The sequence below is a fragment of the Phyllobates terribilis genome, unplaced genomic scaffold, assembly GCF_046119375.1.
Source record: "Phyllobates terribilis strain yellow unplaced genomic scaffold, ASM4611937v1 Scaffold_4__5_contigs__length_816908805, whole genome shotgun sequence".
NCBI lineage: Eukaryota > Metazoa > Chordata > Amphibia > Anura > Dendrobatidae > Phyllobates > Phyllobates terribilis.
In genome coordinates, this window is record NW_027362764.1 from 596,219,555 (window position 1) to 596,291,643 (window position 72,089).

The 72,089-nt window shown below is 44.5% G+C and overlaps 1 protein-coding gene across 1 annotated transcript; it reads right to left on the bottom strand.

Moving 5' to 3' along the window:
* Nucleotides 1-28,950: 28,950 nt before the first annotated feature.
* On the bottom strand, nucleotides 28,951-36,557 carry LOC141264695 (uncharacterized). Its single transcript, XM_073676959.1, has 3 exons — nucleotides 36,362-36,557; nucleotides 35,452-35,960; nucleotides 28,951-28,971 (listed from the first exon to the last, which is right to left on the bottom strand). The coding sequence occupies exons 1-3, from the start codon at nucleotides 36,555-36,557 to the stop codon at nucleotides 28,951-28,953; spliced, it is 726 nt and encodes a 241-aa protein (XP_073533060.1).
* Between the last annotated feature and the right edge of the window lie 35,532 nt (nucleotides 36,558-72,089).

Consider the following 72,089-nt stretch of genomic DNA (forward strand, 5'->3'; position numbering starts at 1 on the left):
GAAACAAGCAGAAGAGACTTGTTTGGGCTAAAGAACACAAAGAATGGACATTAGAGATCTTTGGTTCCAACCACCGTGTCTTTGTGCGACACAGAAAAGGTGAATGGATGGACTCTACATGCCTGGTTCCCACCGTGAAGCATGGAGGAGGAGGTGTGATGGTGTGGGGGTGCTTTGCTGGTGACACTGTTGGGGATTTATTCAAAATTGAAGGCATACTGAACCAGCATGGCTACCACAGCATCTTGCAGCGGCATGCTATTCCATCCGGTTTGCTTTTAGTTGGACCATCATTTATTTTTCAACAGTACAATAACCCCAAAAACACCTCCAGGCTGTGTAAGGGCTATTTGACCAAGTAGGAGAGTGATGGGGTGCTACGCCAGATGACCTGGCCTCCAAAGTCACCAGACCTGAACCCAATCGAGATGGTTTGGTGTGAGCTGGACCGCAGAGTGAAGGCAAAAGGGCCAACAAGTGCTAAGCATCTCTGGGAACTCCTTCAAGATTGTTGGAAGATCATTTCCTGTGACTACCTCTTGAAGCTCATCAAGAGAATGCCAAGAGTGTGCAAAGCAGTCATCAAAGCAAAAAGTGGCTACTTTGAAGAACCTAGAATATAAGACATATTATCAGTTGTTTCACACTTTTTTGTTAAGTATATATTTCCACATGTGTTAATTCATAGTTTTGATGCCTTCAGTGTGAATGTACAATTTTCATAGTCATGAAAATAAAGAAAAATCTTTAAATGAGTAGGTGTGTCCAAACTTTTGGTCTGTACTGTATATATGTACAAACTACAATGTAGTTGACAATAAACGAGAAGATCCAATTCAACACATATTGCTTAACCGGTTCAGGACCGCCCACTGTACATAAACGTCGGCGCTGCCTGGGCTCTGTGCAGCGCCGACGTTTAAAAACGGTGGGTGGTCCCGCAGCGCTCAGGACCCCCAGGGTCCTGCTAGCGCTGCGGTACCGGTTCAGAGCGATAGCTCTGACATGTGGCATCATGGGGACCTGATTGGATCAGGTCCCCATGATGTTAACCTGTTCCTATCTTCTAGATGCTGCGATCCATAGCGATCGCGGCATTTAAAAGATAGGGACAGCCGGTGGTCGGCGATCGGGACCCCCCACATACCTGTCAGCGGCGGGGATCCCGGTGCTGTGACCTCTGACATCATCGAGACCTGATTGGCTCAGGTCTCGATGATGTCAGCGTCACAACAGCCAATCAGAGAGATCACCAGGGAAGTTTGTTTTAGCAACAAACTTTCCCGGGCGATCTGCCTGATAAATGCAGTTTCTCCTCCGATCTCAGTGAGAGAGCAGAGGAGAAACAGTGTGACAAGAGCTGTCAGCCTTGCCACTGTGAAATTAAAAAAAAAAATAAATAAAAAAGAAAGTAAGAGTCTGTCAGATCAGTCAGTCCTGTCAGATCAGTCCAGTCAGATCTGTCAGTCCTGTCAGATCTGTCAGTCAGATCTGTCAGTCCTGTCAGATCTGTCAGTCAGTCAGTCCTGTCAGTCAGTCCTGTCAGATCTGTCAGTCAGTCCTGTCAGATCTGTCAGTCAGTCAGTCCTGTCAGATCTGTCAGTCAGTCCTGTCAGATCTGTCAGTCAGTCAGTCCTGTCAGATCTGTCAGTCAGTCAGTCCTGTCAGATCTGTCAGTCAGTCAGTCCTGTCAGATCTGTCAGTCAGTCAGTCCTGTCAGATCTGTCAGTCAGTCAGTCCTGTCAGATCTGTCAGTCAGTCAGATCTGTCAGTCAGTCAGTCCTGTCAGATCTGTCAGTCCTGTCAGATCTGTCAGTCAGTTAGTCCTGTCAGATCTGTCAGTCAGTCAGATCTGTCAGTCAGTCCTGTCAGATCAGTCAGTAAGTCAGTCCTGTCAGATCAGTCAGTCAGTCCTGTCACATCAGTCAGTCAGTCCTGTCAGATCAGTCCGGTCAGTCCAGTCCGGTCCCGTCCTTTCAGTCCGGTCCGTTCAGTCCAGTCAAAAAATATAAAAATAAAATGGCCCGTCAGACTTATACCGCAGAGGAGGTGTATGCCCTGCTGTGTTCTGACACTGATGACAGCGCAATCTCAGATGGAGATATGGATTTTGAGGGCTTTAGTAGCGGCGACACTGAGAGCCCAGAAATGAGCAGTGATTCTGTTCCATCCTCAAGCCCAAGGACCAGTACAGCAATAGGGGCAAATAGCGCTACTGGAGAAACGTCTCCAAATCAGGGAACACTGCCCAGTAGAGATGAGCGTTGTTCTACTCGAACTGTTCGCCAATCTCAAATTCGAGCTGTTTTGGGCGGTGTTCGAGCCGGTCGGCGAACACGAACAATTTGAGAAAAATTCGGCTGTTCGAGGTTATGTTCGATAACTGTTCGTGCACCAAAATCATAACTGGATTTTTTCTCAGTAATGATGAAAATTAATGTTAATACGCAGTTTGAGTGTACAGCGGGGCGGGGGGAGGGGCAGGGGATGGATCTCTGCAGGAACAATGAAGATCTCCATTTTTTTTTCTCTTTCCCGCATTTGCAGTGGGGAGGTGCAATCTGTCAGCCTATCAGCAGCGCACACACGGAGCGAAGTGCTTTTTTTCACACAAGCAAGGGCATGTGTGATTGGCAGTGTATGTCACATGTCCTTGCCCTATAAGACCAAGCCATTTTCCCCGTCGCCACCATTTTCTCACTGCTGCAGCTGCGTGTTAGACGGCACCGCTGTTGCTGTGTGCGCTATACCTTGTTAATTTCAAGCCAATTTTCGCACAAATATACAGATAGCTTGGGAGTAGGGAATAGTTGTGATTGCAGTCCTTTTAAGGACTAGGTTACAGCATTTCCTACGACTTTTATCAGGCAGGTCTGTGCTCTTAAATAGATAGATTGTGGGAGTAAAGACTAATTGTAATTGGAGTCCTTTTCAGGACTAGGTTACATCAGTTCCTATCAGTTTTTGCCAGGCAGGTCTGTGCCAGTGCTGTGCAAGTTTTTTTCACAGCATTTGGCTGAATCTAGCAAAGCTAATCCTTTTTGGCCTATTGCAGAGTGTGTTAGTCAGTGGAGTAGCCTATCTGTGTTGCAAGATATACCACCTGTGTATAGAATACCAATTTTTTTACTGCACCTAGTGAAGTAAAATCTTTTGGGCATAGCATCATTCTATTAGTCCATCTATACTGACCTCCATCAGGTTGCAAACTGAATATAATTTTTTTCTGCATCTAGCTCTGAAAAAATATTTGGGCTTCTAGCAGTGTGTGGGACTTGGTCTATTAGTCCATCTATACTGACCTCCATCAGGTTGCAAATTAAAAATAATTTTTTTCTGCATCTAGCTCTGAAAAAATATTTGGGCTTCTAGCAGTGTGTGGGACTTGGTCTATTAGTCCATCTATACTGACCTCCATCAGGTTGCAAATTGAATAAAAAAATTTTCTGCATCTAGCTCTGAAAAAATATTTGGGCTTCTAGCGGTGTGTGGGACTTGGTCTATTAGTCCATCTATACTGACCTCCATCAGGTTGCAAATTAAAAATAATTTTTTTCTGCATCTAACCCAGCCAATAGTTTTGGCCTAATACCACAGTTTGGCCACTCAGCTCTGCTCGGTTACCATCCATTGTTTTTTTGTGCAAACAACTCCAGAGTTGTGAATTAGTTAACCACCAAAATGAGTGGAAAAAGGCCTGCTGCTGGTGGAAAGGGGAATAGGCGTGTTGGGAAGGGGAAAAAAGGTTGTGTCCGTGGGGTAGGTGCAGAAGAAAGACCATCTTCCAGCCAAACTAAAATGTCTACTTCTTTTAGCGGACAATGTGATAAGATCCCTTTCTTACGGCCACGCCAATCGCTACAAATTCCAGATGAGGCACAAAAACAGCAGGTGCTTCAACGGATATCAAGTGCTCCTTTAAGTGGGCTCTCCTCCACATCAACTTCAACATCACAAATACTCCAGTCCTCAAAGGTGTCACCCAAATCGCACTTGCTTCCTCACAGCTCCCAAATCTCCAGCTGCCCGTCTGAGTATGAGGTAGAACAGATGGTTGAGTCTGCAGAGCTGTTTACTCATACTATAGCCTGGGAATCAGAGGTCGACTCCAGCGCTTCTGTGAATCCAGACGAGGAAATGATCTGCACTGATGCCCAGAATCTTTATGAGTCGGATCCAGGACCAGACGCAGAAGGTTCTGACCATAATGTAGACCCGCATTCCCAAACTGTAACTCCTGTTGGTGGAGACAATGAGGAAGACGATGATAAGACTCAAATACCTGATTGGAGCGACAACTTTAGTTTTTTGTCAGGGCAGGAACAGGTTGGCTCTGAGGACGACGGGTGTGATAACGCACAGGGTGATGATGATGAGGTCGGAGATCCCACTTACTGTCAACCCACAGTCAGCCAAGAGATGAGGTCAGCAGAGGAGGTGGAGGAAGATGCTAGTGACGACGAGGTCAGGTTGCGCCTTCCTGGACAGAGACGTAGTACTGGAAGCACGTCAACAACTGCATCCTCAAACACAACTCTGCCTCTCACCACAAGTCGTGGTGGCTCTTCAGGTCGCATGGGTGCTAAGCCTTGCATAGCCTGGGCATTTTTTCAGATCGATAAAGATGACCCAACTCGTGTTATCTGTAACATTTGTCAGCAAAAGCTAAGTAGAGGCCAAAAAATACATAGTTTGAGTACTTCATGCATGAACCGGCACATGGACATGAAGCATAAGTTGCAGTGGGAAGCTCAGTGTGCTACAATGCGGTCTAGCCGGCCGGGCCAACCACCGTCTGCCATATCTTGTGCATCCGCGGCCTCTTCATCCTCTGTGACTGGGGGGACAGCAGTCACACCTGTTTTGGGGCGCAGACCTGCCACCTCTTTACCCGCAACAGCCAGCGTGATTGGCAGGTCATCATTTTCTTTGGAGGTGGTAACACCAGCTGGTCTTGAGCGCTGTCCGACATCGATAGCACCACCTTTGGATCAAGGCAACCTAACATGTCCGCCTGCATCTTCCTCACAGACCTGCAGTTTGCCGGGGACACCCTTATCAACCCCGTCTAAGCACAATAGCCAGCCCTCGGTCCCTCAGATGTGGACAAGTAAAAGACCATTTCCTCCTAGCCATGAGAAAGCTAAGAGGTTGAATTTCACCATCTGCAAGCTCTTGGCTACAGAAATGCTGCCTTTCCGCCTGGTGGACACAGAGGATTTTCGAGACCTTATGTCCGTCGCAGTGCCCCAGTACCAGATGCCCAGTCGGCACTACTTCTCAAAGAAAGGTGTGCCTGCGCTCCACCAGCATGTCGCACACAACATCACCGCTTCTTTGAGAAACTCTGTGTGTGACAGGGTGCATTTCACCACAGACACTTGGACGAGTAGGCATGGACAGGGGCGTTACATGTCGCTGACTGGGCACTGGGTAACTATGGTGACAGCAGGACAAGGGGCTGCTGTCCAAGTCTTGCCGTCCCCACGAGTTGTGCGTCAATCCTCTTTATGTCATTTTTCCTCCACTGCTTCTGCCTCCTCAACCTCCTCTCGGTCTTCCACCTGCACCCAAAGCCTGTCTGGTCATGCCACAAGCTTTCTAACTGCGCAGAAGGGATCCTGCACACCTCCTTACTATGCTGGCAGTAGGGCTCAACGTCATCAGGCGGTTTTTACATTGAAATGTCTGGGAAATGTGAGTCACACAGCTGAGGAGTTGTGGTCAGCTCTGGAGAACCAATTTCATGAATGGTTGTCTCCACTGGACCTGAAACCAGGGAAGGCCGTGTGCGACAATGCTGCAAACCTGGGTGCGGCCCTTTGCCGGGGCAATGTCACACACGTGCCTTGTATGGCTCACGTGTTGAACCTGGTTGTCCAGCAATTTTTAGCCCACTATCCCAGACTAGATGGCCTTCTGCAGAGGGCACGGTCGCTGTGTGCTCACTTCCACCGTTCGCATCCCGCAGCTCAGCGACTTACATCTCTACAGAAGTCGTTGGGCCTGCCACTTCACCGGCTAAAATGCGATGTGCCTACCCGGTGGAATTCAACTCTGCACATGTTGCAGCGACTGTGGCAGCACCGACAAGCCCTGGTGCAATACGTTCTGACGTATAGCCTGGGCCAACGAGATTCAGAGGTGGGGCAAATCACGCTGGAGGAGTGGTCTCAGATCAGGGACCTATGCACCCTTCTGCACAGTTTTGAAATGGCGACGAAGATGTTTAGTGCTGACGATGCCATTATCAGCATGACTATTCCGGTGATTTACATGCTGGAGCACATGTTAAACAGAATTCGGAGTCAGGTGGTGGCACAAGAGGAGGTGGAGGAAGTAGAGGAGGAGGAGTTGTATGCGGAAGGGCTAACATCTGCAAGGTCCAGACGGTCGACAGCACCAAGGCGGCAGGCATGTGAGGGTGGGGGAGATGATTTTACCAGGGCGCATGGTAGCAGCCAAACTAGTGAGGAAGGTGCAGGAGCCCAGGAAGAAGTGGAGGACGAACTGATGGAAGACTCATCAGATGAGGGAGACCTTGATCACATTTCTGTTGTGCGAGGTTGGGGGGAGAGGACAGAGGAAGGAAGCATGATTGCTACCTCGCCACCAACACAACAGGGACTTGGTGCTCCTGGATGTGCAACACACATGAGTGCCTTCTTGCTGCACTACCTGCAACATGACCCTCGAATTGTGAGAATTAGAAATAATCCTGACTACTGGGTTGCCACACTGTTAGATCCCCGGTACAAAAGTAAATTTGCAGAAATTATTCCTGCCATAGAAAGGGATGCACGCATGCAGGAGTATCAGCAGAGACTGTTGCAGAATCTTACATGTGCTTTTCCACAAAATACCAGTGGTGCACGTAGTGAATCTCACAGTTCCAACTTGCCAACCGTGGGACCGTCAAGTGTTCAGCACTCAAACCGTAACAGAACCACAGTATCTGCTGGTAACATCAATTTTGCGGAATCATTTCACCACTTTTTTAGCCCATCCTTTGCAAGGCCACAGGAGACAAGAAGTCTGACACATAGTCAACGCCTAGAGACGATGGTACAGGAGTATCTCCAAGTAAACATTGAAGCCACGACTGTGTCACTGGACCCTTGCTCTTTTTGGGCTTCCAATCTGGATAAATGGCCGGAGCTAGCCACTTACGCCTTGGAGATCTTGTCATGCCCCGCAGCCAGCGTTCTGTCTGAACGTGTGTTCAGCGCTGCTGGTGGTGTGTTGACAGATAAGCGCACGCGGCTCTCCACTGATAATGTAGACAGACTCACGTTCATAAAGATGAACAAATCATGGATCCGAAACGACTTTTCTACCCCTGTGTCATCCTGGGGAGAGTAAAAGCTTGATGATTGGTTAAAATCACCCTACCAACCGTTTTAAGCTTTCAAATTACTAATCATGTTTATCTGTATCTTGACTGGAAAATAATTTGGGCTTTGTAGCAGTGTGCAGCACTGATCCTATTAGGCCATCTATAATAAGCTTCACCAGATTTAAAATTAAAAATAATTTTTAGCTGCATCTAGCCCGGAAAATAATTTTGGGGCTCCGAGATGCGCAAGACACATAAGTGCCTTCTTGCTGCACTACCTGCAGCATGACCCTCATATTGTCAGAATTCGAAGTAATCATGACTACTGGGTTGCCACACTCTTAGATCCCCCAAACTTTTCGATCAACCTTTTCATTTTAATAAAGACCAAAAAAATGGTCATTTTTGAAATTATAAGCATTAGCAGGTTGTTAGAAACTGAAATCAAACAGTTTTCAACTCAAAACTTTATTCTAGGTGATGTTACATTTTCACATAGGACCCCTTGTTCGAAAGGAGCTTCTGAACTCTCTCGTCCATTGAATTTGTCAGGTTTTGGATGGTTTCTGCTTCAATTGTTTTGCGTGAGGACAGAATACCCTCCCAGAGCTGTTGCTTAGATGTGAACTGCCTCCCGCCATCATAGACACTCCTTTTAATGATGCTCCAAAGGTTCTGAATGGGGTAGAGGTCAGGGGAGCATGGGGGTCACACCATAAGTTTGTCCCCTTTTATGCCCATATCAGCCAGAGATGCAGATGTTTTATGTGCAGCTTGAGATGGTGCATTATCATGCAGAAAAATGATCTTGCTGTGAAATACACGGTTCTTCTTCTTGAACCATGGCAGGAAGTGCTGTTTGAGAAAATCCACATACATTATGGAGTTCATCTTTAGCGCCTTCAGGGATCCTAAAGGGGCCGACAATCTCTCTCCCCATGATTCCAGCCCAAAACATTACTCCACCTCCTCCTTGTTGGCGCTGTAGCCGTGTTTGCGTGGGGTGTCCATCAACCAGCCATCCTCCACTCCATTCATCTGGACCATCGAGCGCTGCACGGCACTCATCCGTGAACAAAACAGTTTTGAAATCAGTCTTCATGTAATGTTTGGCCCACTGGAGCCGTTTCTGCTTGTGTGAAGTGGATAGAGGAGGTCGACAGGATGGCATATGAACAGCTGCAAACCTCTGAAGGACCCTGCATCTTGTTGTTCGGAGGACGTTGGAGGCACAAGCAGCTTCAAAAACTTGTCTGCTGCTATGACAAGGCTTTTTTGCCGCTGCTGTTTCAACCTGACGTAATTGCCTGTAGGAAAGAGTCCTCAATTTGCCCTTATCAGCACGCACACGTGTGTACTGTGAATCAGCTACATACTTCTTGATTGCCAAGACACTTCATCCTGATCATCGCACAATGTTGATTGTAGTCATGCCTTGACCTAAACACTCCACAATTTGTTGCTTCTCAGCAGCCGACACATCCTTTTTCTTTCCCATTTTGGCAGAAAATGTAGGCTGCTTAATAATGTGAGAGAGCCTTCTTAAGTAGTCTTGCCTTTCATTGGACACACCTGCCAAACTAATTAGCACAGGTGTCTGCAATTGCTTACAGTGATATAAAGAGCCCTGACACACATCACCATCAATGAGTTTAACTGACAAACAAACAAATTCTTCCCTTATCACTCCTAAACACTTTTTGCATAATAATTTGGAACGCGGTGTACATGTGCTTTTCCACAAAACACCAGTGGTTCACGTAGTGAATCTTACAGTTCTAACTTGCCAACCGTGGTCTGTATGGAATTGTTCAATAAAGGGCCCAAAATTAAGATAACATAGATGGGAGAGGTCTCTATGAATAGGAATTCCTAAGTATTTGATACCCTGTGAGGGCCAGGCAAAGGGAAAGTTGGACTGGATGGAATCCTATATGGATTTAGGGAGGGAGACATCGAGGGCCTCAGACTTCGCTGCATTGATTTTAAAATTTTACCATGTAACAAAGTGATCTATTTCAGCCATAACAGCAGGGATGGATATATGTGATTGAGTGATATATACTAGGACATCATCAGCAAATAGAGAGCACTTGTACTCGGTGCCTCCCACCTCAATCCACCTAATATTGGGGTTATGGCGAATTGATGAGAGCAGGTGCTCCGTCACTAGGATGTATAAGAGAGGGGACAGAGGACATCCCTGCCTTGTCCCATTGGTGATTGTGAAAGGTGATGAAAATGTTCTGACGCACCCCCTGGGCCTTGGGACACCCGGAGCCGGACCCTTTTTGGTGGATGCTGGTGGTTGTAGTCTTCGTGGCGGCGATCCGGTTCCGTGGCTCAGGGCGGTCAAACCAGTGGCGGAACTATTTATGTGGTTTTGATGTTTAAATGTCCGACTACGCCACCCGTGGATTGCGGTCAGAGTGAACCGCTGCTACAGGGCAGACCGCTAAGGCTGGTGTTGTGGGTGCAGCAGAGCGTAGCATAACTCCCCACGGGAGGAGTATAGCCTCAGGGCAGTGTATGCGTAGGATGGGGGTGATGGTGCAGGGCAGCAGCAGTAACGACACGGAGTCAGTGATGCAGTTCAGGGCCTTTACTCACAGTTCTTATTATCCAGACCACGTCTGCAGGTAACGGCTGCCCACGTCGTACTGTGCTCACCAGGTGAGGGGCTCAGACAACTCCCAGATAACTTTGGAGCGCTTCACAGGACCCCCTTTGTGTGTCCTTTGTCTGGCCTTTCTTACCAACACTTCTGTCCGGCTGCCTCTGGCCTCCTCTTGGTAAACTTGGCGCCAGTTTCCCTGACCCTATGTCGTGCCTTCCTAGCGGGTGGAGCAAGGGGCTGCGCCACATAAAATGTCAGAGCCTCCGGTTTCTAGCTGAGGGTCGTTTCCTGCCTCCACTAGTTCGGGGACTGGTCTCCCCCTTTGGCCTGACCCCTCCACGCAGGTGGATTCGGGCGTGCGGTGGCGACTCACCCGTCCGCACCCCTGGGATCCCTTCATTCCTCGTTCCTGGAGCCTTCTCCGCTCCTCTTCCTTCCTTCTCCCTCTTGCAGGCCTGGGCCTCTGTTACTAGGCCCGCCTCTGGAGCAGAGCTCATGCAGAGCCCCTGCTCCCTGCCACTTCTGCTCAGACTTCTCTGCACTGAACTAAGATGGTGCCCACCTTTTATACTCCCTTCTCAATGCACCCAGGAACTGCTTCCTCCCTGCTCCTGCACTGCAGGGTTCCCCATCCTCAGTGTTCCCTCCCCCCACTCCAGCCAGGGACAGGGACTGTCGTGCCCATCTCAGGGGCATATTGGTCGCCCTGCCCCACGGCAATGTGGTGTAATGCATGCAGGTGTCGGGTCCTGATCCACACTCCATCCTTATCTGAGAGTGAGATATCACACCTCTGGGTGAGGTGCAATACGTCTGTAGCAACCGAGCCCTCGGTGCTACAGTTCCATTTATCTTCAGCCTAGGTGACGTATTGTGATACAGGGCCGTGATTTTGGCTATAAAAGGGTCCCCTAGACCCCTACCCCAAGCTTTTTAAGAGAATCATATATGGCGTGCCAGGAGACTCTATGGAATGCTTTCTCAGCATCCAACGAGAGTATCTACTTACAAATTTTTAACTGCATCTAGCCCAGGAAATACTTTGTGCCTAGTAGCAGTGTCTGCTAGTCAGCGGATTATCCCGGCTGTTAAGCAAGCTACACCACCTGTAGTTTGGACACTTAATTTTTTCAAAGGAAATGCTTCGGGACCACGGGATACTTAGTGAAGAGCATCAGGAGGCACCCCAAGGCATAGGGGCTGGGACTGGCACTAGGATGCCTTGCGGTGGACAGCCGAGCTCGATCCTTATAAAAGCTTTTTAACTGCAGCAGCTTTAGTGGACGCTACTGGAGCTGGAATTACGCGGCTGCTGGCATGAGACTTGCCCTCCAATAGATCCTTGTAAATGGATTTAAAGTGTATTCATTCAAATTAGAGGGACAATTTAAATTTAAAAGCTTAGAGCTGCCTCCACCACAGGGGGGCTCTCTCGACCCACCAGAGGACAGGCACCAGTATTGGGAGAGGGGGGCTGGCCGTCAGGGTTCACCGCGGCTCTGGCACAAACCCGGCGACACGGAGGTGGCACGGGCAGGAGCGGACTGGCCGTCTCGGCTTCTCACTTTTTGGATTTTAGAAGGGCATGACATGCCTATATCTGTGTCTCCCCCTCCTTTTACTCCTCCACCTCTTTTCTTTTCGCATGACTATATGTACTTGTCACTTTTCCATGTGTTAGTTGTGTCTTCTGAGCAGTTTGTCAGCTTTTGGACACCTTTGAAGGTGTTTTCTATGTGTTTCTATGTGTTTTTGTTTGCCTGCCATTGGTTTTAACGGTGTTCGAAGGTGTTCGACGAACAGTTCGACGAACAGTTCGGCGAACACACGGGTGTTCGACGAACCGAACCGAACTCGAACACTACGGGGGTGGCTCAACACTACTGCCCAGTACAAGCACTGTCCCTGCTACTAGTGAATTGGCGCACGCCAGTGTACAAGGGGCGTTGCCACATGATCTAGCATTTCCCAGATGGGAGGCTTCAGATTCGGCTGCTCCATTCAGCCCTGATTTCAACGCCATTCCTGGTATAAATGTGGAGGTGGAAGATTTTGGACCAATTCATTTTTTTAATTTGTTTTTACAGACAGCTTGCTAGAGCATATTGTCGTGCAAACAAATTTATACGCGTCCCAATTCATAAGCCAGAATCCCCGATCTTACTATGCTAGGGCAAATTTATGGACACCAACTAATGTCCCGGAAATAAAAAAATTTTTAGGACTTACATTTGCCATGGGGCTTGTTAAAAAACCGAGCATTCGATCCTACTGGTCCAACCACCCTGTTCAAGCCACCCCTATGTTTTCAGTCATTCTGCCTAGGACCCGTTATGAAATGCTCATGCGGTTTTGGCATTTTAACTGTTATGTTCTGCTACCAGAGCTAAGGAAAGAGAGGAGATCTGTCCCTACTTTAGAACTCAGCTGAATCCCTACGATGTAACAGGGAACCTGATCCTGCGATCAGACCTGCTAAAGTCCTAAGCTAGTCTGTACGGAGACCTATAGATGTGGGGAAGGAATCCCTACAAGTACTAAGGACTGGGAGGAAAATGGGACACCTCCTAACAGAAATAGTAGCAGACAGACGAACAAGCAAAATATATAGAACATAGAGGTCCGTAGACCAAGCAAACTAACAGAGTTAGATACAGAGCACAGGCTAGCTAGAAAGTAGTTATACAATGAAGTCCAGCAAAGCCAGAAGGGCGGAGCAGGATTAAATAGGCCAACAAGGTCATGTGACCAGCAAAGGAAAAAACCTAAGAGCAAGGTTCTAACAGTACACCCCCTTCTAAGAGGATCCTCCGGATCCCCTAGGACCAGGCTTATCAGGAAATCTCCTGTGAAACGCTCTGATAAGTCTGGACGCGGAAACATCATCTGACCTCACCCAAGAGTTATCCTCGCTTCCGAAACCTTTCCAGGCCACAAGATACTGCAAACTACCTCTATACCGTCTAGAGTTAAGGATGCGAGAAATTTCATATTCCCCGTCCTCCACCACCGGAGGAACAGAGGCAGAGGCGTCACCATCCGACACAACAGCTTTTTTTAACAGAGAGACATGAAATACCGGATTAATTCTCCAGGAGGTAGGAACCTCCAACCTAACAGCAGATTGGTTGACAACCTGAAGCACCTTAAAGGGCCCTACAAACTTGGGACCCAATTTCTTAGAAGGAATCCTCAACCGCAGATTCCTAGAGGACAACCAAACCATGTCACCAACAGCGAACAAAACCTCCTGTCGTTTCCTATCAAAGTAGTCTTTAGATTTTCTGTTGGCCTCCTGAAGATTACCACGCACATCCGTCCAAACTCTCTCCAAATCACCGGAAAAATTCTCCTCCTCAGGCACGGCAGATCCCAACTTGCAGAACGACCCAAACGACGGATGTCTCCCAGAACAACAAAAAAAAGGCGAACAACCAGCAGAAGAAGATGTATGATTGTTCAGAGCAAATTCAGCAAGTGGCAGAAACTCAGACCACCCCTCTTGATTGTCTGCCACAAAACAACGCAAGAACTGCTCAACATCCTGGTTTTTCCTTTCTGTCTGGCCATTAGATTCAGGATGATATCCGGACGAGAACGACAAATGAACTCCCAACCTGTCACAAAAGGCACGCCAAAAATGAGCCACGAACTGAGGACCCCTATCAGAAACAATGTCAGTAGGAACGCCATGAAGTCTGACAATTTCCTTGACAAAGGCCTTAGCGAGAGTTTTAGCGCAGGGCAGTTTGACGAAGGGAACCAAGTGACACATCTTGCTAAAACGGTCCACGACCACCCAGATGACAGTAAAACCCTCAGAGGGGGGAAGGTCAGTTATAAAGTCCATAGCCAAATGTGTCCAAGGAGCACTGGGAACCTCCAAAGGACAAAGCAACCCCGCAGCAGGAGTATGTGAGGACTTAGATCTAGCACATATAGTACATTGATGCACCCACTTAATGACCTCCTTCTGCCATCCAGGCCACCAAAAACTGCGACCCACCAGTCTCTTGGTCTCAGAGATTCCGGGATGACCTGCCAACCGAGATTCGTGACACTCAACAAACAAATCTCTCCTAAAGGTCCCAGGCACAAACAACCTCCCATGAGGAGTGTTAGATGGGGCATTCTCCTGTGCTTTAAGAATCTCATCTTCCAAAACGGAGTCCAAAGCAGCTATCACAACACCTTCTTGTAAAATGTTCTCCTCTTTCTCAGCACCGACTATGGGAGAAAAACTGCGAGACAAGGCATCCGCCTTAACATTCTTAGTACCAGGGATGTAAGTAACGGAGAAATTAAACAGCGAGAAAAACAGTGCCCACCTAGCCTGACGGGCATTCAGGCGCTTGGCAGCATCAAGATATATCAGATTTTTATGATCCGTAAGAACCTGAACGGGAAATTCCGCACCTTCCAAGAAGTGGCGCCAGTGTTCAAATGCGAGTTTAATAGCCAATAATTCCCGATTACCAATATCGTAATTCAGTTCAGTCTCCGAAATTTTTTTTGAAAAAAAGGCACAGGGATGTAATCCATCCCCGTTATCCTGAGACAATACTGCGCCAACCCCCACAGAGGAAGCATCAACCTCAACCAAAAACGGCTTAGTCACATCAGGCTGCATAAGGATGGGAGCAGAGGTGAACCTCTCCTTGAGATACACAAAAGCTTCAATGGCCTCAGAAGACCACTGAACCGCATCAGCACCTTTCCTGGTGAGATCGGTCAGAGGTTTGACAATACTAGAAAATTTTTTTATGAATTCTCTGTAATAATTGGCGAAACCTAAAAACCTCTGTATCGATTTCAAACAAATAGGCCTAGGCCATTCCTGTACAGCTTGAACTTTAACCGGGTCCATCTCAAAACCTTCGCTGGAGATAATGTAACCCAAAAAACTAATTCTCTGTACAGCGAACTCACATTTCTCCAGCTTAGCAAAAAGCGAATTGTCCATTAATAACTGTAATACCTCACGTACGCTCCGCCAATGAGACTCCAGATCCGGCGAATAAATCAAAATGTCATCCAAATACACAACCACATTTTTGCCGATCAAAGGTCTAAGGATGTCATTAATAAGATTCTGGAAAAATGCAGGAGCATTAGTAAGACCAAAAGGCATAACCAGATTCTCAAAATGACCCACAGGAGTGTTAAAAGCAGTCTTCCATTCGTCACCCTCCTTCATGCGCAACAGATTGTATGCCCCCTTAAGGTCAATTTTAGAGAACCACTTGGCCCCCATTAACTGGTTAAACAGATCAGGAATCAATGGCAGTGGGTAAGGATTGCGTACAGTAATTTTGTTAATCTCACGAAAATCCAGACAAGGACGTAAACCGCTGTCCTTTTTTTTTACAAAAAAAAATCCAACCGCCACAGGAGACTTAGAGGGCCTAATGTGACCGGCGGCCAAACTTGTCTGTATGTATTCCTCCAAAGCTTTCCTCTCAGGAATAGTAAGGTTAAATAAACGACTTTTAGGAAGAGTCGCTCCAGGGACAAATTCAATAGAACAATCATAGTCTCTATGGGGAGGCAAAACCTGCGATTCCTTCTCAGAAAAAACTCTCCAAAAATCCTGAATAGGAACAGGCAATTCTCCCCTATCCAAAGCTGCAATACACCCATTACAACACTTGTCATAACATTTATGGCTCCAGGATTTAATTTCACTGGTAGACCAATCCAGTACAGGATTGTGAAATTTTAACCAGGGCAATCCCAATATTACTGGAGAAGGCAAGTTATTCAAAACTACCAAATCCAATTTCTCATGGTGAACACCATTAATAGTGAGAGGAAATTCACAGACCTTGAGAGTAATATTCTTCAAAGGGGAACCATCCACAGAAACCACAGCAATGGGGGATGATAAAGGTTCGGGTTTTAAATTGAGTCTTTCCAAGAATCCCCCATCAATTACATTCAGAGTAGACCCACAATCAACAAACACCCGAAATTCCATTAATTTTTCCTGAGCAATCGTGGAAGCAGCTAAAAATACACCCTTGGAATTTAAACAGGCAATACGGGCATGACTGACCATTTTTTTTTCTTTCTTCATACGAAGCTCACAGCCTTTAATCAAATGACCAGATTTTCCGCAATAGAAACACAAGCCTTCAAAAAATCTACGGTCTTTTTCTTGAGAGCGAGGTGCCACCGATCCAATCTCCATCGGTTCACCACTGTTAGTACACACATTCTCATAACCAGAAACTGACATAGCAGAGGATTTGCTCTCATTAACCCTTGCACGCAGTCTCCTATCCACCCGTATAGCTAATTGCATAGCCTGTTGCAAATCTTCAGGTGTAGGATAAGCAATTAGCAGGTCTTTAACCCTTTCATTGAGCCCAGCAAGAAATAGACTTTTCAGACCAGAATCGTTCCACCCTGTTTGAGTAGACCAACGACGGAAATGAGTACAATATTTTTCCACATTACCTGATCCCTGTTTCAAACGTCTCAACTCAGTCTCAGCTGATGCGACACGGTCAGGATCATCATATAATAGTCCCAAAGCAGAAAAAAAACTATCCACTGATCTGAAGCATGTATCACTAGGTTGCAAAGAAAAGGCCCACTCCTGAGGCTCTTTGCGCAAAAGTGACATTATGAACCCTATGCGCTGGGATTCATCCCCAGAGGACTTGGGTCTCAAACGAAAATACAATAAGCAAGCATTTTTAAATGAAAAAAATTCTCGGTGTTCACCAAAAAATAAATCCGGCAAACATACCTTAGGCTCCAAGAAATGTGCTTCAGGACAGTTACTCACGTGCTGACGGAGCTCGGCCACCTCCAGAGAGAGTCCCTGCAGGCGATGAGCCAAATCCTGAACCGACACCATGATGGAACAGAAAAATCTTTCCTTAGAGAATTTGCAGGCTGGACTTACTGTTATGTTCTGCTACCAGAGCTAAGGAAAGAGAGGAGATCTGTCCCTACGTTAGAACTCAGCTGAATCCCTACGAGGTAACAGGGAACCTGATCCTGCGATCAGACCTGCTAAAGTCCTAAGCTAGTCTGTACGGAGACCTTTAGATGTGGGGAAGGAATCCCTACAAGTACTAAGGACTGGGAGGAAAATGGGACACCTCCTAACAGAAATAGTAGCAGACAGACGAACAAACAAAATATATAGAACATAGAGGTCCATAGACCAAGCAAACTAACAGAGTTAGATACAGAGCACAGGCTAGCTAGAAAGTAGTTATACAATGAAGTCCAGCAAAGCCAGAAGGGCGGAGCAGGATTAAATAGGCCAACAAGGTCATGTGACCAGCAAAGGAAAAAACCTAAGAGCAAGGTTCTAACATTAACGACAATAGTCAATGCCTGCCCAGAAATGCCCCAGAACATGACAGGTTATATAAAATTAGACCCATCATTGAAAATTTGTCAGAAAAATTCTTAAGCCTCTACACCCCAACACAAAATATTTCTATAGACGAGTCCCTTGTAAAATTCAAAGGAAGACTGCACCTCAAGCAATTTATCCCATCTAAAAGGGCAAGGTTTGGAATAAAGCTCTATAAAATGTGCGAAAGTTCAACCGGATACACATCCGCTTTTCGCATATATGAGGGAAAGATAGCCAACTAAACCCACCAGGATGCCCTACTTATCTGGGGACATCTGGAAAAATTGTTTGGGAGCTGATAAGTCCATTTTTTCAAAAAGGCTACAATCTATATGTGGACAATTATTACACCAGCATACCCCTATTTAAAAGTCTGGTTGAACACAACATCGGGGCTTGTGGGACCATCCGTAAAAACCGTCAGGGGTTTCCACAACCATTGGTCAACCAAAAGTTTCAAAAGGGGCAGTCAGGGGCTGTACGCAACGGAGAGCTGCTTGCCCTGAAATATAGGGATAAGAGGGATATTTTTGTCCTCAGCTCGATCCACACAGATGCCACAAGGGCCACTGTAGAACTAGGATCCACCACTCCGAAGCAAAAACCTGTGTCAGTCATTGACTACAACAAACACATGGGGGGTGTGGACCTTCCAGACTAGGTTCTACAGCCATACCAGGTATCAAGAAAGTCCTATACCTGGTATAAAAAGTTGGTTATTTGTTTGTTTCAGGTGGCCACATACAATTCTTTTGTGTTGTACAAAAAAGCAGGAAATTCAGATCCTTTTCTTGATTATCAAGAAAAGGTAATTGAAAATCTTGTCTTTCAAAGTGTTAGCCCCGCTCATCCATTAGAATCTGAGGATGTGAAAAGACTCACTGAGCGACATTTTATTGCACTTATTCCAGCAACGGAAACAAGAAAGAACCCCCAGAAAAGATGTCGTGTATGTACTAAGAGAGGAATGAGGCGTGATACCCGCTACTATTGCCCACAATGCCCATCATTGCCAGCCTTATGCGTCACTGACTGCTTTAAAATCTTCCACACAGAACCACGTTTTTAAACTGTAAAAATGTATCCCAATTTGTCATTCAAACATTTGGTTCATTTAGTGAATGACACATTCGAGTAGAGCTCACTTAATTTCCAGGGGGGGTTCTCCAGAATCTAAACCTTCCATTGCGTGCTTGTTTCTGGAAATCATCCATTGAGTTAAAATGGTCACTAAACCCATAGATGAATTCCCAGAGGGGTTTCATTTCCAAAATGGGGTCACTTCAGGGGGGATTCTTTAGCACTGGTACTCTGAAAAGTGCCAGAACAGCATAATCCCCCCTGAAGTGACCCCATTATAGAAATGACACCTCTGTGGGAATTCATCTATGGGTTTAGTGACCATTTACCTATCTACTTATTTTCCCACCACTAGATTAATTTATACAGAGGAGTAGATTGTAAAATTCGGTCACTTGTTGTGGGTTTCCTCTGTTTAGGCACCTCAGGGGCTCTCCAAATGCAACATGGCGTCCGCTATCCATTCCAGTCAAATTTCCATTCCAAAAGTCAAATGGCGCTCCTTACCTTCCAAGCCATGCCGTGCGCCCAAACAGTGGCTTTGCACCACATATGGGGTATCAGCGTGCTCAGGAGAAATTGCACAACACATTTTGGGGTCCATTTTTTCTGGCTGCCCTTGTGAAAATTAAAAATTTGAGGCTAAAGTAGCAGTTTTGTGTTAAAAATGTGTTTTTTTATTTTCACACTTCAACATTATAAAATTCTGTGAAGCCCCTGGGGGTTCAAGGTGCTCACCACACATCTAGATAAGTTCCTTGAGGGGTCTAGTTTCCAAAATGGGGTCACTTGTTGGGTGTTTCCTCTGTTTAGGCACCTCAGGGGCTCTCCAAATGCAACATGGCGTCCGCTATCCATTCCAGTCAAATTTCCATTCCAAAAGTCAAATGGCGCTCCTTACCTTCCAAGCCATGCCGTGCGCCCAAACAGTGGCTTTGCACCACATATGGGGTATCAGCGTGCTCAGGAGAAATTGCACAATACATTTTGGGGTCCATTTTTTCTGGCTGCCCTTGTGAAAATTAAAAATTTGAGGCTAAAGTAGCAGTTTTGTGTTAAAAATGTGTTTTTTTATTTTCACACTTCAACATTATAAAATTCTGTGAAGCCCCTGGGGGTTCAAGGTGCTCACCACACATCTAGATAAGTTCCTTGAGGGGTCTAGTTTCCAAAATGGGGTCACTTGTTGGGGGTTTCCTCTGTTTAGACACCTCTGGGGCTCTCCAAATGCAACATGGCGTCCGCTATCCATTCCAGTCAAATTTCCATTCCAAAAGTCAAATGGCGCTCCTTACCTTCCAAGCCATGCCGTGCGCCCAAACAGTGGCTTTGCACCACATATGGGGTATCAGCGTGCTCAGGAGAAATTGCACAACACATTTTGGGGTCCATTTTTTCTGGCTGCCCTTGTGAAAACTAAAAATTTGAGGTTAAAGTAGCAGTTTTGTGAAAAAAAGTTAAATGTTCATTGTTTTCTTCCACATTCCAAAAATTCCTGTGAAGCACCTGAAGGGTTAATAAACTTCTTGAATGTGGTTTTGAGCACCTTGAGGGGTGCAGTTTTTAGAATGGTATCACTTTTGGGTATTTTCTGTCATAAAGGCTCCTCAAAGTCACTTCAAATAAGGTGTGGTCCCTAAAAAAAATGTTTTTGTAAATTTTGTTGTAAAAATGAGAAATCGCTGGTCAACTTTTAACCCTTATAGCTTCCTAACAAAAAAAAATTTTGGTTCCAAAGTTGTGCTGATGTGAAGTAGACATGTGGGCAATGCTATTTATTAACTATTTGTGTGATATATCTCTCTGATTAAAGGGCATGAAAATTCAAAGTTTGAAAATTGCAAAATTTTCAAAATTTTCGCCAAATTTCCGATTTTTTCACAATCAAACGCAAGTGATATCAAAGAAATTTTACCACTATCATGAAGTACAATATGTCACAAAAAAACCTTCTCAGAATCAGGGGGATCCGTTGAAGCGTTCCAGAGTAATTACCTCATAAAGTGACAGTGATCAGAATTGAAAAAATTGGCCCGGTCACGAATAGAGATGAGCGGTGTTCGACTAGAACTGTTCGCCAATCTCAAATTCGAGCTGTTTTGGGTGGTGTTCGAGTTGTTCGACGACCCCGAACGATTTGCAAAAAATTCGGCTGTTCGAGGTTATGTTCGATAACTGTTCGTGCACCAAAAGCGTGTCCTGCATGTCTGGCGCTATTTAGAGCACCAATCATGCAGGGATTGTCTGCCACTCACTGTAATGCCACAGCCATGGTGGTTGTGGCATTACAGTGATTGCCCAAATCGATGGGAACAGTGCTCACAGTGAAACATGAAAAGCCGGCAATTCAGCAGCGGCATACACCGGTACCCGACAATTTAGAACCGAAAGAATAGAGCTTCACACATAGATTAGATAGATAGAAACATGTCAGTCACACATATAAGAAGCACAGTGACAGTGTTGCTTACTGTACTTGTCATTTAGTGTAAAGGATTTATCAAAAAATTAATAGTGTTTTCATGCACCGTCTCTTTAAGAAAGCCGGCCGGCAATTCAGCATCTGTACCCGACAATTTAGAATAGAAGGAATAGAGAATCACACATAGATTAGATAGATAGAAACATGTCAGCCACATATATACGAAGTACAGTGACAGTGTTGCTTACTGTACTTGTCATTTAGTGTAAAGGATTTATTAAAAAATATAATAGTGTTTTCATGCACCGTCTCTTTAAAAAAGCCGGCCGGCAATTCAGCAGCGGTACCCGACAATTTATAACAGACAGAATAGAGCTTCACACATAGATTAGATAGATAGAAACATGTCAGTCACATATATATGAAGTACAATGACAGTGTTGCTTACTGTACTTGTCATTTACTGCAAAGGATTTATTAAAAAAAATAATAGTGTTTTCATGCACCGTCTCTTTAAAAAAGCCGGCCGGCAATTCAGCATCTGTACCCGACAATTTATAACAGACAGAATAGAGCTTCACACATAGATTAGATAGATAGAAACATGTCAGTCACATATATAATAAGTACAGTGACAGTGTTGGTTACTGTACTTGTCATTTAGTATTAAAATAAAGGATTTATTATTAAAAAAAATTGGCGTGGGATTCCCCGTAATTTTAGTCTCTAGCGAGGTTAAGCAGACAGCTGGGGCAGATGTTTGAAGCCTGGGAAGGGGGTAATACCCACGGAGCTTCCCAGGCTACTAATATCAGCCCCCAGCTGAATACCTAGCCTTTACTAGCTATTAAAATGGAGGACCCCCCCAAAAAAAATGACGTGGGGTCCCCCATAATTTAATAGCTAGCAAAGGCTAGGCAGACAGCTGGGGGCTGATATTAATAGCCCAGGAAGGGAGCCATGAATATTGGCCCCCTCCCAGGCTAGAAACACCAGCCGTCAGCCGCCCCAGAAATGGCGCATCCATAGGATGCGCCAATTCTGGCACTTAGCCTCGCTCTTTCACGCTGCCCTGGTGCGGTGGCAGGGGGTAATAGGGTTGGGGTTGATGTCAGCTTATAATGCCAGCTGACATCAAGCCCAGGTTAGTAATGGAGAGGCGTCTATAAGACACCCCCATTACTAACCCCATAGTCAAAGTTAAAAGAAAACACAAACACCCAGAATAAAGTCCTTTAATTGAAATAAAGACACATTCCTTTATTGTTCTAAATTAAACCATACTTACCATCACGCCCATTCCAGCTGAAGCCAACGATCTCCTGCAATAAAAGAAAAATAATAAAGCAACCTCATCCTTACCTTTCCATGGTTCCCATGACAGCTTCAGCTCTGCTACATCGAGATGACAGGCTGGACCGCAGCAGAACGCTGCCATCCAGCCTGTCATCCCGCGGACACTGAGAAGCGCAGGCATGCTTGCGCTCTGCAGTGTCTGGCTGTGACGGCATAAAGATGAGACGAGTTCATGTCCAATGAACTCGGCGCACCTCATGCACGTCACTGACAGCGTGGGAGAATTCTCCTGCACTCAGCACTTCAGCGTGAGAATTCTCCCACGCTGTCAGTGACGTGCATGAGGTCAGCTGAGTTCATTGGACATGAATGAGCTCACCTCATGCACGTCACTGACAGCGTGGGAAAATTCTCCTGCACTCAGCGCTTCAGCGTGAGAATTTTCCCACGCTGTCAGTGACGTGCATGAGGTGAGCTCATTCATGTCCAATGAACTCAACTGACCTCATGCACGTCACTGACAGCGTGGGAGAATTTTCACGCTGAAGTGCTGAGTGCAGGAGAATTTTCCCACGCTGTCAGTGACGTGCATGAGGTGCGCCGAGTTCATTGGACATGAACTCGTCTCATCTTTATGCCGTCACAGAGAGACACTGAGGAGCGCAAGCATGCCTGCGCTTCTCAGTGTCCGCGGGATGACAGGCTGGATGGCAGCTTTCTGCTGCGGTCCAGCCTGTCATCTCGATGTAGCAGAGCTGAAGCTGTCGTGGGAACCATGGAGAGGTAAGGATGAGGTTGGTTTATTATTTTTCTTTTATTGCAGAAGACATTGGCTTCAGCTGGAATGGGCGTGACGGTAAGTATGGTTTAATTTAGAACAATAAAGAATTGTGTGTTTATTTCAATTAAAGGACTTTATTCTGGGTGTTGTGTTTTTTTAAATACTTTACTAGAAATTCATGGTGGTCATGTCTAATATTGGCGTGACCCCATGAATTTCGGGCTTAGGGCCAGCTGATAATGCCAAGCTGGCCTTAACCCCTTTATTACCCAGTGAGCCACCGCACCAGGGCCCTGGATGAGTTGGGTACAGCGCCAGAAGATGGCGCTTCTATGAACGCGCCATTTTCTGGGGCGGCTGCGGACTGCAATTTGCAGCGGGTGGGGCCCAGAAAGCTTGGGCCTCCCTGCGCTGCGGATTCCAGCTCCCAGCTGCCTAGTTGTACCTGGCTGGGCACAAAAATAGGGCGAAGCCCCACGCATTTTTTTTTTAAATTATTTCATGAAATTCATGGAATAATTAAGAAAAAAAGGGCTTCCCTATATTGTTGTGTCCAACCAGGTACAAATAGGCAGCTGGTGGTTGGGGGCAGCCCGTCCCTGCCTGCTGTACCTGGCTGGACACAAATATAGTGCGAAGCCCCACGTCAATTTTTTTTTAATTATTTCATGAAATAATTTTTTTAAAAAAGGGCTTCCCTATATTGTTGTGTCTGGCCAGGTACAAAGAGGCAGCTGGTGGTTGGGGGCAGCCTGTTCCTGCCTGCTGTACCTGACTGGACACAAATATAGGGCGAAGCCCCACGTCAATTTTTTTTAAATTATTTCAGGAAATTCATGAAATAATGAAAAAAAAATTGATGTGGGGCTTCGCCCTATATTTGTGTCCAGTCAGGTACAGCAGGCAGGAACGGGCTGCTCCCAACCACCAGCTGCCTATTTGTACCTAGCCGGACACAACAATATAGGGAAGCCCTTTTTTTCTTAATTATTCCATGAATTTCATGAATTTAAAAAAAAAATACGTGGGGCTTCGCCCTATTTTTGTGTCCAGCCAGGTACAACTAGGCAGCTGGGGGCTGGAATCTGCAGCGCAGGGAGGCCCAAGCTTTCTGGGCCCCACCCGCTGCAAATTGCAGTCCGCAGCCGCCCCGGAAAATGGCGCGTTCATAGAAGCGCCATCTTCTGGCGCTGTACCCAACTCATCCAGGGCCCTGGTGCGGTGGCTCACTGGGTAATAAAGGGGTTAAGGCCAGCTTGGCATTATCAGCTGGCCCTAAGCCCGAAATTCATGGGGTCACGCCAATATTAGACATGACCACCATGAATTTCTAGTAAAGTATTTAAAAAAAACACAAACACCCAGAAAAAAGTCCTTTAATTGAAATAAACACACAATTCTTTATTGTTCTAAATTAAACCATACTTACCATCACGCCCATTCCAGCTGAAGCCAATGATCTCCTGCAATAAAAGTAAAATAATAAAGCAACATCATCCTTACCTTTCCATGGCTCCCACGACAGCTTCAGCTCTGCTACATCGAGATGACAGGCTGGACCGCAGCAGAACGCTGCCATCCAGCCTGTCATCCCGCAGACACTGAGAAGCGCAGGCATGCTTGCGCTACTCAGTGTCTGACTGTGACGGCATCCAGATGAGCCGAGGTCATGTCCAATGAACTCGGCTCACCTCATGCACGTCACTGACAGCGTGGGAAAATTCTCACGCTGAAGCGCTGAGTGCAGGAGAATTTTCCCACGCTGTCAGTGACGTACATGAGGTGAGCCGAGTTCATTGTCGGCTCATCTGGATGCCGTCACAGTCAGACACTGAGGAGCGCAAGCAAGCCTGCGCTTCTCAGTGTCTGCGGGATGACAGGCTGGATGGCAGCGTTCTGCTGCGGTCCAGCCTGTTATCTCGATGTAGCAGAGCTGAAGATGTCCTGGGAACCATGGAAAGGTAAGGATGAGGTTGCTTTATTATTTTTCTTTTATTGCAGGAGATCGTTGGCTTCAGCTGGAATGGGCGTGACGGTAAGTATGGTTTAATTTAGAACAATAAAGGATTGTGTCTTTATTTCAATTAAAGGACTTTATTCTGGGTGTTTGTGTTTTCTTTTAACTTTGACTATGGGGTTAGTAATGGGGGTGTCTTATAGACGCCTCTCCATTACTAACCTGGGCTTGATGTCACCTGGCATTATAAGCTGACATCAACCCCAACCCTATTACCCCCTGCCACCGCACCAGGGCAGCGTGGAAGAGCGAGGCTAAGTGCCAGAATTGGAGCATCCTATGGATGCGCCATTTCTGGGGCGGCTGACGGCTGGTGTTTCTAGCCTGGGAGGGGGCCAATATTCATGGCTCCCTTCCTGGGCTATTAATATCAGCCCCCAGCTGTCTGCCTAGCCTTTGCTAGCTATTAAATTAGGGGGGACCCCACGTCATTTTTTTTAGGGGGGTCCTCCATTTTAATAGCTAGTAAAGGCTAGGTATTCAGCTGGGGGCTGATATTAGTAGCCTGGGAAGCTCCGTGGGTATTACCCCCTTCCCAGGCTTCAAACATCTGCCCCAGCTGTCTGCTTAACCTCCGCTAGAGACTAAAATTACGGGGAACCCCACGCCAATTTTTTTTAATAATAAATCCTTTATTTTAATACTAAATGACAAGTACAGTAACCAACACTGTCACTGTACTTATTATATATGTGACTGACATGTTTCTATCTATCTAATCTATGTGTGAAGCTCTATTCTGTCTGTTATAAATTGTCGGGTACAGATGCTGAATTGCCGGCCGGCTTTTTTAAAGAGACAGTGCATGAAAACACTATTATTTTTTTTAATAAATCCTTTGCAGTAAATGACAAGTACAGTAAGCAACACTGTCACAGTACTTCATATATATGTGACTGACATGTTTCTATCTATCTAATCTATGTGTAAAGCTCTGTTCTGTCTGTTATAAATTGTCGGGTACCGCTGCTGAATTGCCGGCTGGCTTTTTTAAAGAGACGGTGCACGAAAACACTATTATATTTTTTAATAAATCCTTTACACTAAATGACAAGTACAGTAAGCAACACTGTCACTATACTTCATATATATGTGACTGACATGTTTCTATCTATCTAATCTATGTGTGATGCTCTATTCCTTCATGTCTAAATTGTCGGGTACCGGTGTATGCCGCTGCTGAATTGCCGGCCGGCTTTTTTAAAGAAAGCGTCTTCTGAGCAGTTTGTCAGCTTTTGGACACCTTTGAAGGTGTTTTCTATGTGTTCCTATGTGTTTTTGTTTGCCTGCCATTGGTTTTAACGGTGTTCGACGGTGTTCTAAGGTGTTCGACGAACAGTTCGACGAACAGTTCCTCGAACATCCCGGTGTTCGACGAACCGAACCGAACCCGAACACTAAGGGGGTGGCTCAACACTAGTCACGAAGGCAAAAACAGGCTCTGGCGCGAAGTGGTTAATGCAACTATTCGAGGAAAATATAACCTACAGTATGTGGTAAGCATTAATATAGGATCTTGGAAAATGTAATTATCCGTGTAAGTTACAAACAAAATAGACTTATAAGATTAAAACCCAAGAGGGTACATATATAGTATCTAATGCCTAATATTACTCTCTACCAGGAATTGCCTATACAGTAATACATCTAGAAGGGCAGTAACTTCGGAGTAATTTACATGTCAGGATAGGTTGGTAAGGGATGTGATCCTAATATGGCACTTAGGACTAGTGATGAGTGGTCACTAAAATGCTCGGGTGCTTGTTGCTCGGGTCAAGAAAATCATAATGCTCGGGTGCTCGACCCGAGCAACGAGCCCAATGTAAGTCAATGGGAAACTCAAGCATTTTTCTGGCGCACCCACAGCCCCCTCCGGAGGTCTGGAGGGGGTCTAAAAATTGGCCAAATCGATGGGAACAGTGCTAAAATGATATGAAAACAGCATGGGGAAGACACTTGGAGCATTTTTGCTGTAAACAATGTTGTCAGAGGATTACGCCACTTTTACGGACTGACAATAAAACATACAAAAACTAAGCCAAAATGTATTTTCCTGAAAAAAATGTTAAAGAACACTCTTTCCAGAGTAATGACTTGTACATAAGGCAAAATAAATAACCAAAGACAAAAATGTCCATACCTTGGTCTATGATCATATGTAGCCCTTTTGATGCATCTTTGCACTTTTGCATTGCTTTCAACTGTGACCAATACATTCACCAGTAAATGTATTTTTACTACCTTATCTGGTCATGTGATGTGTGAGATATGATCAAACACATCCATATGTGGCACCCTGCTACTACAGGTACCACAGGACCCAAAAGGGTTCATGGATGGACTTCTCCACAAGAGGCCCTCGCTACAAACTGACACCTCCACCCTTCTACCTCAGACCACCAGAGGGAGCCCTGTTAGGGATATATAAACTGGAGGGTGGAGTCTGTTAGTGAGTCGTTAGTTAGTCAGTCAGGGAGTGAGTGTGCTGACACTGAGAGCAGTTAAGACGCAGTACGTCTGCTGCTGTACTGAGGGCCCCGAGTGTGGCCGAGGCAAGGAGAGAGAAGAGAGGAATTAAGGCTGCAGAGGAGTGTCTGAAGCTCTCCCCAAGACACAAGTCGGACACCGGGTCCGTTCCTACAGAGTCCTCTACACCCAGTAGGGACAACCGGCATACCAGGAGGCTTCCAGACCCCTGGTTATCCTGAAGCTACCATTAATTACAGGACTAGGAACCACAAAGGCCCCAGGCGTCCAGGGATAGTGGTTGCCAGAGAAAAGTCCTACTACCAAGCAGTCAGGTGAGAGAGCAAAACAATATAGAAGCTAGGCCAAGTTCTAGGCTGGCCAGAAGCTTAGAGAGAGGAAGACACAGAACAGGAGGCCTACAACCCGCTCACTGGGGAGAGTTCTGAAGTGCACCCTTCCTATTAAGTACCCTGGATCCTACCTGCCGTTACTCCAGTAAAGGTACAGAAGCGAATCCCCTGTGTGCATGTCCGTTATTCCTCCGGACCTGACCGAGCCACCTCTCACCTGCATCCCTTCCATCAACGCTGCCCCGGGGGCTTTCTCCGCCTGTGGGGAGCAGAGACATCCCAGCTGCCATCCCATCACACCCGGAGGTCTGCAGCAGCGCCGTTACTCATTACCGGGAGCCACAGGTGGGGTCACAAGACAAAACTGTTAACAAACCCCCTTTTAAAGAGTGACCCCAGAGTACGGGCCCGGGAGCCGACTGCCATGACATCCCAAGAAGGTAAAGGCCCGGGTACCGAGTCCCCTATATCCCCCCTGGGCGAGTTACATACAATGCTGAAATTACATGGGAACAGCATCAGGAAGACCCTTGGAAGTATCTCTGCATCCCAGGTCTCTGCCTAAAACCGTGGTCATCAGACATGATCCTGCGGTAATAATACAGACTTTTTTGGCAATATGACAAATATTAAACTCTATTTAAAATGGGCAAGGTCTGTGGCAAGGGACGGGGAAGTGGATGTTCTGGTGATGGTGATGGTGCATGCAGAGGCCGAGGCCATAGGAAAGATGAAAATGTGCCTGCTGAGGGATCACAACAAGCACCCACATGATATCGACCTACCTTCCTTTCCCACTTTCTAGGGGTCTGCGAAATGCCACTCTTGAAGCCAGTGTGAAAAGGTTGTTGGTTGGATAGCAGATAAATAGATAATGCTTCCAATCAGTTTGCAACCACCACCACCACCCTGTCTTGCACACGGTCCAGTCTCAGCAGCCATGAGTCTGGGCCACATTATTATTAAACAGCATTTATTCCATGGCGCTTTACATATGAAAAAAGCATAGCAAAAACAATTACAATAATCTTGAACAAAAACGTGAGGGTGACTGGTACAGGAGGAGAGAGGACCCTGCCCGCCAGGGCTCACAGTCTACAACAGATGGGTGAGGATACAGTAGGTGAAGGTAAAGCTGCTCATGCAGCGGTATGGTGGAGTGGTGGTTACTGCAGGTTGTAGCCTAGTTGGAAGAGGTAGGTCTTCATGTTCCTTTTGAAGGTTTCTACATAGGTGAGAGTCAGATATGTTAGGGTAAAGAGTTCCAGAGTAGGGGGGTGCACGGGAGAAATCTTGTATGCGGTTGTGGGAAGAAGAGATAAGAGGGGAGTAGAGAAGGAGATCTTGTGAGGACTAGAGGGTCCGTGCAGGTAAGTACCAGGAGACTAGGTCACAGACATATGGAGGAGACTGGTTGTGGATGGCTTTGCATGCCAAGGTTAGTGTTTTGAACTGGAGTCTCTGGACAATGGGGAACCAGTAAAGGGATTGACAGAGAGGAGAGGCCAGGGAATAGGGGGAGGACAGGTGGATTAGTAGGACAGCAGAGTTTAGGATAGATTGGAGGGGTGCAAGAGTGTTAGAAGGAAGACCACAGAGCAGGAGGTTGCACTAGTCAAGGCGAAAGATTATGATGGCATGCACAATTGTTTTTGCAGATTCTTGTTTGAGGAATTTGCAGATCTGGAAGATATTTTTACTTGGAATCAGTATATTCCTCATCCTGATCTTCTGTCCTCCCACCACGCCGAGTGCCTGAAGACAACTGATCCCAGGCTTGTACACTCCGAAGAGCTGTTTTGTTCATATTTCTATTTATAGATTCTGGCCTTTGGCTTGGCTCACTTCAACCGGGGCAACAGGAGATCGCATGTAGCTTTGCCCAAATATATCATCAGCCATAGCCACACTGAGGTGATGGTGGGAAAGTGCAATTACTGTCGCAAAAGGTGGAATGATGATGAGACACAATTGACAGAAAGTCAGGAGGAGGACCAAGGTGCGGAAGTGTAAGACGAGATGGTGGACGATGAAGTCACTGACCCAAACTGGTAAGGTGACATGTATAGCGAGGACAGCAGCAGAGAGGGGGGAGGGAAGCATAGCACCACTACAGGTGGGAAGAAGCAGTGGGGTGGCCACAGACACAAGGCGGGCAACTGTTCCCCAATGCATCAATACCAGTCCAACTACTAGGTTTTCCCGAGTCTGGCTCTTTTTTAAAGACTGTCCAGTTAACAGCAAAAAGGTAATTTGCAAAATCTGCCATGCCAGCATCAGCAGGGGTAGCAAAATTACCAGCCTGACCACCACCAGCATGCTCAGGCACATGACAGCAAAGCACCCGACTAATTTGGCTGAACCCCAGGGTCCAGAAACAGTGTTTGTGGGTGACACCACTGCCTCTTCCCTTGTTGTACGTGCAGGCCAAGCCTCCGTCCATGATGCAAGCGAAGATGCCTCAAACCCTTCACCTGTCATTGCACATTTGCAACCATTACAGTCAGCAACCTTGTCCACATCCTTGTCCAAGGGCAGCATTCAGCTGTCTCTACCCCAGTCCATTGAACGCAAGTTCAAATACACAGCCACCCACAGGTCACAATACTAAACTGCCACATTTCTCGACTGCTTGAACTAGAAATTTTGCCTTTTAGGCTCGTGGAGGCAGAAGCTTTCCTCAATCGCTTGGCGGCGGCTGTCCCTCAATACTCTGTCCCCAGCCGCCACTATTTCTCCTGGTGTTCCGTCCCCACCTTAAACAAGCACGTGTCCCAGAACATCACCCGTGCCCTCAACATCACAGTTACTGGGAGAGACCACCTAACCACGGACACATGGACAAAAATGCTTGACACCAGGGATGGTACATTTCACTGACGGCACACTGGTTTAATATTGTGGAAGCCGGGACCCAGTCAGACCATGGGACAGAACATGTTCTCTGGCGCCGAGGATTGCGGACCCTTGGTCATTAAGGGTTGCCACCACATTCCACAGCTCCTACACCTCCATCTCCTTCTCAGCCCCCATCTCCAAAATGACCACATCAGTCGCAAGCTGGAAGCACAGCAGCACTGCCTCGGCTAAGCGGCAACAGGCTGTGCTGAAGATAATATGCTTAGGTGACAAACCGCACACCGCTGCATAGTTGTTAAAAGCTGTAACAGAGCAGGCCCATCTGTGGCTCTCACTGCTGAACATACAGCCAGTCATGTTCATGTGTGACAATGGCCAGAACCTGGTGGTGGCTCTGAGACTTGGCAACATCGCACAAGTACAATGGCTGGACCATGTGATCAACTTAGTGGTTCAGCGGTTTCTCAAAACCTACCCAGATCTGACAGAGCTGCTTGTGAAAGTAAGACACGTGTGTGCCCATTTCACAAAGTCAGCTACAGCTTCCGTGACCTTGGCAGTGCTTCAGCAGCATTTGCAGCTTCCACCTCACCGACTGTTGTGCGATGTAACCACACGTTAGAAATCAACATTGCAGATGTTGGGAAGGATTTGTGATCAGCAGAGGGCAGTTGTTGAGTACCAGCTTCAACATGCCCGCTGGAATTCAGGTCAGCCTCCGCACATAACAGCTGATGAGTTGGCATGGATATCTGATGTCTGTGCCATCCTTCAAAACTTTGACAACTCCAACAATAAGGTGAGTGGCGATGACGCCATAATTCGCGTCACCATCCCACATCTCTGTCTACTGAAATGCTCGCTGCTAACAATTAAAGAAAAGGCATTTAAAAAATCAGCCATTTCTGCCTTCCATTTTGTTGCAGTGTGTCGGTCAAGCTATTAACACTAGATCTCTGTGAAGAATAGAATTAGTAAATTACAGGCCTGCTATTTAAAAGAGAAGCATGGTATTAAATAGCAGGCCTGTAGTTTACTAATACTATTCTTCACAGAGACCTAGTGTGAATAGCTTGACCGTCACACTGCAACGAAATGGAAGGCAGAAATGGATGTGGATGACTTTGGAACGCTGTTATATGTGATACGTCTGACAGTTTAAAACCATGCTTCTCTGTCAGACGTATCACATATAACAGCGTTCCAAAATCAGCCATGTCTGCCTTCCATTTTGTTGCAGTGTGTCAGTCAAGCTATTCACACTAGGTCTCTGTGAAGAATAGTATTAGTAAACTACAGGCCTGTTATTTAAAACAGTGGTTCACTGTCAGACGTATCACGGTCAAGTCTCAGTAGCCTTAAGTCTGGACCGCATATTCCTCACCCTGATCCTCCTTCCTCCCACCATGCTAAGTGCCCAGAGACAATTGATCCCACATTTGGACACTCAGAAGAGCTGTTCACTTTTCCATTTGTAGATTGGGGCCTCTCGCTCGGCCAGCTTCAATCGAGTCAAGAGGAGAATGGTGCTTGTAGCGATGCCCAAATATTTGAGCAGCCATGGTCACACAAAGGCACCTGTGGGAAAGTGCAATTACTGTCACAAGAGGTGGATGATGATGATGAGACACAATTGCCAGAAAGTGAGGAGGAGGAGCAGGATGCGGAAGTGGAAGACGAGGTAGTGAATGATATAATAACTGACCCAACCTGGCAGCGGGCCATGCAGAGCGAGGACAGCAGCACACAAGGGGAGGGAGGCATAGCACCACAACAGGCAGGAAGAAGCAGTGAGGTGGCTGCAGACACAAGGCGAGAAAGCATTCCCCGTAACACCAACACAACGGAAGTTGCCAGTACAACTGTTAGGTCTTTCCGAATCTGGCTGTTTTTTAAAGACTCTGCAGATAACCCCAAAAAGGCCATTTGCACCACCTGTCAGGCCAACATCAGCAGGGGTAGCAAAATTACCAGCCTGACCACCACCAGCATGATCAGGCACATGGCAACAAAGCAACCAACTAAGTGGGCCGAATGCCAGGGTCCAGAAACAGTGTCTGCGGGTGACACCACTGCTTGTTCTGCTGTTGTGTGTGCACGCCAATACCCTGTCCATGGTGCATGCGAAGATGCCTCTCACCCTGCTTGTGTCTTTGCACACTGTCAACTAGCATCATCAGCAAGCAAGTCCACGTCCTTGTCCCAGTGCTGCGTTCAGTTGTCCTTATCCCAGTCCTTGAAACGCAAGCGCAAATATGCAGTCAACGTCCCACACGCCACACTACTAAATTTATACATTTTGCGAATGCTTGCGCTCAAAATGTTGCCTTTTAATCTTGTTGAGACGGAAGCTTTCCGCAACCTAATGGTGGTGGCCATCCCCCGGTACTCGGTCCACAGCCGCCACTATTTCTCCCCGTGTGCCGTCCCCGGATGGCACGAGCATGTGTCCCACAACATTTGCTGTGCCCTCAACAAAACAGTTACTGGGAAAATCCACCTAACCATGGACAAGTGGACATGTGCTTGTGGGCAAGGACAATACATCTCGCTGACGGCACACTGGGTTAATATAGTGGAAGCTGGGACCCAGTCAGACCTTGGGACCGAACAAGTCCTCCCGACGCCGAAGATTGCGGGCCCTGGGTTAATCAGGGTTGCTCCCACAATCTACAGATCCTGCACTTGCTCCTCCTCCTCCTCTTCAGCCTCCATCTCTGAAATGACGACATCAGTCACAAGCTGGAAGCATTGCAGCACTGCCTCGGTCAAGTGGCAACAGGCTGTGCTGAAGCTAATATGCTTAGCAGACAAATCGCACAATGCTGAAGAGTTGTGGAGAGCTCTGAAAGAGTAGGCTGATCTGTGGCTGACACCGCTGACCCTACAGCCAGGCATGGTCGTGTGTGACAATGGCTGGAACCTGGTGGCAGCTCTGAAGCAAGGTAAGCTCACGCACGTACCATGCCTGGCCCACGTGCTTAATCTTGTGATTCAGTGGATTCTCAAAGCCTACCCAATCTGCCGGATCTGCTTGTCAAAGAACGCCACTTGTGTGACCATTTTAGAAAGTCAACTACAGCTTCCGCCGCCCTTGTTGTACTTCAGCAGCATTGGCAGCTTCCAGCTCACTGACTGGTGTGCGATGTCCCCACACGTTGGCACTCTACACTGCAGATGTTGGGAAGGATTTGTGAGCAGAAGAGGGCAGTTGTTGACTACCAGCATCAACAAGGGCATTGGAATTCAGGTCAGACTCCAAAACTTTGAGGATTCCACCAAGAGGGTGAACGGCGATGACGTCATAATTAGCATCACCATCCCACTTCTCTGTCTTCTGAAATGCTCTCTGCTCACAATTAACACTAGGACTACTGGACTCGTGACCCCGCCTAGAACTACTGAAAGGAGTCATTTTGACTCCTTGCTTGTTTTCGTTTATTTTTAGAGTTTCATTTGTGGTTATTTATTAATAATTATATTTTTTGTAATGTATTATTATTGTGAGATCCAACAGTAATGCTTTTGATTGTTTTTTTTCTGCTTTTCTTATTTTTCTACAGAAAATAACAATAATTATAATAGACGTTTTTCAAACATTTTTTTTTATTTAAGTGCACACATATAAACAACAACTGAAGAACAAAAAGCAGAGAAAATGTAGGTGGAGGAGCATAAAAATGAAAATATGGCGCAGAATTCACCTTCTAAACATTTGGTGTTTCGCATTTTAGGCATTGCCTTTGATTTATGGCAGTACATTGCCCACACAAAGACTTACCACAAGTCTTACAATTTCCGACAGATCTATTTTTCTTGCACTTTTCTTTGATCTGGCAAAATTTTGTTTGAACCATCACTTCTGAGCATGTAGAAACTTGGGACGTGGAACCCTTTTCCCTATCTGTGACATAAGGACCACTCAACTCTCTCACAAGCGTTTGCAAAAATGCCTTGCGTGACATATTTTGGTGGGTAATCTCCTTGAATATTATCCATTCATTTATACCCGCAAAGTCTAAGGCATTTTCAAATGCATGAACAGGCCATCTCCTTGTGCATGTTCGTGTGGTATATTTTCGTGCCATCTGATCCACTACATCTACTCCATATTTTGTTTCATTGTAAAACTTTACCGTTTCTGGAGTTTTTTTAGCGGAATCAGACGCAACAACAACATCTGGATGGACGGAACTCAAAATGACAACATTTTTGTTGGGCTTTCCTTGATATACTGTAAGTGTAAAATTGTCTTCATTTCTAAACACTTTAGTGTTGTACAATTCCTCTTTCATGGATTTTATTTCTTTAGGCACTTCTCGCCTTATCTTGTTCAGTGTTCCCACGATGGTTGTTCCTTTGCTTTTTAGCTGTTTAGCTAATTTTACTGAAGTAAAATAATTATCGGTTGTAACATTGCGACCTTTTTTCAAAAACGGGTCCAATAACTTCATTACCACATGGTCAGCTAAACGGTCCTCAGCACGGCGTGTGTCATCTTTGCCTAGATAAGGGAAGCCATTTGCCAGATATTTGCTCCTCTTATCAACAGCTAGCCAATATTTGTGGCCATATTTATCTGGATTGGAAGGCATGTACTGCGTGAATGGACACCTAGTTTTGCTTGGGAAAAGTTGCTCATCCACCGTTATGTATGGGCCAGGTTTGTAACACGCAATACAATTTTCAATAAACCTGTCCCACAAAGTAGAAAATAGAGCAAACTTGTCCGTTTGCAGTCTCTCCAATCGAGTAGATTTCTCATCAAATCTGAGAAACCTCATAATTTCAACAAAGCGGTCCCTAGACATTGTCGCTTTGCAAAACGGTATTCCCCAGTCATTACACCAAAACTGCTAATCGAGTGACGGTTCGTGCCAGATATTCCACGAGCATAGAATATCGCAATGAATGCATCTAGCTCCTCATCAGATAGAGTAAACTGTAAATTATTGTTCCTGCATGCTTCTGCAAGCGTACAGTTCTTTATATGTGTCAATATATATGAATCAAAAAATAAACTCCATGCGCTCAAAGGACTATCGATAATGATATTTCTTCTGGCGTATCCTGTAGGGCCAGGTGCTTCTCGAAGAATATTTTGGCTGTCACGCCTACCAGGCAAGTGTTCTCCAATTTCAACAGGTTTCCATTGAATACCATCCGCTGAAACTAGTATTCCTTCAGATTCGCCTTCTCTGGTGTTTGTTGTTGCATTACCTTCGCCGCCATCGTTATCTGTTGTTCTTTCATTTCTGGGACGTTTTGCTGATTTTTTCTGTCCACGACCAGGAGGATGGTCACGAGGCAACATAACTGCATGAGCCCGATCCCCAGTTGATGTGCTTGGAATATCTGTAAAAAAGTTGATGAATATTTAGAATTTTTGTTTTGTAAGGGTCCGTGCACACTGGCTGGATTAGCGGCGGAATATCCGACCGGATATTCTCACCACAATCCGGCCTGTACCTGCCCGCTCAGGTACAGAGCGGAGTTTCATACCTGAAGCTCCGCTCCGAACCCCGGGCTGGAGCCGCTGTCTGGGACGGAGCCGTGCTCACGCGTAAGCAAGCGCTGCTCTGTCCCTGACAGCGGCTCCAGCTCGGGGTTCGGAGCGGAGCTTCAGGCATGAGCGGGCAGGTACGGCCTGTATTGCGGCAAGAATATCCAGATGGCTATTCAGCCAGAATTCTGCTAGTGTGCACAGGCCCTAACTCAGTGTGTGGAAGAACAAATAAATACACATAACTACTTACCTTCTGGATTTGTTCCTTCTGAGTCTTCAGATTCACTTGATATGTTCTGAGGAATGAAATCTTCATCACTGTCAGAATCAAATACATGTTTCTGCAATTCGGATTCCGATTCATCCTCCGGTATGGATTGCAAAGTAGCCAGAATATCCTGAGGCTTTATCAAACGTCTTCTCTCCATATTCCTCACAAATTCCATAATTCTATATAATTCCCTGCTGAAAAATAGAAATGAAATTAAAACTAAAAGAAATAATAACTGTTCTGCCACCTTCAAAAGTAGGTGGGCTGAATCAGTTGACAGACAGCTAAACTATTTCATAACAATTCATACCTGTATGAGTCTTCAGAGCTCGTATGTCTGCGTCTGTTCTCTTTGTCTCTTCAGCTGAACTGAAAGTAAAGTTACTATCCAGAATACTGTCTCCTGCTAGGACCTTAGAAAAACACCACCCTTCATTAGCATAAGATAAGAGCCTAGAGTAAACAAGCTATTTTGTTCAGCATTACACAGTAATACAAGCAGGTAAAACACAAGGAAAATGTGAAAAGTTGACATGTAAATTGAACTACATCTATATGAACATCAGGGTAAATAAGACAGAGTGAAAAAATTATGCACAAAACTTTATAGCAACATTTAGTGACAAAAGGACCTCAAAATATAGTAGGGAGTCAGAATGACTCCCTTCAGTAGTTCTTGGTAAATTTTGAAAAAAACGCGCAAATTTTTCACCAAAATTATTTATTCTCACAAAATCTTTTTTCACATCATATTTGAGGAAAAGTCACCGAGTTTCAAGCCGGAATTCTGAAAAATGTAGTCACAGAAGAGAAATAAAAAACGAAAGGAGTCAAAATGACTCCATCAGTAGTTCTAGTGTTAAAGAGGATGCATTGCAGGCGGAGCACGATGAGATGGAGCAAAAAAACATACAGGGTGATTCCGCACAGCCCAGCCTCATCTCATCCCAATGTGGATTGAGTGGCAATGAGTAAGAGGAGGAGGAGGAAGAACAGGAGATAGTTTCCTGCGCTATAGATGGTACTACCTGCACAACTTTCATACCGTCTGTTCAGCGTGGAAGGCCAAAGGAAAGGTAAGAGGAGGAGGAGGACGAGGAGGAGAGCATGATCAGTCGTCCTCTTGGTAAGGACATGGAAGTCTTGCTTACGTTTATGTTTCACTGCCTTTCCCGTGACCCTCGCCTTGTCCAAATTTGGGGTGACAGTCATTACTGGTTGGTGACACTTCTAGACCCACACTACAGGGAGAATTTTCTGTCTCTTATCCCGCGCAGGACCGGCCTAATAAAATGGGGCAGTACCAGTATGCCCTTGTTGCGAAATTATTAAAAGAAAATCCCATCTGAAAACGCTGGCGGCAGAGTGCACACTTCGTTGGACAACCAAGGAGTACAGGCGAGAGTGACACAAATACAATCCTGCAGAAGCAGGGGAACACTGTCAAAGTTCAGGGACAGTTTTCTCAGGCCGTCCCATTGCACAGGCCCTGAGGCGCGGGGTACTCTCACAAGGATGGAAAAGTTTCGGAAGATGGTGAGGGAGTACCTTTCCGACCGTACCATCGTCCTCTGTGATTCATCTGTGAATTATAATTATTGGACATCTAAGCTGGACACATGGCATGAACTTGGTCTCTATGCCTTGTAGGTCCTGGCCTGCCTTGCCGCTAGCATTTTGTCAGAGCGGGTTTTTAGTGTCGCTGGTGGAATTATAACTGTTAGGCGCATCCACCTGTCAACTGAAAATGCTGACAGGCTTACTCTTATAAAAATGAAAAAGGGCTGGATTGGGCTAGACTTCACAACACCACTGAATGATAGAAGAGTAACATAAACTCAAATTTAGTGTCTTTTTTTTGGGAGGTCTAACTCTATTCCCATGCACCTCTGTCTTCACACCGAGACATGGGTATACACTTCCTGATTTTGTCTATTTGCTCTTATCCTCCTCCTTCTCGTCATCCTCATCCTCCACCACCATATCACCACCATATGTACCATATCACCATATCTACATCGCTTGCAAGGGACATTGGAGTTCCTCCAAAATTTTGGCAGCCATTGCATTCACTGCATTGGCAAACAGTATGGGAGACCCACTTCCTAATATTGGGAACATTGTTTGCAAGAAGCCCTCCGACCTCTACATGTCTTGCGAGGAACATTGGAGTGCTTCCAAATTTTTGTGGAATGAACTGACTCTCTATGCCTTGGAGGTCCTGGTCTGCACTGCCACTAGTGTTTTATCAGAGAGGGTTTTTAGTGCCGCTGGTGAAATTATAACTGATAAGCGCATCCGTCTGTCAACTGAAAATGCTGACAGGCTGACTCTTATAAAAATTAACAAGGGCTGGATTGGGCCAGACTTTTCAACACCACCGAATAATAGCAGCGTAACATTAACTCAAATCCAGTGTCTATTTTTGTGAGGTGTATTTCCATGCACCTTTTCACACCCACACATGGGTATACGCTTCCTGATTTTGTCTGTTTGCTCTTATCCTCCTCCTTCTCCTCATCCTCATCCTCCACCACCATATCACCAGGGTGACTGTGGTCCGTGATGCAACGCCCACATAATTTTTTTAAAGGGTCTTTTTAATGCCCGTAAAAAAAAAAATTATACAGTATGTTCAGTATTTACCACCAGGGTTAAATGTTTGTCAGACCATACACTTAGTGCATGGGCATTACAAGTATAGGAGACCCGCTCCTTTCTAATGGGAACATGTCATACTCGTTACTGTAGCCCTACTCTTTGTGTCTTTAAATTGTTAGTGGGGTTTTTCCTAAATTTTGTCAGCCGCTGGACTCACTGCATACCCTATAACTGTATTGCAGACCCTCTCCTTTCCAATGGAAACATGTCATACTCTTTACAGAGGCCCACCTCTATGTGTCTTTAAATTGTTATTGGGGTTTTTCCCAAAGTTTTCATTCACTGCATGGGCATTACCACTATAGGAGACCCACTCCTTTATAATGGGAACATTTTTTTTACTGAAACCCTCCTCTATGTCTCTTCAAAGGGGTATTGGAGTGCGTCCAAATTTTTGGAAGACCTTGCAGTCACTGCATACACAATAACAGTATAGGAGACCCACTCTTTAATAATGGGAACAACAAAGCATAGCCGACTGCTGGTCCTTTAAGAATAGTCAGGGTCGCCTGATGGCCCTATAAAAATAGTGTTTGTGACTTTCAGAGTCCCTCCTTCATAGATGAAACAGGATGGGTCTGATGATGTCTCACACACCACATGGCCAGATAAGGTAGTAAAATGTTAAAATGACATTTCCCGGTGAGTGCATTTTTCACCTTTGAAAGCAATGCAAAAGTGCAAAAGCGCATCAAAAACGCTATGTTTGAACATAGCCCGGGGTGCGGCAGAGCATTTTTGTTTTTGGTTATTTATTTTGCCTTATATACAAGTCAATACCCTGGAAAGGATGCTCCTCAACATTTTTCCCAGGAATATACATTTTGGTTTCGTTTTTGTATGTTTTACTGTGAGTCGGCAAATGTGGCGTAATACCTCTGACAATATTGTTGACAGCAGTGACCTGGGAGTCAATGATGCTTCCTGGGGTCTTCCCTATGCTGTTTCCATGTCATTTGAGCACTGTTCCCATCAATTTGGTCAATTTTAAGGCCCTCTGCAGACCGCCAGGGGGGGTCGCCGGAAAAATGCTTGAGTTTCACATAGGCTTACATTCGGCTCATTGCTTTGACTGAGCACTCGAGTATTTCAGTTTGCTGAACCCGAGCAATGAGTACCCAAGCATTTTTGTGCTTGCTCATCACTAGTCGCGACCACTGGCCAGGAGTATGTATAACTCATACATACCCTTCGGTCCCGGGTCTGAAACCGGCGAATCTCCACAGCACACAGTGCATGCGCTGGGGGGGATTCATATGTCTGTGGTCACACAGAATGACTGAATACTTATCGATTTGGACAGGACAACCACTTTAAAAACGAAAACTGACTGTGTCCTTTAAGGGGCCTAAGAATAATAGTTGTTTAATGTTATTTATTTTCATAAATCAATAGTACACAGGACATAGGAAACTGTAATATATCATTTCAGATATTTGCTTCTCTCTCCTCCTGGACTGACCATTCATTCTTACAACTCATAGGCAAAATCTGTCTCAAGTAAGTACAGATTTTCTCATTACTGAGTTATTAGATGGAAGTTGGTGCTAATAAACTTGAATGGAGATGATGGAATGAGGAGGAGTATGGATAATCTAAAAGTAAAAACAGAAATTCTGCTACATATTCTCCTGTTACACTTTAAACTAATACCAGTTGTTTAATGATCAATATAGGAAGGTTAAAAATTACCTGGTCCCAAAGAAAGTTAAATTTTGACTTAGGTTTCAGTAAAATAAATAAAATGTTTATCTTTATGTGTCTTTTTTTATGATTGTGTCATTTGCTTCTCCTGCTCTTACAAATAACAAAGTGAACAAAGTTTTTTTATGACATTGAAATTGCTGCAGTCAAGTCATGTATTTTTTGAACAACGCTCGAAGGAATAGCAAACTTAAGGCTTTAAGAGAAGAAAAAGGCTGAAAGAAAGTAAAGGCAAGTGGGATTACCAGGCAAAACAAGAGACAGAGGAACAGAAGATAGTGTGAGCTTCAAAGAGTCAGACGTGGAATCTCGTGGTACATATAACGATCAAAAGAAAAACAAAAGGTAACATTTTTGTGTTCACCTTACCTTCAAAAGCTGGACTACAGCAACATTAAGGAAAAAGTGCTTTAACTATGCTTGTCTAAGAAATGTTACTCTGTTTGAAATGTGCATATTGTATTGAATAATAAGCATGTCCTTCTACACTATTAAGACAAAGTAGACAATGCAAAACTCATCATTTATTTACTAAAAGCATCACTGAATATTTTGTGTTACCATTTAGCCACTTGATGGATCATAATATCAGCAAAGATCACTATAAATAAATAGAATTACTAAAATAGATTTTTTTCTACAATCAGTTAAGAGATTGCTGGACTGGACAGTACAGAAAAATTATAATAATAAACATTGTTCAGAAATTTATGTGTGAAGAACAATTAAAAATAAATATTTATCATTTATAGGATCTGTAAAAATTGAGTCATTTCCTATTGAGTATAATTGCTCTGGTTTACTACTATTATTATTATTATTATTAATATTATGCAGAATATACAGTGCCTGCAAGTAGTATTCAACCCCCTGCAGATTTAGCTGGTTGACACATGCGGAATTAACTTGGCATTGTGACATTTGTACTGTAGATCAGCCTGGAAGTGGGAAATGCACTGCAGCAAATTTTGTTTTCGTTTTTTTTTTTTTGGTTTTTTAAAAACTTTAAAAGTTAATTCAGAGTGTCATTTATTATTCAACCCCTCAAACCACAAGAATTCTGTTTGGTCCCCCAAAAGTATTAAGAAGTAGTTCAGGCACCAAGAATAATGAGCTTCACATGTGTGGATTAAAGATCTCTTTTGCCAGCCTTTTCTGACTATTTAAGACCCTCCCCAAACTTGTGAACAGCACTCAGACATGGTCAACATGGGAAAGACAAAGGAGCATTCCAAGGCCATCAGAGACCAGATCGTGGAGGGTCACAAGGCTGGCAAGGGGTACAAAACCCTTTCCAAGGAGTTGGGCCTACCTTTCTCCACTGTTGAGAGCATCATCCGTAAGTGGAAGGCTTATGGAACTACTGTTAGCCTTCCACGGCCAGGACAGCCTTTGAAAGTGTCCTCCCGTGCCGAGGCCAGGCTTGTCCGAAGAGTCAAGGCTAACCCAAGGACAACAAGGAAGGAGCTCCGGGAAGATCTCATGGCAGTGGGGACATTGGTTTCAGTCAATACCATAAGTAACGTACTCCACCGCAATGGTCTCCGTTCCAGACGAGCCCGTAAGGTACCTTTACTTTCAAAGCGTCATGTCAAGGCTCATCTACAGTTTGCTCATGATCACTTGGAGGACTCTGAGACAGACTGGTTCAAGGTTCTATGGTCTGATGAGACCAAGATCGAGATCTTTGGTGCCAACCACACACGTGACGTTTGGAGACTGGATAGCACTGCATATGACCCCAAGAATACCATCCCTACAGTCAAGCATGGTGGTGGCAGCATCATGCTGTGGGTCTGTTTCTCTGCCAAGGGGCCTGGCCATCTGGTTCGCATCCATGGGAAGATGGATAGCATGGCCAACCTGGAGATTTTGGCCAAGAACCTCCGCTCCTCCATCAAGGATCTTAAAATGGGTCATAATTTCATCTTCCAACAAGACAACGACCCAAAGCACACAGCCAAGAAAACCAAGGCCTGGTTCAAGAGGGAAAAAGTCAAGGTGTTGGAGTGGCCTAGTCAGTCTCCTGACCATAACCCAATTGAAAACTTGTGGAAGGAGCTCAAGAATAAAGTCCACATGAGACACCCAAAGAACCTAGATAACTTGGAGAAGATCTGCATGGAGGAGTGGGCCAAGATAACTCCACAGACCTGTGACGGCCTGATCAGGTCTTATAAAAGACGATTATTAGCTGTAATTGCAAACAAGGGTTATTCCACAAAATATTAAACATAGGGGTTGTATAATAATTGACCCACACTTTTATGTTTAAAATTTAATAAAATTCAACTGAGCAACATAACTTTTTGGCTTGTAAGATTTATGCTTCTGTTCATAAAACCTACTCTCGTTTGCAGTTTGAAGGCTCTAACTTATTTGCATCTTATCAAACCAGCTAAATCTGCAGGGGGTTGAATACTATTTGTAGGCACTGTATATCAACTTACCAAGCAATAGAACTTATTGAAAATATTAACTTCAGATGCTTTGTCCACATATTTGATTTCTTCTAGTGATTAAAGATAAGTGAATATATTCGAGTGGAATTGAATTCTTCTTGAATTTTACAAAAATCTACAGTTGCCAAAATGTATAGTTTTTTTTTTTGTAATTTGCTTCTGCACTGTAAGAAACCATTAAAATGTAAAAAACAAAATAAATAAGTTTTTATACTCACCTTACCCATCACCTCTCCAGCCCCTGCACATCACCCATCTGGTCCATGCTGTGTCTTCAGATCACCTTCCTCCTGCTAAAAGGTTATCAGGGGGTCACAGCGTGATGACATCACAACGTGAGCCTTAACCTTGCACACATACATAAAACCATCTCAGGCTACATCAAAGCTGGAAATTGCAACCTAGCATGAAAGGGCCAATGATTTCAGCTTGATTGGCTGTTATCTGAAGATGCAATGAGGATCGTACTGGTGACGGTGAGGAGCAGAGGGGCTGGAAATGTGAGTGGTGAAGTGAGTATAAATGTTTTTCTCTTATTTTTGCATCTTATGTATATTATGCTCCTTCGGAGATTCCAAAGCATAACGCTGGTCATTAAATTTGTGGAAAGTAACACAGTGATTTGCTAGTGATTGTCTTTATAGCAACTTTTTTATCTAAATTATTTTCATTGTGCTTTGAAAGTATAATGAAAATATAGTCAATATAGTCATTTGACCAGTTAACCAAATCTAGAAACAAATGAAACATAAAAAAGTTAAAATTTGAAAACGGTGTTTGCAGCATTTTATGCTTCACAGTTTGCTAAGAGAAGGGACAAAGGAAAGGTGGGCAGAATTTTACATTCTTTGTCTCCTATTGCAGAAAGAGTATGTAAAAGGGTTGAAAAATTATCCACCCATCCACTTTCAAAAAAAATTCTAATATTACATGAATATCATATCCTCCAATTTGCATTTTTACATTTGTACTTTCCCAAACTTTCTTTTAAGAGCCATTATTTTTTTAATTCTCCACTGACATTTGTGTCTGAGGTCTTGCTTTTTTCTAATAAAACCATCCATTTTACCATACTGTGTACTTAAAGTGAACCTGAGAGCTGGTACATGCTCCCTGATCCATGGGCAGCATGTATCAGGCACTGGCTGTATGATCTCAGCCAGGTATGTTTGTATGCTATGGCATTTCAAAGAAAAACATACTTTTAGAGTCTCCGGTGAACAGGCCACATGGGGAGACATGTCAAACCGATGGATTCCTGGGGCCTCTCTTTGATAAAAAAAAAAAGCCTAAAAGCCATCCAACCAGTGTCAAGGTATTCCCAAATCGGGATGGTCCTAACCTGTAGTATTAGAACCTTACCATGTGTGAAAGTGCCGTCGATGTGAATGAGAGCTTAGCAGGACTGCGTCACGAATATGTATACCCAGCAAATGGGAGCTATATCAATGTAATGTCTATCTCAAAGAAATGGCGGCCGCACACTTACCTGCACTAACCTTCTCTGTTTTAAATTGGCATCACTTTGACACATGGTTTGGTTTTAATACTACAGGTTAGGACCATCCAGATTTGGGTACACTTTAATACTGGTGGGATGGCTTTCTTTGTTTTTTTCATCAAAAACGGTGTTTACTAAGTACCCTATTTTATTTATATGTACTAATGCTTTTACTTATTTACTTACAGCAGGGTATATGTTCATTTTGTTTTAGTCTTATGTTTTGCTGGTTCTTCTTACTTGTTGCATACTTGCCTTAATTGCTTGTCTTGTTTTCTCTTAGATTCCTCAGCACTGAGAGTGGCACTAACAGTGTTGGCAATGACGCTAATGTAATCACTCGGCCGAACCTGTCAATCATTGACAGAAACATTCTCTAATGCTGCTGGTAAGTGCACATGCCATCCAGTGTACCTGCACATGCCATCCAGAAAGAAGTTAAGACTACACCCTATCAACTCGCTCCACCATCCAACTCTTTGAACAGGGGTCCAAAACCCTGAAAAGGGTAAAATTCTGAAGATGGAAGCATTCCCTGATACCTTTTAAATAGAATAAGCAGCATAAGGAAGCCTATTTAAGAGATGACGGTATTTCAATAGACTCCCCTACCTGATAAAGGTTCACTTAAAGACTAAAAAAGAACAGTAATAACATTGTGGATTATAAATAAAAATATAGTCATCATTTAGCTTCAATCAAGAGTTCAGGGTCTTCTTTGCTATTCATCTAAGAATTGGGATCATACTCAGGCACCACCATCTGTTGTTGCCTTGATTTCTCTATTGAGTTGTCTCATTTAAAACTGTTGAAACCATCAGCTAGTTGCCTCATGTAAGACTATTGTAACCATTGAGTTTTTTTTTGCCTTCTTGTGCCAAAAGTATCTTGCAACAACAAAGAAAATGACGGCACTTCCACTACAAAAACTAGGTGTGAACAGGTGCTTACTAAGAGCAGCTACCTCCATATATAATGAACAAATAAAGTAGCACACTGTAACACTGAGTATATAGATGTGAAATATGAAATATGAATAGCATAACTGCTGTAAAGAATAGAAATAAATAAAAAAAATGTTGAAAAATTTTATTTTAGCGCATGAAATATGAAGTATGGGAAATGAATAGCATTACTGCTGTAAATAAATGAGAAATCTTAGCGCATAAATTGGCCAATTCATGTGTACCTGACAGCCGCGGTAAGGCGTTTCTCGATGTCAGGACCTACCAATGTGAATACCTCTCTAAGAGACCTCCGTCTGCTTATGTGTGGGAAAGACAGATCCTGATGCATTTAAAACCACCTGCGGCATGGGGGTGGGGGTGGAGTGCTCAGTCAACGCTAAATCTAGTAAAAAAGAAAATGACGGCACTTCCACTACAAAAACTAGGTGTGAACAGGTGCTTACTAAGAGCAGCTACCTCCATATATAATGAACAAATAAAGTAGCACACTGAAACACTGAGTATATAGATGTGACATATGGAATATGAATAGAATAACTGCTGTAAAGAATAGAAATAAATAAAACATTTTTTGAAAAAAATTTTTAGCGCATGAAATATGAAGTATGGAAAATGAATAGCATTACTGCTGTAAATAAATGAGAAATCTTAGCGCATAAATTGGCCAATTCATGTGTACCTGACAGCCGCGGTAAGGCGTTTCTCGATGTCAGGACCTACCAATGTGAATACCTCTCTAAGAGACCTCGGTCTGCTTATGTGTGGGAAAGACAGATCCTGATGCATTTAAAACCACCTGCGGCATGGGGGTGGGGGTGGAGTGCTCAGTCAACGCTAAGTCTAGTAACAAAGAAAATGACGGCACTTCCACTGTTCATTATATATGGAGGTAGCTGCTCTTAGTAAGCACCTGTTCACACCTAGTATTTGTAGTGGAAGTGCCGTCATTTTCTTTGTTACTAGATTTAGCGTTGACTGAGCACTCTACCCCCACCCCCATGCCGCAGGTGGTTTTAAATGCATCAGGATCTGTCTTTCCCACACATAAGCAGACGGAGGTCTCTTAGAGAGGTATTCACATTGGTAGGTCCTGACATCGAGAAACGCCTTACCGCGGCTGTCAGGTACACATGAATTGGCCAATTTATGCGCTAAGATTTCTCATTTATTTACAGCAGTAATGCTATTCATTTTCCATACTTCATATTTCATGCGCTAAAAAAAATTTTCAAAATTTTTTTTATTTATTTCTATTCTTTACAGCAGTTATGCTATTCATATTTCATATTTCACATCTATATACTCAGTGTTACAGTGTGCTACTTTATTTGTTCATTATATATGGAGGTAGCTGCTCTTAGTAAGCACCTGTTCACACCTAGTTTTTGTAGTGGAAGTGCCGTCATTTTCTTTGTTACTAGATTTAGCGTTGACTGAGCACTCCACCCCCACCCCCATGCCGCAGGTGGTTTTAAATGCATCAGGATCTGTCTTTCCCACACATAAGCAGACGGAGGTCTCTTAGAGAGGTATTCACATTGGTAGGTCCTGACATCGAGAAACGCCTTACCGCGGCTGTCAGGTACACATGAATTGGCCAATTTATGCGCTAAGATCTCTCATTTATTTACAGCAGTAATGCTATTCATTTTCCATACTTCATATTTCATGCGCTAAAAAAAAATTTCAAAAATTTTTTTATTTATTTCTATTCTTTACAGCAGTTATGCTATTCATATTTCATATTTCACATCTATATACTCAGTGTTACAGTGTGCTACTTTATTTGTTCATTATATATGGAGGTAGCTGCTCTTAGTAAGCACCTGTTCACACCTAGTTTTTGTAGTGGAAGTGCCGTCATTTTCTTTGTTACTAGATTTAGCGTTGACTGAGCACTCCACCCCCACCCCCATGCCGCAGGTGGTTTTAAATGCATCAGGATCTGTCTTTCCCACACATAAGCAGACGGAGGTCTCTTAGAGAGGTATTCACATTGGTAGGTCCTGACATCGAGAAACGCCTTACCGCAGCTGTCAGGTACACATGAATTGGCCAATTTATGCGCTAAGATTTCTCATTTATTTACAGCAGTAATGCTATTCATTTTCCATACTTCATATTTCATGCGCTAAAAATTTTTTTTTCAAAAATTTTTTTATTTATTTCTATTCTTTACAGCAGTTATGCTATTCATATTTCATATTTCACATCTATATACTCAGTGTTACAGTGTGCTACTTTATTTGTTCAAAAGTATCTTGCAGACATCTGTGTTCACCTGAATTCCTTCATCATCCATGTGAGAAACCACTATACCACCAAGGTCCACTGTATCTTAATTATATTTAAATGGCATTCCATCCTACATCTTCTCTTATAAGTATGTCCACCCTTTAAAAGTGGGGGTGTTTCTATGGTAATCAGAAAAATAAACTAAATTACACGTTTCACCGATAGCAAATATAATTGGATCTTCATATTTATTAACATGTTTGCTCAATTTTTGTGCTCTTTAATACAGTATAAAGAGTTTATATATAACTATCCCTTCCTATATAAAACATGACTATTCTTACAAAAGCTATGGCAGTCAATTTTCATCAATACATCCTCAACAAGTGCATTTACATGTTATTAACTTAACTATTTGTAAAGGAATGATTTTTACAGGAGAATCCATATACAGTTTTGTATAGATAACTGTTGCTTTGTGTTTTGTATCTAGATGCCTATAGTTACAATTCCTTGCAATTGCAGAATATATATGCAGGTTGTAACTATATACATATACTTATGAATAGTATATCAATTTGCATATTGTAAAATAAGTGCATGCTTAACAGAAAACTAATTTAGTAGTTCTAACACAATGTGCTAAAGCGATATTGAATTTATCCAAGGTCAGTGAAGATAAATAAAAATCAAAGAACCTTTATTATCTTTGTGTGGTAGGATTTGTAATTGAATGATAAAACACAATGGTATAAGGTCACAAGGCTGTTGAAGATCCATAACAACACTGTGAAGCATGCATTTATCATTTTATTGACTTTCTTTCTCAATACTTTTCCTATTTTTCAACTTAGTAGCAGAATTTAAAAGGGTTATTCTTACTCTCTGGATTCATCGCATTGGTTTTATAAAAGTAGATTTAATCAGCAGCTATTAGGTGCATGCTAAATTAATTATGTGGAGTATGTAACCAGCAGACTGCATCTTTGACTACCTTTTAAATAAGCTGCAATTAATTTCTTCTTGCGAATAATACAGTTTGCACTGCTTTATTGCAACTAGAAGTGGATGGCTGAAGTGTCGTATTTTTAAACAAAAATGAACTTAATATTTTTAGTAGTTTTGCAATTATTTTTTATTTAGTTCATTTGCCTTAAGATTAATAATTAATAAGAGATGAGCAGATCTGGCACAATTTTAATTTATTAGATTGTGTGGATTTTCCTGGGAAATTTAATTAGCAGCAAAGTTATTCTTCGCAAATTAAATGTCCATTATAATGCTTTCTCCAGACACCAGTACATGATAAACATAATATGCAAAAATTAAAAAAATACTTATGCTCACCTTATCGCTCAACTCTCTGGAACCTCTTCTTACCGTCCATCATCAGGTCATTGTTACATTTTCTTATCATTGCTGTGAGTGCTGATTAGTGTTGAGCCACCCCCGTAGTGTTCGAGTTCGGTTCGGTTCGTCGAACACCCGTGTGTTCGCCGAACTGTTCGTCGAACTGTTCGTCGAACACCTTCGAACACCGTTAAAACCAATGGCAGGCAAACAAAAACACATAGAAACACATAGAAAACACCTTCAAAGGTGTCCAAAAGCTGACAAACTGCTCAGAAGACACAACTAACACATGGAAAAATGACAAGTACATATAGTCATGCGAAAAGAAAAGAGGTGGAGGAGTAAAAGGAGGGGGAGACACAGATATAGGCATGTCATGCCCTTCTAAAATCCAAAAAGTGAGAAGCCGAGACGGCCAGTCCGCTCCTGCCCGTGCCACCTCCGTGTCGCCGGGTTTGTGCCAGAGCCGCGGTGAACCCTGACGGCCAGCCCCCCTCTCCCAATACTGGTGCCTGTCCGCTGGTGGGTCGAGAGAGCCCCCCTGTGGTGGAGGCAGCTCTAAGCTTTTTAATTTAAATTGTCCCTCTAATTTGAATGAATACACTTTAAATCCATTTACAAGGATCTATTGGAGGGCAAGTCTCATGCCAGCAGCCGCGTAATTCCAGCTCCAGTAGCGTCCACTAAAGCTGCTGCAGTTAAAAAGCTTTTATAAGGATCGAGCTCGGCTGTCCACCGCAAGGCATCCTAGTGCCAGTCCCAGGCCCTATGCCTTGGGGTGCCTCCTGATGCTCTTCACTACGTATCCCGTGGTCCCGAAGCATTTCCTTTGAAAAAATTAAGTGTCCAAACTACAGGTGGTGTAGCTTGCTTAACAGCCGGGATAATCCGCTGACTAGCAGACACTGCTACTAGGCACAAAGTATTTCCTGGGCTAGATGCAGTTAAAAATTTGTAAGTAGATACTCTCGTTGGATGCTGAGAAAGCATTCCATAGAGTCTCCTGGCACGCCATATATGATTCTCTTAAAAAGCTTGGGGTAGGGGTCTAGGGGACCCTTTTATAGCCAAAATCACGGCCCTGCATCACAATACGTCACCTAGGCTGAAGATAAATGGAACTGTAGCACCGAGGGCTCGGTTGCTACAGACGTATTGCACCTCACCCAGAGGTGTGATATCTCACTCTCAGATAAGGATGGAGTGTGGATCAGGACCCGACACCTGTATGCATTACACCACATTGCCGTGGGACAGGGCGACCAATATGCCCCTGAGATGGGCACGACAGTCCCTGTCCCTGGCTGGAGTGGGGGGAGGGAACACTGAGGAAGGGGAACCCTGCAGTGCAAGAGCAGGGAGGAAGCAGTTCCTGGGTGCATTGAGAAGGGAGTATAAAAGGTGGGCACCATCTTAGTTCAGTGCAGAGAAGTCTGAGCAGAAGTGGCAGAGAGCAGGGGCTCTGCATGAGCTCTGCTCCGGAGGCGGGCCTAGTAACAGAGGCCCAGGCCTGCAAGAGGGAGAAGGAAGGAAGAGGAGCGGAGAAGGCTCCAGGAACGAGGAATGAAGGGATCCCAGGGGTGCGGACGGGCGAGTCGCCACCGCACGCCCGAATCCACCTGCGTGGAGGGGTCAGGCCAAAGGGGGAGACCGGTCCCCGAACTAGTGGAGGCAGGAAACGACCCTCAGCTAGAAACCGGAGGCTCTGACATTTTATGTGGCGCAGCCCCTTGCTCCACCCGCTAGGAAGGCACCACATAGGGTCAGGGAAACTGGCGCCAAGTTTACCAAGAGGAGGCCCGAGGCAGCCGGACAGAAGTGTTGGTAAGAAAGGCCAGACAAAGGACACACAAAGGGGGTCCTGTGAAGCGCTCCAAAGTTATCTGGGAGTTGTCTGAGCCCCTCACCTGGTGAGCACAGTACGACGTGGGCAGCCATTACCTGCAGACGTGGTCTGGATAATAAGAACTGTGAGTAAAGGCCCTGAACTGCATCACTGACTCCGTGTCGTTACTGCTGCTGCCCTGCACCATCACCCCCATCCTCCGCATACACTGCCCTGAGGCTATACTCCTCCCGTGGGGAGTTATGCTACGCTCTGCTGCACCCACAACACCAGCCTTAGCGGTCTGCCCTGTAGCGGCGGTTCACTCTGACCGCAATCCACGGGTGGCGTAGTCGGACATTTAAACATCAAAACCACATAAATAGTTCCGCCACTGGTTTGACCGCCCTGAGCCACGGAACCGGATCGCCGCCACGAAGACTACAACCACCAGCATCCACCAAAAAGGGTCCGGCTCCGGGTGTCCCAAGGCCCAGGGGGTGCGTCAGAACATTTTCATCACCTTTCACAATCACCAATGGGACAAGGCAGGGATGTCCTCTGTCCCCTCTCTTATACATCCTAGTGACGGAGCACCTGCTCTCATCAATTCGCCATAACCCCAATATTAGGTGGATTGAGGTGGGAGGCACCGAGTACAAGTGCTCTCTATTTGCTGATGATGTCCTAGTATATATCACTCGATCACATATATCCATCCCTGCTGTTATGGCTGAAATAGATCACTTTGTTACATGGTAAAATTTTAAAATCAATGCAGCGAAGTCTGAGGCCCTCGATGTCTCCCTCCCTAAATCCATATAGGATTCCATCCAGTCCAACTTTCCCTTTGCCTGGCCCTCACAGGGTATCAAATACTTAGGAATTCCTATTCATAGAGACCTCTCCCATCTATGTTATCTTAATTTTGGGCCCTTTATTGAACAATTCCATACAGACCACGGTTGGCAAGTTAGAACTGTAAGATTCACTACGTGAACCACTGGTGTTTTGTGGAAAAGCACATGTACACCGCGTTCCAAATTATTATGCAAAAAGTGTTTAGGAGTGATAAGGGAAGAATTTGTTTGTTTGTCAGTTAAACTCATTGATGGTGATGTGTGTCAGGGCTCTTTATATCACTGTAAGCAATTGCAGACACCTGTGCTAATTAGTTTGGCAGGTGTGTCCAATGAAAGGCAAGACTACTTAAGAAGGCTCTCTCACATTATTAAGCAGCCTACATTTTCTGCCAAAATGGGAAAGAAAAAGGATGTGTCGGCTGCTGAGAAGCAACAAATTGTGGAGTGTTTAGGTCAAGGCATGACTACAATCAACATTGTGCGATGATCAGGATGAAGTGTCTTGGCAATCAAGAAGTATGTAGCTGATTCACAGTACACACGTGTGCGTGCTGATAAGGGCAAATTGAGGACTCTTTCCTACAGGCAATTACGTCAGGTTGAAAGAGCAGCGGCAAAAAAGCCTTGTCATAGCAGCAGACAAGTTTTTGAAGCTGCTTGTGCCTCCAACGTCCCCCGAACAACAAGATGCAGGGTCCTTCAGAGGTTTGCAGCTGTGCATACGCCATCCTGTCGACCTCCTCTATCCACTTCACACAAGCAGAAACGGCTCCAGTGGGCCAAACATTACATGAAGACTGATTTCAAAACTGTTTTGTTCACGGATGAGTGCCGTGCAGCGCTCGATGGTCCAGATGAATGGAGTGGAGGATGGCTGGTTGATGGACACCCCACGCAAACACGGCTACAGCGCCAACAAGGAGGAGGTGGAGTAATGTTTTGGGCTGGAATCATGGGGAGAGAGATTGTCGGCCCCTTTAGGATCCCTGAAGGCGCTAAAGATGAACTCCATAATGTATGTGGATTTTCTCAAACAGCACTTCCTGCCATGGTTCAAGAAGAAGAACCGTGTATTTCACAGCAAGATCATTTTTCTGCATGATAATGCACCATCTCATGCTGCACATAAAACATCTGCATCTCTGGCTGATATGGGCATAAAAGGGGACAAATTTATGGTGTGACCCCCATGCTCCCCTGACCTCTACCCCATTCAGAACCTTTGGAGCATCATTAAAAGGAGTGTCTATGATGGCGGGAGGCAGTTCACATCTAAGCAACAGCTCTGGGAGGGTATTCTGTCCTCATGCAAAACAATTGAAGCAGAAACCATCCAAAACCTGACAAATTCAATGGACGAGAGAGTTCAGAAGCTCCTTTCGAACAAGGGGTCCTATGTGAAAATGTAACATCACCTAGAATAAAGTTTTGAGTTGAAAACTGTTTGATTTCAGTTTCTAACAACCTGCTAATGCTTATAATTTCAAAAATGACCATTTTTTTGGTCTTTATTAAAATGAAAAGGTTGATCGAAAAGTTTGGGGGATCTAAGAGTGTGGCAACCCAGTAGTCATGATTACTTCGAATTCTGACAATATGAGGGTCATGCTGCAGGTAGTGCAGCAAGAAGGCACTTATGTGTCTTGCGCATCTCGGAGCCCCAAAATTATTTTCCGGGCTAGATGCAGCTAAAAATTATTTTTAATTTTAAATCTGGTGAAGCTTATTATAGATGGCCTAATAGGATCAGTGCTGCACACTGCTACAAAGCCCAAATTATTTTCCAGTCAAGATACAGATAAACATGATTAGTAATTTGAAAGCTTAAAACGGTTGGTAGGGTGATTTTAACCAATCATCAAGCTTTTACTCTCCCCAGGATGACACAGGGGTAGAAAAGTCGTTTCGGATCCATGATTTGTTCATCTTTATGAACGTGAGTCTGTCTACATTATCAGTGGAGAGCCGCGTGCGCTTATCTGTCAGCACACCACCAGCAGCGCTGAACACACGTTCAGACAGAACGCTGGCTGCGGGGCATGACAAGATCTCCAAGGCGTAAGTGGCTAGCTCCGGCCATTTATCCAGATTGGAAGCCCAAAAAGAGCAAGGGTCCAGTGACACAGTCGTGGCTTCAATGTTTACTTGGAGATACTCCTGTACCATCGTCTCTAGGCGTTGACTATGTGTCAGACTTCTTGTCTCCTGTGGCCTTGCAAAGGATGGGCTAAAAAAGTGGTGAAATGATTCCGCAAAATTGATGTTACCAGCAGATACTGTGGTTCTGTTACGGTTTGAGTGCTGAACACTTGACGGTCCCACGGTTGGCAAGTTGGAACTGTGAGATTCACTACGTGCACCACTGGTATTTTGTGGAAAAGCACATGTAAGATTCTGCAACAGTCTCTGCTGATACTCCTGCATGCGTGCATCCCTTTCTATGGCAGGAATAATTTCTGCAAATTTACTTTTGTACCGGGGATCTAACAGTGTGGCAACCCAGTAGTCAGGATTATTTCTAATTCTCACAATTCGAGGGTCATGTTGCAGGTAGTGCAGCAAGAAGGCACTCATGTGTGTTGCGCATCCAGGAGCACCAAGTCCCTGTTGTGTTGGTGGCGAGGTAACAATCATGCTTCCTTCCTCTGTCCTCTCCCCCCAACCTCGCACAACAGAAATGTGATCAAGGTCTCCCTCATCTGATGAGTCTTCCATCAGTTCGTCCTCCACTTCTTCCTGGGCTCCTGCACCTTCCTCACTAGTTTGGCTGCTACCATGCGCCCTGGTAAAATCATCTCCCCCACCCTCACATGCCTGCCGCCCTGGTGCTGCCGACCGTCTGGACCTTGCAGATGTTAGCCCTTCCGCATACAACTCCTCCTCCTCTACTTCCTCCACCTCCTCTTGTGCCACCACCTGACTCCGAATTCTGTTTAACATGTGCTCCAGCATGTAAATCACCGGAATAGTCATGCTGATAATGGCATCGTCAGCACTAAACATCTTCGTCGCCATTTCAAAACTGTGCAGAAGGGTGCATAGGTCCCTGATCTGAGACCACTCCTCCAGCGTGATTTGCCCCACCTCTGAATCTCGTTGGCCCAGGCTATACGTCAGAACGTATTGCACCAGGGCTTGTCGGTGCTGCCACAGTCGCTGCAACATGTGCAGAGTTGAATTCCACCGGGTAGGCACATCGCATTTTAGCCGGTGAAGTGGCAGGCCCAACGACTTCTGTAGAGATGTAAGTCGCTGAGCTGCGGGATGCGAACGGCGGAAGTGAGCACACAGCGACCGTGCCCTCTGCAGAAGGCCATCTAGTCTGGGATAGTGGGCTAAAAATTGCTGGACAACCAGGTTCAACACGTGAGCCATACAAGGCACGTGTGTGACATTGCCCCGGCGAAGGGCCGCACCCAGGTTTGCAGCATTGTCGCACACGGCCTTCCCTGGTTTCAGGTCCAGTGGAGACAACCATTCATGAAATTGGTTCTCCAGAGCTGACCACAACTCCTCAGCTGTGTGACTCACATTTCCCAGACATTTCAATGTAAAAACCGCCTGATGACGTTGAGCCCTACTGCCAGCATAGTAAGGAGGTGTGCAGGATCCCTTCTGCGCAGTTAGAAAGCTTGTGGCATGACCAGACAGGCTTTGGGTGCAGGTGGAAGACCGAGAGGAGGTTGAGGAGGCAGAAGCAGTGGAGGAAAAATGACATAAAGAGGATTGACGCACAACTCGTGGGGACGGCAAGACTTGGACAGCAGCCCCTTGTTCTGCTCTCACCATAGTTACCCAGTGCCCAGTCAGCGACATGTAACGCCCCTGTCCATGCCTACTCGTCCAAGTGTCTGTGGTGAAATGCACCCTGTCACACACAGAGTTTCTCAAAGAAGCGGTGATGTTGTGTGCGACATGCTGGTGGAGCGCAGGCACACCTTTCTTTGAGAAGTAGTGCCGACTGGGCATCTGGTACTGGGGCACTGCGACGGACATAAGGTCTCGAAAATCCTCTGTGTCCACCAGGCGGAAAGGCAGCATTTCTGTAGCCAAGAGCTTGCAGATGGTGAAATTCAACCTCTTAGCTTTCTCATGGCTAGGAGGAAATGGTCTTTTACTTGTCCACATCTGAGGGACCGAGGGCTGGCTATTGTGCTTAGACGGGGTTGATAAGGGTGTCCCCGGCAAACTGCCGGTCTGTGAGGAAGATGCAGGCGGACATGTTAGGTTGCCTTGATCCAAAGGTGGTGCTATCGATGTCGGACAGCACTCAAGACCAGCTGGTGTTACCACCTCCAAAGAAAATGATGACCTGCCAATCACGCTGGCTGTTGCGGGTAAAGAGGTGGCAGGTCTGCGCCCCAAAACAGGTGTGACTGCTGTCCCCCCAGTCACAGAGGATGAAGAGGCCGCGGATGCACAAGATATGGCAGACGGTGGTTGGCCCGGCCGGCTAGACCGCATTGTAGCACACTGAGCTTCCCACTGCAACTTATGCTTCATGTCCATGTGCCGGTTCATGCATGAAGTACTCAAACTATGTATTTTTTGGCCTCTACTTAGCTTTTGCTGACAAATGTTACAGATAACACGAGTTGGGTCATCTTTATCGATCTGAAAAAATGCCCAGGCTATGCAAGGCTTAGCACCCATGCGACCTGAAGAGCCACCACGACTTGTGGTGAGAGGCAGAGTTGTGTTTGAGGATGCAGTTGTTGACGTGCTTCCAGTACTACGTCTCTGTCCAGGAAGGCGCAACCTGACCTCGTCGTCACTAGCATCTTCCTCCACCTCCTCTGCTGACCTCATCTCTTGGCTGACTGTGGGTTGACAGTAAGTGGGTTCTCCGACCTCATCATCATCACCCTGTGCGTTATCACACCCGTCGTCCTCAGAGCCAACCTGTTCCTGCCCTGACAAAAAACTAAAGTTGTCGCTCCAATCAGGTATTTGAGTCTCATCATCGTCTTCCTCATTGTCTCCACCAACAGGAGTTACAGTTTGGGAATGAGGGTCTACATTATGGTCAGAACCTTCTGCGTCTGGTCCTGGATCCGACTCATAAAGATTCTGGGCATCAGTGCAGATCATTTCCTCGTCTGGATTCACAGAAGCGCTGGAGTCGACCTCTGATTCCCAGGCTATAGTATGAGTAAACAGCTCTGCAGACTCAACCATCTGTTCTACCTCATACTCAGACGGGCAGCTGGAGATTTGGGAGCTGTGAGGAAGCAAGTGCGATTTGGGTGACACCTTTGAGGACTGGAGTATTTGTGATGTTGAAGTTGATGTGGAGGAGAGCCCACTTAAAGGAGCACTTGATATCCGTTGAAGCACCTGCTGTTTTTGTGCCTCATCTGGAATTTGTAGCGATTGGCGTGGCCGTAAGAAAGGGATCTTATCACATTGTCCACTAAAAGAAGTAGACATTTTAGTTTGGCTGGAAGATGGTCTTTCTTCTGCACCTACCCCACGGACACAACCTTTTTTCCCCTTCCCAACACGCCTATTCCCCTTTCCACCAGCAGCAGGCCTTTTTCCACTCATTTTGGTGGTTAACTAATTCACAACTCTGGAGTTGTTTGCACAAAAAAACAATGGATGGTAACCGAGCAGAGCTGAGTGGCCAAACTGTGGTATTAGGCCAAAACTATTGGCTGGGTTAGATGCAGAAAAAAATTATTTTTAATTTGCAACCTGCTGGACGTCAGTATAGAAGGACTAATAGAACAAGTCCCACACACTGCTAGAAGCCCAAATATTTTTTCAGAGCTAAATGAAGAAAAAAATTATTTTTAATTTGCAACCTGATGGAGGTCAGTATAGATGGACTAATAGACCAAGTCCCACACACTGCTAGAAGCCCAAATATTTTTTCAGAGCTAGATGCAGAAAAAAATTATTTTTAATTTGCAACCTGATGGAGGTCAGTATAGATGGACTAATAGACCAAGTCCCACACACCGCTAGAAGCCCAAATATTTTTTCAGAGCTAGATGCAGAAATTTTTTTTATTCAATTTGCAACCTGATGGAGGTCAGTATAGATGGACTAATAAACCAAGTCCCACACACTGCTAGAAGCCCAAATATTTTTTCAGAGCTAGATGCAGAAAAAAATTATTTTTAATTTGCAACCTGATGGAGGTCAGTATAGATGGACTAATAGAACAAGTCCCACACGCTGCTAGAAGCCCAAATATTTTTTCAGAGCTAAATGAAGAAAAAAATTATTTTTAATTTGCAACCTGATGGAGGTCAGTATAGATGGACTAATAGACCAAGTCCCACACACTGCTAGAAGCCCAAATATTTTTTCAGAGCTAGATGCAGAAAAAATTATTTTTAATTTGCAACCTGATGGAGGTCAGTATAGATGGACTAATAGACCAAGTCCCACACACCGCTAGAAGCCCAAATATTTTTTCAGAGCTAGATGCAGAAATTTTTTTTATTCAATTTGCAACCTGATGGAGGTAAGTATAGATGGACTAATAGACCAAGTCCCACACACTGCTAGAAGCCCAAATATTTTTTCAGAGCTAGATGCAGAAAAAAATTATTTTTAATTTGCAACCTGATGGAGGTCAGTATAGATGGACTAATAGACCAAGTCCCACACACTGCTAGAAGCCCAAATATTTTTTCAGAGCTAGATGCAGAAAAAAATTATTTTTAATTTGCAACCTGATGGAGGTCAGTATAGATGGACTAATAGAACAAGTCCCACACGCTGCTAGAAGCCCAAATATTTTTTCAGAGATAAATGAAGAAAAAAATTATTTTTAATTTGCAACCTGATGGAGGTCAGTATAGATGGACTAATAGACCAAGTCCCACACACTGCTAGAAGCCCAAATATTTTTTCAGAGCTAGATGCAGAAAAAAATTATTTTTAATTTGCAACCTGATGGAGGTCAGTATAGATGGACTAATAGACCAAGTCCCACACACCGCTAGAAGCCCAAATATTTTTTCAGAGCTAGATGCAGAAAAAAATTATATTCAATTTGCAACCTGCTGGAGGTCAGTATAGAAGGACTAATAGAACAAGTCCCACACACTGCTAGAAGCCCAAATATTTTTTCAGAGCTAAATGAAGAAAAAAATTATTTTTAATTTGCAACCTGATGGAGGTCAGTATAGATGGACTAATAGACCAAGTCCCACACACTGCTAGAAGCCCAAATATTTTTTCAGAGCTAGATGCAGAAAAAAATTATATTCAGTTTGCAACCTGATGGAGGTCAGTATAGATGGACTAATAGAATGATGCTATGCAAAAAAGATTTTACTTCACTAGGTGCAGTAAAAAAATTGGTATTCTATACACAGGTGGTATATCTTGCAACACAGATAGGCTACTCCACTGACTAACACACTCTGCAATAGGCCAAAAAGGATTAGCTTTGCTAGATTCAGCCAAATGCTGTGAAAAAAACTTGCACAGCACTGGCACAGACCTGCCTGGCAAAAACTGATAGGAACTGATGTAACCTAGTCCTGAAAAGGACTCCAATTACAATTAGTCTTTACTTGCACAATCTATCTATTTAAGAGCACAGACCTGCCTGATAAAAGTCGTAGGAAATGCTGTAACCTAGTCCTTAAAAGGACTGCAATCACAACTATTCCCTACTCCCAAGCTATCTGTATATTTGTGCGAAAATTGGCTTGAAATTAACAAGGTATAGCGCACACAGCAACAGCGGTGCCGTCTAACACGCAGCTGCAGCAGTGAGAAAATGGTGGCGACGGGGAAAATGGCTTGGTCTTATAGGGCAAGGACATGTGACATACACTGCCAATCACACATGCCCTTGCTTGTGTGAAAAAAAGCACTTCGCTCCGTGTGTGCGCTGCTGATAGGCTGACAGATTGCACCTCCCCACTGCAAATGCGGGAAAGAGAAAAAAAAATGGAGATCTTCATTGTTCCTGCAGAGATCCATCCCCTGCCCCTCCCCCCGCCCCGCTGTACACTCAAACTGCGTATTAACATTAATTTTCATCATTACTGAGAAAAAATCCAGTTATGATTTTGGTGCACGAACAGTTATCGAACATAACCTCGAACAGCCGAATTTTTCTCAAATTGTTCGTGTTCGCCGACCGGCTCGAACACCGCCCAAAACAGCTCGAATTTGAGATTGGCGAACAGTTCGAGTAGAACAACGCTCATCTCTAGTGCTGATATCCACATGGAAGGTCATGACCTCCCGATGCGTGCCAAAAGCGGAGATACTGTAGTCACTGCTACTGCTACTACATTGGCTACTTACTGTAAACTTAGTTTTATCTCTACAGTGAGCAGAGAAGAATCTCCTGGTCATAAAACTGGCTTTTCCTTCTTAGGCTTGTATTTTTGGCTGTGAAGAGGCCTGGGACACTTCTACTTATGCCCACAAAAGGCCGCAGTGGACGTTATGATCATGACTTGACGCAAGCATGCACAAAATCGTCTCAGGCCTCATTAGAGCTGAAAGTCCTGGCCTAGCATGATAAGGCTTAGCATTACAGCGCTTAAGGCAGTGATAACAATATGCAACAAGGACTGATCAGGGATGATGAGAAGTGGAAAGGCACATTTTTAGAGTGATATATGGTGAAGGAAAGGCATTTAAATAGATTGTGCTGCTGTAGATGTTAAGAATTCTACACAACATAGTAGAATTCAACTAGCTTTATTCACTACAGATAATTACTACTCATCTGTAGTTTATTTTGAAAAAGTGTTCAGTTTGAACCAGAAACGCATTAATAAAGCTTCTTGAATTTTACCTTGAAGTGTGGAACTCTCATCATCTGCAGCAGCGTGGTCTCTTCATCTTATATCAATTACAGTAAAAGCAGAATAAGGGGATCCTTTGCCTACTGGTGCGACTGCAGCCACTTTTTTAACACAGGCTTTTATTCATGTTGAGAGAATCACAATTCCAAAATGTGAGCAATATCTCACCTTTTATGTACTGCGCAGTGTTATCCTATGTGCGCTTGTCTCTTTTCTTGAAATTTTTAACTTGGGTAGACTTAGATAACAATGGTTTATGTGTTGAAACACCTTATAAAATGTTTAACCAAGCAAATTAATCCTAATGTTGGCAATTTTTTTAATTAACAGTTTAGTGCAATTATTTTTCCAAATTTGAATACTTAACTTTGCAAATTTTAGGAGATATCACTTTACTGGGTAATGGAATGAAGAAGCTGCCCACAGCCCCTTGAAGATCAAATGGTTATATAATGCATTGTGATGTTTTGAAATGTTTATTTATTTTCTGCCCAGCAACAGTGAGTTCAATACAGACAGGAACTGCTGACACACTCCAGCCACATGAGGTCTGGCATTGTCCCGCATTAGAAGGAACCCAGGGCCAACCGCACCAGCATATGGTCTCACAAGGGGTCTGAGGATCTCATTTCGGTACCTAATGGCAGTCAGGCTACCTCTGGCAAGCACATGGAGGGCTGTGCGGGACTAGGACTAGGCTTCATATGATCTCATGTGGCCCGGTGGATCTCAGTTTGGTCAATCTCATGCACTGCTCTATGCAGGATCCTGGGGAATGACAAACATCATTGCTATGCAAAATTCTCCATGTGATCTCATGAGGCCTAGTAAAAGAAATAAAAATATCCTCCATATTTCATTTACTGAAGTATACACCTCATACATTGTGAAAATGTCAAATATCACTTTATATACATGGATGTCTAGAATACATTTTTCATCTAAATATTCCATTTTGTAAAAATGTTCATGCCAATTCATATTTGTGGTTAAAAATCTGACCCAAGCATTTCCAAGCATTTACAAAACCTACAAAAAATTAAAGTAAAAGATGCACAGAGTTCCTACCTATCACATACTGTATGACTATGTCTTCATGTAAATATGATTACATATTTGCGATAACTAAATGAAACAAAAATATAACCAATCCAAATACCATTATACATTTGCATCAAAAAGTCAAAAAATCATCTGATAAGCTGCAAGTGAGTGATTCAATGAGCAATTGGTAAAATAAATATAATGAACAAAAGTTCCTGTATCCCAATTGTGCTCTTTCAAGGCTGAATAGGATGAGAAATTATAGCAACAGTGTAGGAACTTTCTTCTTGATGTCACTCTCTCACTGACTCAAAATAAACACAGAAAGCAAGAAATTTTATACTACTCACAAAATTTAACCCCTTAATGACCAGAGCATTTTCCGTTTTTGCGTTTTCATTTTTAGAATTTTTTCTCGTTCCGCCATTTACCGATCGGATTAATTCTTTTTTTTATAATGATAGATGGGGTGATTCTGAATGTGGCCATACCAAATATGTGTATGTGTTGTTTTTTTTTATTGTTTTATTTTGAATGTGGCGAAAGGGGGTGATTTAAACTTTTATATTTTTTTTATTTATTTTATATTTTTAAAAAATCTTTTTTTTTATTTTTTGCTTGCTTCTATAGTCTCCATGGGAGACTAGAAGCAGCCTTTGCCTGATCGGCTCTGGTGCATACAGGCGATGAGCAGATCGCCTGTATGCAGCAGAAATGCTATGAGCGCAGACCACTAGGCGGTGCTCATAGCAATTTGGACATGACAAATACAGGCGTCTGCTGCAGACCCCGGGTTGTCATGCCAACCCATGAGTGTCCCGTGATCATGTGATGAGGTCATCCATGGGCGGGGCCAATGACACGCTTCCAGCGTGGCATTGTTAAATGCCTCTGTCAGAGATTGACAGCGGCATTTAACTGGTTTTTAATCGCGATTCCACCAGTGGCTGTTGCGGGCACATGTCAGCTGTATAAATCAGCTGACATATGCCCGGTTTAGTGTGGGCTCAGCGCTGGAGCCCGCGCTAAACAGAGGGTGATGACGTTGGGTGTACTAATATGCCCCACGTCAAAAAGGAGTTAAACTAGTGATGTGCCTTGAATATTGCACCAAGAATATTCAACCTTGTACTGTAACATTAGAAAACTAAGGTTCTGATATCAAATTAACATCTGATCTTTAGCCTCTACATCAGTACAATGCATAAAACACATCAAAAAGAGTAGAATAAATGACCTTTCCTAATACTTATATTAAAATATGCAAACAGCATCAATTTATAGTAAGAAAAATCTATTAGATAAATCCTTTTGTGAAACATGCCATATGTTTTGAAGGATGAAACAGTGATTGAGCCATTGTGCATTTACAAAATACTGTGTTCAGAATTCCAGGACTCTGTCTGACCTATGATCAAGTTGTGTCAGTCTTTTATACTTTTATTTTAGGCATACACAAAAGCGCGGTCAAACATAGTTTTGTACACCTCTGAAAAGCCAGACACCACTGAACAGAGGCCAAATGGAGTCCATAGTAGCTGTGTCTGCCTTAATATAGTGAATGGATCCTTTGTTGGTTTCTTCTGAATCACATATTTCAGAGATTTAGGTGTAAACCACAATGTAAGTGCTCAGTATAGAGCACAGGATAAATGTGAACTGATCCAAAATGGAACATACACCAAAATGCTAACAATACAAGTTTTAACCCAACCCACAAAAGCAAACCCCCACTCAAGTCCGTCAGCGGTTAAAAGATATATAGGGGGTGTCTTTGTTACTGGTAGCACAAATGTTCTGGAATAGCAACATGGCTCCAACCAAAAGTAATCCTGTGATAACTGCACTTCCAAATACCCCTTCCATTCTGAGCCCCACAATGTTCCTAAACCAGAGTTAGCGTCCACATGTTTAGCCTTATTGTAGCAAGGAAAGCCCACTTAATTTATTGGTACATTGCTCAATAAACACACGCTGGGCACAGTGTATGGGACACTTCAATAGCATATTTGTATTTTCACTCTGCAACTTTCACTGTGCGTTTGTTTCTGGAAATCACCCACAAAGTCAAAATTGTCAATCAAACCATAGATGAACTCCCAGAGGGGTATAAATTCAAAGAAGAGGTCACTTGAGGGTGTTTCTGCTGTTCTAGCATTTAGGGACTCTGCAAATGGAGACTGCAAACTATTATAGGAAAATCTGAGTTGCAAAAGTCAAAAAGTGCTTCACTTCCAAGCCCTGCCATGTGGCCAAATAGTACTGTCTAGTCACATATGCATATGGGTTATTTCCACTTTCAGGAGAAATTATGAAACAAAGTATGCGGCCTTTTTTACCGATTTTTCCTTGTGAAAATGAAAAATCTGGGCTAAAACAAGATTTTAGTAGAAAAATGTAATTATTATTTGGTCACCACTCACCACCCAATGGTATAAAATTCTGTGACACACCTGTGATGTCAATATGCTCACTTCATCACTAGATGTATTCACTGAGAGGTGAAGTTTGTTAAATGGTGTCACTTATTGGGGGTTCTGGTGCTCTGGCAGCTCAAAGGCTCTGCCAATGGGTCATAATACCTGCAAACCATTCAAGCAAAATCTGCATTTCAATATGGATCTGCTACCTTTCTGAGCTTTCCAACGTGTCTGAAAAGTTGTTTCCGACCACATATGGGGTATTGGAAAAATCAGGAGAAACTGCATAACAAATTAAGTGGTCTATTTTCTCCTATTAGTCTTTTTGAAATTAAAGACTAGGAGCGAAAACAACATTTGAGTGGTAAAAATGTAATTATTTTTTATTTTGTTTTTCAATATGCTCACTCCAGCCCTTGATGCATTCATTGAAGGGAATAGTTTGTAAAATGGGGTTACTTTTGCAGGTTGCTGCCGATCTGGCACCTCAGGGGCTCTGTCAATGTGACCTGGCACCGTCAAACCATTCCAGCAAAATCTGCACTCCAATAGACACTCCTTCCCTTCTGAGCTTTGAACTGTGCCTGAGGCCCAATTCACACATCAAGGTTTCATTACGTGTGGGGACAATTTTGTAGTTTCAAAAATGGGGTCACTTGTGGGGTTGTTCTGATGTTTTGGCACCTTAAAGTCACTTTTAAAGTGAAGTGGTCCCTAAAAAAATTGTATTTGTAAATTTCATTGGAAAAATTACTTTACAATTTTTTTTAACTCTTCTAACTTCCTTAAAAAATATACTTCATAAATGATGCTGACATAAAGTAAATGAAAAGAAATAAATGTGGTAAATGATATTTATTAATTATGTTGAGCGGTATGACTATTTTTTTTGAGGGCATAAAAATTCAAAGTTCAAAAATTGCAAATTTTTTAAGTTTGCTGTCAAATTTTCTTATTTTTAGAAAAAAAACGATAATCATATCAACTAGAGATGAGCGAATGTTTCAATATTCGAGTCGGATTATGATCGCTGAATTTGCAATATTCACTGATTTATTCATCGAATGTTTGCCGAACGTTACCGAATGCCATGGGATTCAATGGGGGGGACAAAAAAAACACATACACATACACAGCCCGAAAGCTGCCAAAACACATCAAATTAGGGTTAGACACCTGGAAAGTGCCATAAATTGACCCTGAGTACAAGTACCATAATTATTATTACTATTATAGCTACATTTATTCCGTGGCACTTTACATGTCAAAAGGGGTCACCAACTGGTGCAAGAGGAGAGAGGGATGGGTGAGGATACAGTAGGTCAGGGTACAGCTAGTCGTGCAGCGGTATTCTGGAGCGAGGGTTACTGCAGATTGTATGCTTGTCACAAGAAGTGGGTCTTCAGCTCCCTTTTCAACGGTAGGCGAGTCTGATGTGTTGGGGTACAGAGTTACATAGTAGCAGAGATGCACGGGACAAATCTTGTATGCGATCATGTCAAGAAAAGATAAGAGGGAAGTAGAGAAAGAGATCTTGGAAGGGTGGGAAGTTGCGTGCAGGTAACTAGTACACGGAGACGAGGTCACACATGTATGGAGGAGACAGGTTTTCGATGGCTTGGTATGCCAAAGTTAGTCTTTCCAACTGGAGTCTCTGTGCAACAGGGAGCCAGTGCAGGGATTGAAAGAGGGGAGAAGCCTGGGAATAGCGGGGTGACAGGTGGATTAATCGGCCAGCACAGTTTAGGATAGATTGGAGGGGTGTGAGAGTGATAGAAGGGAGGCCACAGACCAGGAGCTTGTAGTAATCGAGGCGAGAGATGATGTGGGCGTGCACTGGTGTTTTTCTACATTCATGGTTGAGGAATGTGTGGATCCCTGAGATACTTTGGAGTTTGAGTCAGCAGCAAGTGGAATGGGCTTGGATCTGATGTTTGGGGGACAGATCAGAGTCAAGCTTTCGGGACAAGGGAGAGTGGGCAGCTATTCACTTTGATGGATAGGTCAGTTGGGGGGGTGAATGAGATGGTTGAAAGATGATGCATTCTGTTTTATCCATGTTAATGTTTACAAATCTAGCAGAGAAGAAAGATGAAATGCAGGACGCACATTGTGGGATTCTGGTTAGTAAGGGGGTGATATCAGGTCCAGAGAGGTATGTGAGGAGCTGCCCATTTTCTACAGACTATGATACTTTTCCAGCAACGGATCACTATTTTTGTTAATATTATTATTGTGTTTTATTAGTGATTTACTTGTCATGTTTTATATAGTTCTGCTAACTTGTCAGTGTGTACACTAGATTCACTTGTAAAATGTCCAGCATTCCACTAATCTGTATCTCAGGAGTCCATTGCTTCAACAGCCAATGGTCTAATTAGGTGAGTTTGGATTGAGACACAGTGGAGCCGTCATCACAGGGGGTCTTGCATGCAGTCTCAGATGAAGGCTTCTAGAATATTCTTCATTGTTTAGCGAACTGTGAATGCTTGAGGGGGAGGGTGATCACTTCTGTGCTGGGAGGGGGCTGACCCCAGGGATGTGGAGGGGTTGATGGAAGGACACTGGAGGGATAGGACCTAGGGCTGTGGACGTGGAGTTGATGGATGGATGGCTTATGGAGTGTTGGAGATCAGTTATCAACTGGGCTGGATAAACGTACTACAGTTGTGGATATGTCGTTGGATATCAACTTTATTCTAAGACTGTTGCTACTGGATATCTGTGCTTCCATTGTTTTATCCGTCATCTGGAGGATCGTGGACAGTGGCAACAGACTATACTGGCTGGAGATACAAAATCTGTGGGCCAACCAAAAGTTGGGAGACAGTAAGTATAGCCTGATACAGAGCAAGTGGATCTACTGATCCCAGGTTGAGAACTTAAGGACTGAGAGAACTGTATTTTGGCCATTTACTTGGAATTGCTGCATTACCATGGATGTGATTAATAAAATATTGTTGCATCGTTAACCTGCCTAAGTGATTACTTACAACCCACAACCGCACATCTTTACAAGGTAGATCTGTGTGTCATCAGCATAGAGGTGATACTGAAAGCCGTGAGACCATGAACTGTCCCAGGCCGAAGGTGTAGATGGAGAAGAGCCTGGGTCCTACAACTGAACCTTAGGGGATACCGACACATAGGGGGTGAGATGAGGAGGTGGTGTGTGAGTGGGAGACACTGAATGTCCTGTTGGTTAGGAATGAAAAGATCTAAGACAGGGCCAAGTCTGTGATGCCGAGAGATGAGAGTCTGTAGTAAGAAGGCATGGTCTACTGTGTCGAAGGCAGATGACAGGTCTAGGAGGAGGAAGACAGAGTAGTCTGGCTTGGATTTGGCATTTAGTACGTCATTGGTGATTTTAGTCAGGGCAGTTTCAGAATGGTGAGGTCGGAAGCCTGATTGTAAGCGGTCAAAGAGGGAGCAGGAGGAGAGGTGGGATGACAATTCAAAATAGACGTGTTGATCCAGTAGTTTGGAGGCATAGGGGAGAAGTGAGATGGGGCGATAGCTAAACATAGGATAGGTCAAGGGAGGGCTTTTGGAGGATAGGTGTGATCAATGTATATTTGAATCATGAGGGAAAGCGGCAGTTGTTAGTGACAGGTAGTAGAGGAGGGTTAGGTTTGGGATGAAGACTGTGGTATGGTTTGGAATGAGGTGGGATGGTGATAGGTCAAGTTCACATGTGGTGAGATGTGATTTGGAGAGTAAAGATGATCTTCCGTGAAGGTAAAGAAGCTGGTTTTGGAGGAAGAGAGTTGAGTCGTTATGAGAGAGAAGGGGCTGTTGGGACTTTAAGGAAAAACTTTGCCCTATGTTGTCAATCTTCTGCTTGAAGAATGAGGCTCAGTCTTCAGCTGAGATGAGAGGAGAGGGAGGGCGAGCTGGTGGACAGAGGAGGGACTTGAAAGTACTGAATAGCTGTTTAGGGTTGTGAGACATGTATGATACGAGAGATGAGAAGTAGGTTTGTTTTGCTGCAGTGAACAATTGTGCAGCATTTTGAAAACTTCTGTTACTGGACTCCTCTCCCTTTTATTGGCAGTCGCACAGTGGTACGCCTTGTAGATGAGGGGCAGGAAGAACATGTGCTCCAGTAGATGACAAGCGCTGCATCAAGTGGCCTCTGCTCCTTTTCCTCCACCTTAACATCACATACAGTACAGTGCTCAGATGTGCCACCCCAATTACCCTTGTTTTCACTCACGTCACAACTCTCCAACCGGCCAACTGACTGTGGGGAAGCACAGATGGGCAAGTCTACAGAGCTGTTCACACATTCTATTCCGGGGCATCAGAGGTCTGATCAAAAGCTTCACAGACTCAAGAGGAGGAAATCATGTGTAGTGATGTCAAAAAAATTTTTCAGTTCATCCGGGCCTGGATGAAGTAGGGTCCGAGAAGAATCCAAACCCTCATCACCAGATGTTAACCCCTGAGGGTGGGCATGGATGGGTTGTAGAAAGAGATAAATACACACCAGAACAAGGAGAACTAAACTAATATACAACAGGGGTTGGAGAACAAAACTACTAAACAGCTAAGGTTGGAGTATGAAACAAATACACAACAGAACATGGATAACTAAACTAATAGAAAACAGGGTTGGAGAACTAAACTAATAAGACAACAGGGGTTGGAGAACTAAACTACTAAACAGCTAAGGTTGGAGAATGAAACAAATACACACCAGAACATGGAGAACTAAACTAATAGAAAACAAGGGTTGGGGAACTAAACTAATAAGACAACATGGGTTGGAAAACTAACCTACTAAACAGCTAAGGATGGAGAACTAAACCACTAGACACCACGGTGTCACTAGAAAGCAAGTGTTGGAATCTCCAAGGCTTGCGGGACAAACCTCTGTATCTAACACTTACTCCAGTGCTTCTGCATCCTGCACCTCCTCTAGGGCCTACACCTGCACCCTCAACCTCTGCCTTACTGAGACACACGTTCTAACAGTTCAGAGAGAATCCCCCCCAACTTCGCACTGCGCAGCCAGGTCTCACCTCAATCAGGCAGTCTTGGAATTATTCAAATTAATATGCCTTGTAGATCGCAGTCATATAGCTGAAAAGTTGTGGACAGCTCTCCAGGCCAATTTTAAGCAATGGCTGTCTCCACAGAACCTGGAACAAGGGAAGGCCTTGGCGACTCTAAGCTGGGGCAACCTCAGACACGTTCCTTCCATGGCTCGCATCCTCAATCTGATGGTACAGCAATTTCACTGCCACTATCCCGGCCTGGATGCGCTGCTGCAGAAACCACGATCTTAAAACTATAAAAATTAGCAGGATCTTTAGTTTAAAAGCCAGACCCCTAGACAACAAGCAAATTCCTTCATGATGATAGAGGCCACCATCTCCTTAGCTTGCCGGTACATTTCTGTGGGAATGAGCTTGTCTCCAACAAGCCAGGAATATCCAGTGAATGGCATGCCATGGTTTGGTATTAGCACCCAGTACCAGAAGCAAAGTCATCCACAATTTCCGTACCTCAGGAATTTTATTTGGTAGACTGGCTGAGCAAACATTAGTTTCTCACAAAGGAGCTGAAGACACTGAGTGGCAGTAGGTGCAAGTTTCTCCAGCATGACCTATTTGATATCAGAGGGAGAACATAATTGGACTTTGCCAAGGTGCCATATTGCATCTTAAGTCTTATAGACTCTGCACTTGTGGCCTTACATTCTATAGGATGGTGGGGAAGGAGACAGTAGGTTGTGAAGTTGTATTAGCTCCGGTGGTATTGAGGTGAGGTGGCAGCAAGGCAATGGCTGTCTTGAAGAGATGGGTTTTCAGGTTGTGTCTGAAGGATCCGACTGTGGTGACTAATCGGACGTGTTGAGGAATAGAATTCCAGAGGATGGGGAATATTTGGTAGAAATATTGGACGTGATTGGGTGAGGAACAAATAAGTGTGGAAAGAAGGAGGTCTTGGAAGGACCGGAGATTACGTAAGGGAATATATTGGGAGATTAGTTCAGAGATGTACGGAGAAGAAAGGTTATGGATGGCTTTGTAAGTCAGTGTTAGTAGTTTTAACTGGATACGTTGGGCAATTGGAAGCCAGTGAAGGGATCTTATAGATTGCAATCTTATGGATTTCTGGAGCCAGTCCACAGTAGAAAAGCAGCCATAGAGTGTCCGGGAATCCGTGAACCTTCCCACACACTTTTCTTAGCCAGGGATGCTTCTCGGCAGGGTTGGACGGGCCCACCAGAGAACAGGAGAATCATCTGATGGGTCCTGGCTTCTCCTTCAGGAGAGTTCATACCGCAAACATTCCAGGTTGTGATGATGATGAGGCCATCAATCTCCTTCATTTTCTGTTACTTGGAATACTTGCAAGCGCAAGAATTCAGCCAGCCACCCGCCCACCCACAGGCCACAATACTAAACTGCCACATTTCTGGACAGCTACTTGCACTTGAAATGTTGCCTCTTAGGCTCTTGGAGGCGGAAGCTTTTCCCAACCTCATGGTGGCGGCCGGGTCTCCAAACTCGGTCCCCAGCCTCCACTCTTTCTCCCGGTGTCGTTCCCACCTCCCACAAGCACGGATCCCAGAACATTACCCGTGCCCTTCCCAGTTTACTTAGTGGGAAGGACTGCCTATCAACAAACACGTAGACAAGTGAATGTGGCCAGGGACGGTATGGAGCCAGTCTACAGTAAAAAAAAACCAGCCATAGAGTGTCCGGGAACCTTCCTACACACTTTTCTTAGCCAGGGATGCTTCTCAGCAGGGTTGGACGGGCCAACCAGAGACCCGGAAAATCCTCCAGTGGGGCCTGCTTCTCCTTCAGAAGAGTTCATAGCGCAAATCTTGCAGCTACTATGAGGCTCTTTAGCAGGGGAGAAAGGTGGTCCCACAGAATTAAATCCTCTGGTGGGCCCATTGTTCTTCAGTCTGACACTTCTTCTCGATGAGAGTTGTATTTCATTAGAGCCATATTCTTTAGCTCGGTGAAAGGACTGGCATAGAGGGAAACCGTATCTCCTCCAGCTGTCATTTCTCCCAGGAAGTCCTGTAATGCAGCTTGTTGCATAAGCAATGACAGCCCGTCCAACATCAGCTCACACTTGTCGGTGGTACTTAGTCACTTATTGGCCTGATCTGCAATGCGTTTTGAGAAAAAACGTGCATAAGAAAATCCACGGTTTAGGCCACTGAAGATCATTAAGTGAAATTTATACAGCTTTCACACAGACTTAAAGAGGGGTATCAAGACTTCAAAGACAGCCAAGAGTTCTCTGTCCTCCCCATGAGGATGACTGTTCATGTTCTCCTCCTCATCCTCCTCTTCATTATCACCCAATTCGCATTGAGATGAGATGAGGCTGGGCTGCATAGTTTCTTGCTCCCCCTGCAATGCCTCCTCTTTAACTGTGAGCACCGAGCATTTCAGTAGACAGCGAAGCCGGATGTTGAAGCTAATTATGGCATCATCGCTGCTCACCATCTTGGTGGAATCCTCAAAGTTTTTGAGGATGGCACAGATGTCAGACATCCATGCCCACTCATCAGTTCTTATGTTCGGAGGCTGACCTGAATGATGATGGGCGTGTTGAAGCTGGTACTCAACAACTGCTGTCTCCTGCTCACAAATCCTTCCCAACATCTGCAATGTTGATTTCCAACATGTGGGACATCACACAACAGTCGGTGAGCCGGAAGCTGCATATGCTGTTGAAGCACTGCCCGGTTGGCGGAAGCTATAGCTGACTTTTTGAAATGGGCAAACACGCGTTGTACTTTCACAAGCAGCTCTGGCAGATCTGGGTAGGTTTTGAGAAACCGCTGGACCACTAAGTTGAGCACATTTAGTGCTCTCTCATTACTAATGCAAACCACTTTATGGAGAAC

What these genes read in the sequence shown, in the direction of transcription:
- LOC141264695 (XM_073676959.1), bottom strand. Translation starts at nt 36,557, where the DNA reads ATGGAATTTGTGAGGAATATGGAGAGAAGACGTTTGATAAAGCCTCAG. An exon ending in AGAAGGAACAAATCCAGAAG is followed by an intron (nt 35,961 to 36,361) that starts GTAAGTAGTTAT and finishes ACTTTTTTACAG; the next exon opens with ATATTCCAAGCACATCAACT. An exon ending in ACTCGATTAGCAGTTTTGGT is followed by an intron (nt 28,972 to 35,451) that starts GTAATGACTGGG and finishes TCACCTATGTAG; the next exon opens with AAACCTTCAAAAGGAACATG.